Below are 72,089 nucleotides of genomic sequence, written 5' to 3' on the forward strand. Positions count from 1 at the left end.
ATGGCCAATCAATCTTTCAATAATTTAGTCTCCAGCATGTTGAGTAAACTGTTGATAAAAGTTGAAAGAAATAAAATAAAAAGTTAGATTTGAAAATAAATATGTACGATCAAATAGAGTAATCTTCTTCTGTTTTTTCAATGCTATTCACTGTTAGTTCATTTAAAGAAAAATAGATTTGAAAAGTTGAAATGTGTTTTGCATTCAGTCAAGAATTTGTTTCAGTTATTCTATGCACGGGATATCATGCATACCTTTGATAGGATTCTGTAAGAGGTGTAAGAAAGAATTAGAACTCGAGAATAGTAAATAAACTGGAAGACAACAAATGGTTCTCCTAAACAAAATCTTACTTAATATCAATCTCACTAATATTCAATGTAAAAACAAACTACCTGTTTCAATAGTCTAGAAATTTCTGGAATGTTTAAGCTTGTAACTCATATATCACTCTTTCCCATGCTTGTGGTGCTGGCAATGTTTGTCTTTCCACAAAATGATTACCTTTATGAGAGGTAACAAGATTTTTTAATTTATTATTTTGAAAAACCAATATGCAGCAAATGCACAGAAAATTAATAACCAGTAGAAGGAGTTTGTTTTGTAGGAGCACTAAGTGGCTTTAAAGAAGGTCAGATACATTTCCTAAATCAGACAAGAATAGATTATCTGTTTTAGAGAGGTACACTTGTATTATATGTATGACAGCAAAAATACGCGTGCGAAGCTTCACAGGCGTGAAATCCCAAAATATTTCTGGAAATATATTTTTCCCATTTGCAGAATCTCTCCATTTATATATATATGAGATACCGTCAACATTTTGGCCAAGATGCAGAACATACTATGGGAAGAAATAATCAAGAGCCAGATGTAGGTAACCAAATACCGGTCGGTAATGGCCGAAAATACCGAATTTCGGCCGTTACCGACCGGTATTTGGTGAATGAGATGTAGGGGCCCCAAAATCGTCCGAATCGGTAAATTTACCGAATCGGTAAAGTTACTGAATCAGAAAAGTTTCCGAAACTGAAAAATTACCGAATCGGTAAATTTACTGAATCTGTAAATTTACTGATTCTGTAATTTTACTGATTCTGTAATTTTACAAATTTGGAAAATTAGAAATGGTAAAAATGACTATTGAGATGTAGGTAACCTCTAAAATACCGAATTTGCCTGAAATTCGGTATTTAAGAGTCTGTATTTACCATGGATTACAATCAGGTGGTAACCAGGTGCAGGCTATAAAAAAGGGCCCAAAATGCAACATTTTGACCAGAAAGGCAGCATTCTACGTGATGATTAACATTCTACTATGATTAACCTTCCTCATGGACTATTGCTCATCTGATAACCCTTTGATTACCAAAGTTAGTTAATTAATTAATTACTACTGATGATGCCATCAAAATCTCAATGGATTTCGGCGAACATGTTTTCACTATGATTAACCTTCCTCATGGACTATTGCTCATCTGATAACCCTTTGATTACCAAAGTTAGTTAATTAATTAATTACTACCCATGTCAATACAACCACAACCACAAAGGTTCTATCGTGACCTACGTTAGCTTAACTGCTAGGTCGAATGAGAAGATACCTTCGACAGGAAACCATACCTATACTTCTGAAACTGTAGACCTGGAATAACCTCAACGCCTGGACTCTTCACAACCATACAATACAAGAAGTATACTTAGCAAGGATCCACTCAGAACAGATAGACAAAGAAGGCGGAAGACTCACAACGATAAGCCGACATGGATGGAAGATACCGAAGCGTGACCAGACGCAATGCAAGGAGTATTGAATACCCACCTACACTATCCAAAAATGCTGCAAAAAAATTCAAACATAACACCTTAAGAAAAAATCCGGACACCCTATTCGTTGACCCCTACTTTGATAGAGTTAAGGGCGCTATGATGAATGATCTGATATTCTACACTGACAAAACTGCTATATGGCGTAATGCCTTGACTAAAACGCTACTCACGAAAGCTATAAAAAACATACCACATGGCACTAAAATAACGTCCTCACTAACTATAAGAAGCAATACTGAACTTTACATTACCCTATATAAAACGGGAATAGTTCTGATACAAGGAGCCAACAGAGAACTTGAGAAATTTAAGATAACTTTCAAAATCCTGAAGGAATCCATTGAAGGCACAAGACACCAACAACACATGACCCCACCAGTTGTCACTCCCGACCCCAACGACCTTATCACCAGTAACTCGAACCAATCGGGCGACCTGGACAGTCTAACCTCCAATCCCAGAGATGTTACTGGATTTGAAAGTGCATTACCAGAGATTATGATAGAAGGGGCCATGAAGTCTACTAACACTGGAAACGGAGTGAAGAATCTGGCCCTAAGCGAAGAGCTGATGTTACCAGCTCAAAACGCCCTCACGCCTGAAGAGACTACCTCAGCTCCAAGGGAAACCCCCGGTGAAGATAACCACGCCCTTCCTCAACAACCTGGGAATGTGAGTCTTGAATATCACAGTTCCTTTCCCATATATTCAACCCCTACACCACTCAACCTAGGGAATAAGGAGCACACCGGTAATAGAGCCAATAAGGCCAACGTAATAAAGGACAAAAAAGAAAGATCCGGGGTAAGGAGAACGAACCAATCATGGAGAAAATCAAAAAGTAGAACACAGAGAAGCAGGGCTACTGCAATAAAGATAACTCCACGAATTCAGAATGAAGTTAAGGAGCTCCAGAAAATAGTAGGTAACCTGGTACAAGTCTTGTCGAAACTCTCACAGACAATTGAAAAAATATGGGAGATGACGTTAGGGACCCACACTAAAGTCTCACATATCCAGAATGTTGTACTCAGGCTCAACAGACCAAACAGAACCGATCCTTTACCAAATGCAGAAGCCTTGGCCTTACTCAGATCTTATGAACAACCGGTCCATGGAAGAGAGGAGAGCATCAAATTAGTACCTATTGACTCCAATAGATCGTCCAGAAAGAATGACAGGAAAGCTATCCACAACAACCTACGACACGTCCAGGTAACAGCAACTGAATCTGAACATGGCAACGGCCCGAACTCACACAAACCCCTGAAATGCCTGTTATTAAACTGTCGTTCGGCAACGAAACATGCATCCGACATAGCTGCTCTCATCATTAACAAGCAAATCGACCTGGCCTTCCTTACTGAAACTTGGCTCAGGGAATCATCTTCACCTAAGTTAGATCTCCTAGTTCCTCCGCAATATAACATTGTCAGACTAGACAGACCTAAGAAACTGGGAGGAGGTATAGCGTGCATCCACCGGTCTGAGATTGAGGTCAGCCAATTCCAATCTGACCCCCTAGAGTCTTGTGAATACCTTGGTCTTAATATAAGATCAGCAAACAACCAAAGATGCAACATACATGCGTTCTACCACCCTCCTGGAGATAACGCAAAGTTCTCAGAGCAACTCATGGAGATCATAACAACCAACTCTAACCCTGATGCCCACAACATATTCCTTGGTGACTTTAACCTCCACTGGGAGGACGGCAAGGACAAACTAGTTAACTCACTTAAAGACTTCCTCATCGAGCTAAACCTTACACAAGCTTGCTCACTTCCTACTCACTCACAAGGAGGGACCCTAGACTGGATTATCTCAAGGAATAAAGAGACTTCAATTCTATCTATTGACCCGTGTGACTGGTCCGACCATCACGCCATAACCTTTGCGATAACCACAATGAAAAAGGGCAAAACCATACAACCCCGCAAGGCCAAAAAACTGGTCCGAGTCACAAAAGAGGCTAACATTGAACTATTGGTGGAAAGGTGTGAGAAAACCTTGAAGCCACCTAACAACAGACTGAATGTCAGCGAGTTAACTGAGCACTACTTAACCACAATAGGAAATATCGTCAATGACACCATGCCACAGACACTGAAAAGAGTATCCGAGAAACCTAAAAATCCTTGGTTCAGTGAGTCATTAAATGAGGACAGGCGCAAACTGAGAATGGTCGAAAGGAAATGGAGGCAACCTCCCTCCTCTCCCGAGCTGATAACCCTCAGGAATACCAGAAGCCAATATAACAAGAAGATACTAAAATCCAAAAAAGATTTGATAAAAGCCGAACTTGACAATGCCTCAAACAGACCTCGGAAACTCTTTGAGATTTTAAAACAACAGTCGAATAAGCTAGCTAAAACAGTTCACGAGAATCCAAAAACTCCCTTAAGTTGTGAGGAATTCTCTACATTTTTCACGGAGAAAACCAAACTGCTTGAAGAGGAACTCGCAACTGCCGCAATTAATATCTCGACCCTTACCTCACCTACAAAAAAGACCAAGGCGCCAACAGAGAGTTCCCAAACAAAAAATAAGGCAAAGTGGGACACATTCGAACTTTATGACCAAGATAAGATCACTAAAACGCTAATGGAAATCAGACCGAACAACCACTATCAAGACCCTCTACCGGCAAAGTGCGTAAGAACAATTAGCCATACCCTAGTTCCGATGTGGACTGAGATAATAAATGCCTCACTGACCCAAGGGACTCTGCCCGACTGCCTAAAAACAGGTCAGGTTGTGCCCATCATCAAAAAACCTACAGCGGATGCAAATGACCCGAACAACTACCGACCAGTGACCAACATTCCTTTATTAGCCAAAATTATTGAGAAATGCGTACAAGGTCAACTGAGTCAACACATCGCTAAGTTCTCATTACTAGATGACTGCCAATCTGGATTCAGAGCTGGGCACAGTACTGAAACTGCGATCCTACATATCGTGGACGACGCCCTACTAGCCCTTGACAGAAATCAAGCATGCCTACTGATTCTCCTAGACCTGTCATCTGCATTTGACACGGTAAATCATGAAATGCTGATGAACAGGCTACAAGAAAGGATGGGCCTGTCGGGTAATGTGCTGAATTGGTTTAGATCCTTCTTGCAGAATAGGACTCAACGTTTCCTGGTCAATCAAGCGACCTCTTCGCCTTGTTCTACTGCCGTCGGGGTCCCACAAGGTTCAACGTTATCCCCAGATCTATTCAACCTATATGTTGAACCTCTCACGGAGATCCTTCGGAGCTCACAGATACCCTATCACATGTATGCAGATGACACGCAAATATACATAAAGATCGCCTCCCGTGCTGACATTGACCTAATGAACAAGACACTAAAGAGAGCCCTACAGTGGTTAACCACGAACCATTTGAAACTAAATGCCCATAAAACAGAATTCCTGTTAATTTCACCAACAAAGAACCGCCCCGAGGTAAAGGAACTGACAAAACTGGTGACAGCACTGAACTGCACCCCTACCCTAGTTAAGTCAGCTAAATCACTTGGAATTACCTTGGATGAGAACCTTGACATGAAAGACCACATAAACTCAATGGCCAAAGGTGCCCGCTTCCATCTGAACTATCTAAGAAAACTGAAACCGTACATCTCAAAGACGGACCTAAAACTGGCTGTACAATCCCTAGTTATTTCGAGGATTGAATACGGTTGCACTACGTTAGCGGGTCTACCCAAAACATCCATAGCACCGCTAAAAGCCTGTCTCAATGCAGCGGCAAGACTGATCACGGGATCGAGGAAATTCGACCGCATAACTCCTCACCTGAAGACACTAAACTGGCTACCCTATGAAGCCAGAATTCAAATGAAGATTGCTTGTATTACCCACAGAGCAGTTCACTTCAACATGCCGAGATACCTTGCCAAGAAAATTAAGCTATCGGGAAGCAACAGACCAACGAGAAGCGCTAAAGAACTGCTACTGAGGCCAGCCTTTTTCCGTAAGAAAAAGACCTACAACCGAGCATTCTCAGGAGCCGCCCCCAGAGTCTGGAATTCATTACCTCCGAACATCAGGAAGATTAAAAACTTGATATTATTCAAACGCGAATTGAAGAACCACATGATGAGCAAATACCTCTCTTAAGAATGAGTACTGATTACCGTTGAGAATATCCTCATCAAAAAGAGACGGCCTTGACTGGACCTTCTTGAATATCAATTATCTGTTAACAGATTGATTTCATGTTTATACATTGGCCACACATGTCACTACTACCTAAAATCATGGGGATTCGAAACCCGTAACTCTTAGACTATACGATATACCCTCTACCTCACTTTGTTTTGGTGCCTAGGATCCCGGATACGTGGAAATACTTTTTATTACTTAACGCTATTTACACACGATATTTGCAATGTTATGCTATACAACCTTACTTCACTCACCTCCTAATACCAATGGGATAGGCTGAAGAACTCTTACTTATAATCCCCCCTACAGCCTATCGCCTTACCTTATACTCATGTATATCTTATAATCCCCCTTATCCCACGATATTTGCACTGTTTTGCTATACAACACTACCTCACTCACCTCCTTATACTAATTGGATAGGCTGATGAACTCCTACTTATAATCCCCTTACAGCTTATCGGCTTAGACCTTATATTTATGTATATCTGTGTCTCAATTGCCTCCATAATGTATGTAACTTATCCTACTTGTGAAGCGCTCTGATACCCACGGGTCTTGTTCGCGCTATACAAAACTCTATAAATAAATAAATAAAAAAAATAAAATAAATAAATACGTGATTGCGAGGTGGCTACGGCTACAGGCAGCAGGAGAGAGGGTCTGGAGAAGGGAGGAGCAGGTCTACAGGCAGATAATCACAATATTCCAACTGACTGAGCCAGAGATCCTACAAAGGTACAGGCTACACCCCCAAACCATCCTGGAGCTGATCAGGGACCTCCACCTACTTTTGGAGCACCCAACACCAAGGGCGCACGCCATCCCACCCCATGTGCAGGTGCTGTGTAGCCTACACCTGCTTGCCTCTGGGAGTTACCAGAGTGTGGTTGCTGCAGTAGGTGGGGTGTCCCAGAGCTGCCTGTCCCGTTTTTTTAGCAAATTTTTAGAGGCCATGATGCAGAGAATGCATTAGTACATCAGCTTCCCTGCAACGCACGCAGAACTGCTGAGGACCAAGACAGAGTTTTATCAAATGGCACATTTCCCCAACGTCATTGGCTGTATTGATTTCACCCACATAACAATATGTCCACCTGCTGCCACAGAGTACATTTATAGGAACAGAAAGTCTACCCACACCATAAATGTACAGGTAATCTGTGATGCAAAGTACATCATCAGGGACATAGTTGCCAAGTTTCCCGGAAGTACCCACGATTCATACATCTATCAAAACAGTGGGATCTACCCCCTCCTGATAGCGGGTGAATTTGGTGAAGGATACCTGCTAGTTAAAATAGTGTTTGACACTCCCTTGATACATATTGCAGATGTATGTGTATGTGTGCATGTGAGTAAAGTTGTTTCCTTTTACAAATAGGGGATAGTGCATATGGGGTCCGGTCTTTCATCCTTACTCCCTACCTCAACCTTTCAACCCCCAGCCAGAGGAGATTCAACAGGGCACACAAATCTACCAGGAACATTGCGGAGCGCACCTTTGGGCTGTGGAAAAGCAGGTTCCGCTGCCTGCACAAAAGTGGAGGGGCACGCCAATATACACCAGTCATCTGCTGCAAGATGATTGCAACCTGTGCAATGTTGCACAACCTTGCCATGAAGAAGGGCACCGAGGTGGAATCATCTGACTATGAGGACCATGATGACGAACAAGCACTGCCTGAACCCAACACAGTTGGAGTTGCAACACCTACAGATGGCAGACACAGACGGGAAGAGTTCACACACAACTACTTTTAAGTAAGTAAGGAGACACAGACAGGTGGAGTATGCACCCAAAGTAGTTCACTACGCAGGTGGTCAAAAGCACAAATGTGCAACACAAACGTCATTGAGGCAATAGTGGTAGTCCTGGGTCAACTCCACATTAACTGAAAAAGTCATTTACGCCCACGCCTACCAGTGCCAGATGTAAGTGGCTGGATCTCTTCACTGTGCGTTTGGGCTGATGGCTCCCCATGGCGCCTGCTGCTCCTCCGTGTCTCCACGGCAAGGGGGCTTGTTATGCTGCTTCTACTGGTGCTTTCCTCACTTTCTTGTGCATCCAGAGCAGCAGTTTGTGCTGTCTGAGAATTAATCAGCACCTCTACAGCACTTGTCAAACTAGCAATGCCCCTAGACACCTCATTGCAGTTGTGTGTGAGTCCATCCTGCATGTTAATGCATCTTCTGCATAGCAGGGAAGTGGCTGTGGCCAGGCGGTCAATAGCTTTATTTTGCTGCTGCGCACGCTGCCTCTCCTTGCACCTAGCTGCCATGTCCTGGTCCAGTTTGGTGCAGAGAAGCTGCAACGATTGTGTCATCTCTTTGTTCACATCTACAAGTTGTCTAATGCCTTGCCCTATTCCTTCCATATGTGTGTTTAGAGTCCTCATCTGGCGTTGCACAGACAGGATGGCCTTCCCCTGCATCCTCTGGATTATGACCATGCTCCCCTCAAGGCCACGGAAGACACTGGGACCCTCAACATGTGCTGGTACAATGCTTTCTCTGTGCCTGCGGTGTCTGTGACCAGTACGGGCACCCTCTGCAGTGGACTGCTGTGGTGCAGGGCTACCTTCACCTGCCTTGGTTTGTGTGTCATTCCCCTCCATGTCACCTGCTGATGACTCCATTTGAACTAGTGGGGCAACTACATGCCTCCTGCTCTTTTGTGTCAGAGGCAGTGATGCAGGCAGTTCAGGTGAGGACAGTAGCAGAAGGGATCCAGAACGTTCTGGGGACGCATGCATTTGTGGATCCATGTTTGTGTCTTGGGATGGTGGCTGTGTAGTTGGTGCACCAGTGTCCTCTGTGACATTCCTGGATCCTGGCTGTCATCCCTCTCTGGTGCAGTGCCTTCCGTCTCCCTGGTGTGCTTGCGAGATGACTCGCCTGTGGACATATAAACAAACATTTGCTCAGTGCTACAGCCTCACAACCACTACAATTACATTTTTCACACTTAAAAACTTTACGTGTTGCCTGCGCTTCATTATGTCTTACATGATTTGCCTGACTTTTGGCTTGCTGTGCTGAATGACATTGGTCTTTCATTTACTAACTACATGTCCCATGATGCATTGCTCCTGTTTTGTGTGATCTCTACTGGACTGGGGTTAACTATGCCACATGAGGAAAAGGGAAGGCTGATGGGGTGGGCTGATTGCTGTGCATGCATCTTACCTTTTTTGCTTGCAGTTCTGGCTGAGCTGTCTGCATCTCCCAGTCCACAGACGCTCTCAGGTTCAATGGTGGACCCACCAGCTCCTCCAGCTCAGTCGGGGGGGGTGCACGGTTCTTCCCTCCTCCAGTTTTGTTTGCGGATTTCAGAGAGTTTTTTCTTTGTCAGGCTCCTGAGGTCATACCACCTCTTCTTCAGGTCCTCTATGTCCCTTGGAGTCACTCCAACAGCATTAACCTTTGTTTGAATGTGCAGCCAAATCTTTCTCTTGGCAGATTCAGGCACAGTCAGGGACTGTTTGCCAAATAAATTCTGGTGTTCCTTCACCACCTCCTCCACAAGGACCTGTAGCTCCATGGAGCTGAATTTAAGTTTCCTTTTCCTCTCTGGCTGCTCCTTTTCACTGCTGCTTGCCATTTTCACAATTTAAATGTGCAAAACTCTTCTGTGGCTCCTGTACTCAGCGAAGCTCCAACTGACTCTCCAGAACCTTCGAATTGCTTGCAGCTGCTTGTGTAGCCCCTTCCTGGTAGGGAGGGGGAGGGTGGTAGCACCTGATTGGCTGGCTGATTCACTTTCAGTTTTACTTGCTTTCCGATTCGGTATTTACCGAATCAGTATTTACCGAATCGGTATTTCCCATTCATTCCTATGGGCCAATTAGGTAAATACCGATTCTGTAAACACCGAATGACAGATACCGAATTTTACCGAATCGGCAAAAAATACAGATTTTTTACCTACATAGCAATTACCGATTCTAAAATACCAAATTGGTAAAATTCGGTATTTTAGAGTCGGTAAATTAACTTTACCTACATCGGGCCCCAAGTTTGTTACTCTGATGTGGTGATGAGGAACACGGCAATCAAATATACAAAAGGAAAATTAATCAACAGGTTTTACTAATGAGTAGGTTCAATCAGTCAGCACTAAGGTATTGAAATGCTTCAATGTAAGAATATACTATTTAACAAATTAAAATGTCATGCTTGATGAGAAGTACTACTGCCTGCAAATAGGGCCACCATTGGAACTTCATTCAGCACTATCTATGCTAATCTGTTCATAGTCTAGTGGAACACACAGAAGTATTGGAAAGTAATAACAGGAAATTCATGGGGAAAGTGGTTATGTGGATTGGGATCATAGATGATCTATTTATTGTCGAGGATATCACAATTCATAGGTTTGAACAATTTATAAAGGAGCTAAACAAAAATACATGGAATCTGAATTTCACCATCCAGATAAGAAATATCAGATTTGACCACAGAGTGATCCTATTTCCTTCCAAACAATATTTATTTACCATCACAAACGATGGGGCCAATTAGGATGGCGGACGGATTGCCACCGCATGCAGGCGGTGGCGATCCGTCCGCCATCCGAGCCCGTTCGCCACCTATTTCCCCCCTGCCATATTACAATGGCGGGGGGACCGCGGTGGACGGAAACACCGTCTGCCGCTTTTTCGCCCGGTCGCCTTTCCGTGGCTGCAATGCCACCACGGAAAGGCATGCGGTCTTTAATTTGGGGGCCCCATGGTGAAGGCGAGAGGGGGGGTGGACATGGGGGGTATCCGTGATACCCCCCTGCATTTGCATACACAAAACGGCAGGCCCCCGCCGCTTTGTGTATTCAAATGCATGCCTGCATTTTTGACATTGCGGCGGGGGTGCTTTCAGCCAGTGTGGCGGGCGCATCATAACTGGCATGGCGGGACTGTCGCCCAGGTGGCGGACGGTCCCGTTTTCCACAGGGATGGCGGACGGGCAAAGTCCGTCTGCCATCCTAATCAGCCCCTAAGTATTTCCAAGAAGTGAGTGAGCAGCGATAATTCTGTATTTGCCATAAACATCAGACGCCACAGGCAATATACAACTAACAAGCATTACACACATTAAAAGACACTCTGGAATTTAGAACCAACAAACAAGAACCCACTAACATGCTCGAAATCAATCATCTGAATGCATTTTATCTTGCATTCCTGCAACATTTATCCTCCTGTCAGATTGGTTTTGACGCGCTTCTCAATAGCCGTGAGGGGAACAGCTTTGTTTCCTAGATTCTTACCCTGCGAGGGGAGTGGACTTTGTGGCAGCTACACTGCCATGAGGGGAATGGCTCAGCGCTTGGAGCGCTGCAAGAACTTCATCTCCCAGCAGCACCGGGTCGGCGCACCTACGTCATCCTTGCGCCTCCCGAAACCCACATAAGCGCTGCCGGTACACCGCAGCGCGGGACGCACGTGGGTGATGCCCGGGCTGTGCCCGGGCCAAGGGCAGGCCCGTCTTGGCCCGCCGGAGACCAGAGGAGGGCGGGCCGGGCCACCCACCCCCAACATTGAAGTATAGGTAAGCGAAAACAACTTTGTACACATGACCAAGGGGGCTTAAAGGCCTAAATACCCAGAAAGTCAGCTTCCGCAATTAATTATCTGACACCAGCAGTGGGGGCATTAGATAAAGAGATTGAGAATGCTGAAAAAGAATTGGGTCTGGATACAAGTAAGGTCCAAGTCGAGGGTATAACTCCGCTGGACCCTGTGTTTAAAATACCTGTTCCCCTGGAACCCACAGTTTTGTTATCCACACTGTCAATAGCGAATGAGGCCTCGATTCGTGAAGGAACTCAGGGGGAATCAACCAATCTGACAACTATGGCTTCGATCATTGAGGTGGGAGTGGCACCAATAGGGCCTTCTGTGGAAACCCCGGGGAAAAGGAGATCCACTAAAAAACTGAGCAAGCGGGATGGAGGCAAAAAAAACACGATTCCGCCTGGCAAAGGGAAGGCTGTTGGAGAGAACATTGACTTATTGGTACGGAACATAATAGAGGATATCTTTTCCTCAAGTCTGGAGTCTGTTTTAACCACCAAGCCAAAGACATTATTGATACCTTGAACACTTGTGTTGCAGGGATTTTGAAGAAATGTGAGCGTTTTGAATCCTTTTTAGCTGCATCGCAAACTTTGTCCGTAAATTCTAGCTCAGCCCTGCCCTTGAAGGTCTATTTAGATCCTAAGCCAGTTATAGGGAAGGCTATTGGGGGTAATCAAAACCAACTTTCCCCTTCACAGGCTGGAGGGAAGACAGCAAGGATGGATGATTGCGTAGCTCCATTGGGTCCTCGGGAGGGTGGTAAGGACACCAGTTGTGCTATCTCTAACTCTTCAACTAGGGTATTGGTGGGGGCCACTAGAGAAGCCTCACCATTTCTTGTAAAGAGTAACGCACCAGAAGATAGCAGACTTGACCTTCCCCCAGAAGCTACTCCCTTGGTTGTGATTCTAGTCGGGGTACCCCATTTAGGTAATGACGAGGAGAATCTACGATGGCCCTTCTTGCAAAAGTAAACAAATGGTGTGATGCCACTGTGTTGGGAATGCTAATATCTCTTCCAATGTTATCAAGGTTAGACGGGCGGGGTGGGTTGGTAATCGTACAAAATGTATTGATGGTGATTGCATTATAGTAAACTTCAACAGACGGAATGTAGCTGACAGGTTGCTATGGGATGCCTCAGAGCTACAAAAGGTGAAGAGGGGCATCAGGGCAGTTCCCCTGGTAAAAGGTCAAATGCACCAGCTAGGTAGCAGCTGAATGAACTCCCTCAGAGGCCTCGTCAATCTCCTCATGGCTTGTTTAATAATTCAAGGGGGGAATCCAATTGGGAAACTATAAGTAGGAGAAATAGATTGGTTTTGCCTAACCCCCCTATGTTAAAAGGAGATGAAGGAATTGACCCATATTAAACATATTTTCTCCACTATCACACTTAGATGAGAATGACTGACTAGGGTTATCAGTTGAATCTAATTCTGAAGATGGCCATAATGCTCATTTACTGGCAGCAGAGGCTGACCTTAATCCCAAGATCATTAGCTGGAACATCGCGAGTCTTAGATCCAAAAGAGATGTTCCTAGTTGGTTGATTTTTATAAAACAATATGATGTAATCTCTCTTCAGGAAACTTGGGAGAAGGAGAGCAATATTTGGTTGGATGCTTTTATAATGTACTGCTTGCCAGCTCGCCTGAGTATAGCAGATAGAGCAAAGGGGGGGCCTCGCCCTCCTTTTCTCATTAAAATTAAAAGGTTTAACAAAGAGGCTGGAGGCAACTTCCCCACAACTGTTTGTTTGTAGAATTATGTACCCCTATTTATCCTAAAGTTTTATTTGTTAATTTCTATAACTCTGGGGAAAGCAACCTCACGAATGAAAATTTACTCCATCTACAGGCATTTTTTTAAATATAAAGGTCAAAACAAACTATTTTTTATCACATTATTCTTATGGGCGATTTTAATATCCATTTGCGTAATTTGAATTGCCATGTTGCTAATCACTTGGGTCTTGAATATTCTGTGTTAACCCATTTTGAGCACACGCAACAGGGGGAGGTTCTGGATGACCTTCTGGCAGGTCCTGACTTGTTTGAACCTACCTTTGAATAGTCGAGTGAACGGTGTCCAACTTTTAAAGCTCGAGAAAGGGACACTATTATCGATTATATATTTGTGTCCCAAACAATACTAGCTAATGTTATATTCTATAATGCTCAGTTTTCTCTGTTCAGTGACCATAATCCAGTAATTTTGGAGTTAAATAAGGATGTGGGCCTTTTGGGCTTACCAGGAAGGTTTATAGGATCTAAGAGCTTATCATCAAGGGGCCAGGGGAGAAGACTTAAGTGTTCCAAAGTCATCCCCGAATCTTTCCATAGTGATCTGTGTGAGAAGGCCAAGCTTAAATTTGAAATTTGTAAAGATCCTAGCACCCCAGGGATTGAGGTTATTAAAGCCTTTGAGGGCATTTGCAGGCAGGTAGCTCTGGATTTGACCGTTACATCCAAACACAAATGGAATGATGGGGAAAGGTGGCTTGATGCTAATTGTTCTAGGGCCCATCGCAAATTAATGCATGCCCTCAAGAAAACACCAAGGTATAGGGAGCATATAGTTCATGCAAGGAAGTATTATAAAATAGCTGTATCTTCCAGAAAAAATTAGATAAAAAAAGAGGCATGGAATGCACTCATGGCCGTCAAGGTTATTAAGGACAGTTCCAGATTTTGGGCCATTGTTAATTCTCCTTTTTTCTCGGGTCTGGAGAATGACAGTATGGAAACTAATATTACAGAAATTCAATGGTTAGATCATTTTGAGTCAATTTATGGACTCTGTGAGGGTTTAGAGTCCTCTCCGCCTTCAGAAACATATGGAGATTCATCAGGGTTCGTTTTTTTTAGAGGAGGACATTGAAACAGCTATAAAAGAGACCTCCACTAATAAAGCTCCTGGACCAGATTGTGTTCCCTCAGATTTGTATAAATGTGACCCTAAACTGTGGGCGAAGATTTTGGTAAATGTGTTTAATGCTGTAGTGGCGTATGGGGTTCCTGCATCTTGGTCTAGGTCTATAATTATTCCAATATTTAAAAAAGGCCATAGAGGTGACCCACGTTGCTACAGACCAATATCACTGATTGATTCTGTAGTCAAGATTTTAGGGAAAGTGATTTTGGCTAAAGTTACTGATTGGGCTAATGAAAACAGGGTATTATCAAACCTGCAATATGGTTTTAGAAAAGGGAAAAGTACTATGGACCAATGCCTTAATTTACATCTATTAACAAGCAAATATACGGTAGCCAAGGAGGGCTCCCTGTATATGGGATTTATGGACCTCACATCAGCTTTCGACCTGGTTAACAGTTCAAAGCTGTGGTCAATTTTGCTTGCCTTGGGCATTGACCCAAGTCTGGTATATTTTTGGGCAGATCTACATCGAGATCTATTGGCTGCAGTCAAGGTCACTCAGGCTGGCAAATGCACAAGACATTTTAAATCATGCAGAGGTGTGCGGCAGGGTTGTATCCTGGCCCCTCTGCTTTTTACCCTTTATATAAATGATTTAGATAAAACATTGGCCCAGGCAAGTTTGGATACTCCGCGTGTAGGGACATTGCCCATTCCAGTTCTCCTATACGGGGATGACGCTGTTTTACTATCTCGAACTGCCGTGGGCCTCCAGAGGCTCTTGGATGCTTTTGGGGGTTTTATGTGTTCTTTGAATTTAATAGTGAATATTGCCAAGTCTCATGTTATGATTGTGGGGCATAGAAATAGAAAGTTCAAATCCTTTACCTGTAATGGAGAGGTGGTGTCCAGAGTACCCTCTTTCAATTATTTGGGTGTACTTTTTGATGAGAGAGGCTCATCGGTCCCCCAATATAAATGAAAAAACAAAGCTATAGTTAGATCCACCTCAGCATTAAGGGGAATAGCACGGCGCCTGGGAGCTAGGCCTTTTGAAGCCATTCTTTCCATCTATAGAGCAAAATGCCTGGTCATTGCTACGTATGGCGCTGCAATTTGGGGTTACAAACAAGTGGATGGGGTGCAGCTGGCTGAAAATAGTTTTTTACGCACCCTCCTGTCCATCCCCCAATCAACTCCAACTTTTGCTATTCATCATGAATTGGCCCTGGGTTATGTGACCGACCTATTGGAAGTAGCACCTTTGGTCTGTTGGCTCAAGACCTGGCTCAACCCTGATATAACATTGAATCATCTAATCCTATGGGATTGTGTTTTACTGGATAAGGCCACTAGTATTCAATGGTTGTTATATGTAAAATCCATGCTCACTAAATTGGGATGGCCAGATCTTTATCATAACCCGGATGGGATTAGAAAAGATGATGTGAAGTGGGTTAAGACCCAATTTCCTAATTTAAAGATGATGGAACGGGAGGAACAGGAGCTCCAAAAACCTCTTGTTAGGGCCCATTACTTGATAAACACCTCTCCATTAATTGAGCCCTATTTAAAAATTGTGACCAACCACTTCCATTGGTGGCTCTTGACTAGGTTTCGATTGAATATGATTCACTTTTTGTTGGGGGATAGCATAGGGTGGTGTAAACCAGAAGACGCTGGTCCATGCAAGTGTGATAATTTCTCATCACAGGACACCTTGCACTTTATGCTATTTTGTGACCTTTTTACCGATATTCGGAGGAAGTTTATAGTTCCACTACTGAAGGGAAAAGGATTTTTACAGGCTAGACCAGCACTACTCTATCATCAATTATTAGATGAACCTTGGATCATGTTTGGTTTTGCTAGTTTTCTTGCTGCTGCTGTGCGTCTCAGGAAGAAAAGATCTTTTATACTTGGCGTCATATGAATTGCTGATCTTTATATTTTTAATGAAATAGTTTTTATCTATTTTATATGGATTGCGGATCTGATTTTGTTGTATTTTATCTAGTATCGCCCATATGTATTTAATAAATGTTATTAGTTTTGTGTTGTTTTGTGTGTATGTACTTTTATGATTTTAATTATTCGAATAAAGTGTTTTTGACTGACTGACTGAGTATCTCAGTGTTCAAGGGCTGGGCGGCTTGTTCTAATTACAAGACAAAAGACTGCTGTTAATAAACAAACGTTGATGACAATCTTAAATAAAGACTGTTCATGAACATCTTGACATGTTGTTACCCTTGTGCAGAACACAAAGAAAATCATACCTAAAATCAGAGGGAGAACGTGAAGTATCATTTATCATCTTCAAATAACAGCCAGTACTTAAACACAATATACTATTTACTGAATCTTTATTTCAAATAACATAATTTGTTTTCCATGTTTAATGGAGCATTTTCTTGCCAACAAAAGTCAAATGATCATATTGACAAATAACATCGGACACGTACTATAGTGAATTTACATACTTTGTTTCATATTTAATCATGTAAGCACTTAGGGGCATATTATCAAGCCTGTGCGATAAAATTATCGCTGCTTTTTCGGCCGAAAACGGCCGATAAAGCGGCGATAATGGGCTTGATAATATGCTCTATGGAATTCCAATCAAAGCCCATGTTAGATGTCTTCACATCTAACATGGGCTTCGATTGGAATTCCTTAGAGCAGTGTTTCCCAAACTGTGGTCCGCGGACCCCCAGGGGTCCGTGACACATTCCGAGGGGGTCCGTAGGCCACAGTTTTAACAGCACAGAAATGTTTCTTGTATAAATAGCAGCCTTCCAGCAACAATAAAAGTGTCAAGAGAATGCCAGTGATTAATGTACCTGCTGGAGAGCGAGGAGAGTTTTGTTCAGTGGCAGCTTTGATTTAACTAATGTAGCACAGAGGGTTAATGTGCCTACTGCAAAGAACGTGTAACATGCATGTTAAAAAGCAGTATTTTATGTGCTTAAGGTCGTGGTTACTGCTTTTGTCACAGAGATTCTTTTGTTACTGTGCACTTCATAAGTGACAATCGGAATCTAGCAGAGGGACCTATAAACTGTCATCAAAGAGCTGCTTGCAAACTGCATGGTACTAGTTAGTAACTTCTATTTTGTCACAGTTATTCATTATCCTGATGCTGCTAAAAAGATATATTTGGGTGGAAATACATTTTTAATGTTAAAGTCAATGCTAGCCACTGTGTTATGTTCTGAATCCTGAGTTTGTGCTTTTCCAGACCAAGCACTCTTTGAACATTTTATATACACACTGATTTACATGTATGATTCAATGTCTCTATATGTGTGTGATGTAAAGTGCTCTGACATCCTACAATGGTATGAGAGATGCTATAAAACAAATGAAATACATGTGACAGAGGGGCTATTACTTCAATATAAAATACTAAGGGCCAGATGTACGATCTGTTTTTATATGCGCGAACGGGTTCGCGAACCCGTTTGCGCATTCAAATACCTATTGGGCCATGTACATAGCCTATTTCGCGAGTCGCAATTGGTTTGCGACTCCCTAAATAGGTTTTGCTACTTGCTATTTGGAAGGGGCATTCCCATCCAAATAGCGAGTCTCAAAACCATGTACAAATGTTTTGCGGTCGCAAAACAGTCACAATTACCACCTAATTCAAGTAGATGGGAATGCATTCGCAAGTGGGAAGGGGTCCCCAAGGGACCCCTTCCCCTTTACAAATGCATGCAAAATTATTTTTTAAGGTCAGGCAGTGGTCCCAGAGACCTCTGCCTGCCCTTAGAAAATGAAACAAAAACGTTTCATTTTCTTTTTTTTTGTAAATGCATGGTAAACAGGCTGCACTTTTTTTTAAACTGCATTATTTAACCCCTTCGATGCTGATGACGGCCCCCAGCCATCATGCATCACGGGGCTCGTGTGCTGATGACGGCTGGGGGCCGTCATAAACCCGCCAACTCGCGATTCTGCCGCACAGGCGCAGAATCGCGGCCATTCCCAAGGGGTTAAAAGCAGTCCGAGACATGGTGGCCTGCAGAGCTCAGCAGGCCACCATCGCTGGGAGGGCAGGCATTCCCAATGGGCCCGCAAATTGCGAGAGCCTCATTAATATTAATTAACCTCGCAATTTGCGACCCCATTGGAAATCCCAAACAGTGTTAAACACACTGTTGTACATTTCATTTAGCGACTCGCAATTTGCCACTCGCAATGTGTCGCCAATTGCGAGGCGCTAAATGAAATGGTCGTACATCTGCCCCCAAAATCCTTAGTACTTTGAGTACTTGTTTTGTGTGCACACGTGTGGCTTTTTTTCTAATTACTGTTTTAATGTTTGAAATTTAACTCATACAAATTGCTTGGGGGTCCCCGGCTTCCAGTGGTGACTCAATGGGGGTCCTCAGGAGTCAAAAGTTTGGGAACCACTGCCTTAGAGCATATTATCAAGCCCATTATCGCCGCTTTATCGGCCGTTTTCGGCCGATAAAGCTGCGATAATTTTATCGCACAGGCTTGATAATATGCCCCTTGGTTTTCAGACAGAATGTTTGTTCTAGTGAAGGAAGCCTTCTTTTCAAGTGGGGTTTGCATTCATTAAGTAGTTGTTGCCATATGCCGAAAAGAGTGCACCACATTCATTGTAATGGAACCACTGCATTAGTAGTGGAATAATACTCCCAATAGTGAATGGCATAACAGTAGAGAAAAATAGTTGTCTGGCCTAATCAACAATTGACACAGAACCAAAGGGTCTGATCCAATGCAACCAATGTCTTAAGGGGGCTGTCAAACGCTCCACTCTTCGGTCATGTTTGAAAACAAAAGGTGTTCGACTAAATCAAACTCAGCCAACACCTAAAAGAAGACTTAATGTCCACCTTCCTTCAGAAGAACATCCAGCAGGGGTCTCACTCTACAACATTTCAACTTGCAGATAGAAGCAAACTGCATCCCAAATGGTGCTGGACTCAAATCGTAGTGGAAGTACTTTGTGAGACATCTCTGTTTCTTGACCTATCTATGGGAAGGCAGCATTCCCATATATAAGCGTATGCACTAACCTGTCCTTGGACAGTACACCATCATAACAGTAAGCACGAATAATGCTTCATACAATTCAGGTTATGCCTTCAGCACTGCCATTGCATTGTTAACATGCCATTTGTAATTACAAGCTGCTCATATTTGTATGAGGTCATTAGAAGTGTCCCATTATTTGGGAAGCACAGTGACTATCATTAACACAGTGTTTGGGTTTTATTGGTAAGACTTTTTCCTCTCCTTTCAGAGTTCTGCACATCGGAGTAGGGAATAAAAAATAATCCTATAAATGTTTGCAAGTTGTGAGCTCGATATTCATAATGTTTTGGTGTCTAACAGCACAGGTTGCAATAGACGTTACCTGACAAGATCGTGTAGGATTTTTGTAACTACTTCAAATCCTGTTTCAGCCTCAAACTCCTGGTTGTACCCAAATCATAGCTTCCAGGACTCTCAGGATGAGGCCGTAACTCCGTACAAATGTTATTTAGTCAAATTATAGCTGCTTTATCTATAAGGTATAAACGTGCATTTGATTCAATTGGTAAAAAGTAGATACCTAATTTTGGCAACCCTTTTGTGGGCTTGCGTTGATGTGCGTTAATGTAATAAGATGTCACAAGTGAATTACTGCAATTTAACTCGTATTTGTCCCTGTGTACTTCCTCTTTCACCTAAACGCTCTTTGAGGTTTGAACTTTGTAATGCAATTAGTGTCTCTAGGCTGAGCTACTATAAGCATTAGAAGGCATGGGCTTTCCCACAGAGATCCAAGAATGCTTTTCTATGGGAACGAAACAGTCTCACATGTGTGTTGTCAGAAATTGGGTTACTTGTTGGGGAGAGTGAAAACCTACTAAAGCTGCAACCACAATCATTGTCAGGGTGAGGCACAAGCATACCTGAAATTAACCTTTGCTCAACCCTCTGATAGTTTGGCGCAGAGCAGTCAGGCTTAACTTAGAAGCAATGTGTAAAGTATTAATGCAGAACTTAAAAATGTTATAAAGTAAAATGCAACACAAAGAACAATCCCACACCAATGTAGAAAAATAGAGAAAATTGTAATAAATAAATCAAGACCAAAATGACAAAAATATGCAATTTTAAAGATTTCAGTAAAAAAGGCAGCAAAAAGCACAAAGCACCAACTGTGGATATTTGGTCATTTTAGACCAGAACAAAGTCATTAATTCAGGCCAACTGTGATGTAGCGTGGGCTGGCCACAGGGACCCAGTTAGGCCAGCTGAACAAGAGTACATCACATCCTGGTTGCGGATCCTTGGAAGGTCCCACGTGAGGATGCGTTGCACAGAAAAGCAATGAGTTGGTTCTGAGGTGCTGCAAATCTGAGATGTGAGGTCCTTCATCGTCATCAAAGTTCCCGCCGTTGAGGGCTTGCGATGCAAAGCCCATCGTTGGGGATGTGTTGTACAGCCGAGGAGATGTGCGGTTCCAAGGAGCTGTGAGGCTACGATGAGAGAACCTGCATCGTCATCACGGCTGCTGTCAATGAGAGATTTGTGATTCAAGGGCCTGCGTAGGGGAAGGTTTGCACAGTGGCGGTTCTGATGCGAGGTCAATGTGGAATCCTTGCACTGAGAATATCCTCGCTGCTGAGGCAATGAATTGCTTCTGGTTGAAATTGTGCTGTGCTATAGAGGAAATGCATCAGTTCTGCTATCTCTACAGATGGGCTAGCAGAACTCCTTCAGGCCAACTTCCAAGGGTCCAAGACTGTGTTGGTACCACTTTGAAGGGCATGACACACAGATGGCAGATTCCAGGAGCTGGGTTGAAGGTTACAGGAGTCCACTGTCCCTGATGCTCTAGTCAGGAGACCAGCCAAATAGCCCTTCAATTCAGTTTGGGGTCCTCAATTTAACATTTGCAGATCCAGTCCTTCTCAACCAGGCAAGAGGCCAGCAGGCAACAGGTCAGCACAGCAGGCCAGCACTCCTTCAGAGCAGCAGTCCATTAGAGAGACAGTCCTTTTAGTAGCACATAAGTCCTTCTTCCTAGCAGAGTATCTACAGATCTAGAATTGTAATGAATAGTTGGTGTCTGGAGTTCAGTAATCATACAGGGGCCTTCCTTTGAAGTGGGAGAAGTGTCTAGATGTTTCCCTATGAAGTGAACAAGATTCATATCTTCTCTGCACTGGCTCCAGACTAATTATAGGGGATATGTAGCCCTTTTGTGGAGTCAGGACACAGCCTATTCAGATGTAAGTGGGCTGTGCCAAGATCTGCCCTACCATCCTGTCAGTGATGGCTTATCCAGGCACACCTAAGATCTCTTTTGTAAGTGGCTCTCCAGGAGGAATACATAAAGCCCAACAATCAGCTTCAGCCAGTCATCAGACCCAGAGACAGGCTGCTGGCTCTAAATGACTAAGGTAGAAAAATGAGGAAGCTACCCCTATAAGTTATACAGGGAGGGGGTTAATGCAGACTTCTAAATAAACTTTTTCCCTGTCAGTTCCTATTATACATTCAGTGATTACTATACCAAAAGTACAAGAGTCACCCGTTTGATTATTACAGCGGACTCACTAAACATTTGGGCAGAAGACAGGCCAGTGGACTAAAGCATCATATTTTGGGTTACTGTACATATTAACATCACTTTCAAAATTGCATTTAAAAAACTTTTTATTCAAAATAGAATTTGAATCTTGAACCTGGGACCTCCCTAGTGGTTACAATCTAATTCACAATTAAAAAAGCGTTTTGGTACATTTGATAAAAAATCCTTACAACAAATTAAAACAATGTAAAGAAAACAACAGTCGACGCGGCGTTTCGGTGTCCATTCGTTTCCACCTTTATCAGAACATTAAAATTTCTTTATTACAATCTAGAAGTGAAACACAGATTCTTTTAGCTTACATCTATTTATTACAGACCCAATTTCATTTTCTGCCTACACATTTATTAACTATTATATTTTAACCCATAGTTGTTATGATTTATATAGCTCATTGCTATGACTACTTCTTTATTTTGTATATCTAGAGGTATATTCTCAGTCTATACGGTATCTTCATTTTGTACAGCTAGAGACATATTCTCAGTCTATACAGTTTTGACAGTTTTGACAGTTTCACCCTACTGCGACATTCTTGGTAAAATCTGTATTTCATACCTTATTCAATCTAGTAGGCTATATCTTTTGATTTTCATAGTCCTGGATCCCCTTCACTATTTCACTTCCTGGTTCTGGGGAAGTCAAAGCCTTAAAAATAAAGGCAGATAAAGGTATAAATTCTATAAGGCTCTATTCATTCTGTGATCGTTATCACCCACCTAGGTCACCCACTCTTAGTTTATTACCTTATTTTGAGGGACTTCCCTTCTTGGTGTGTGTTGGAGCCACCGTACTATTGTTTGTTGATAATCTGTCTGATAAACTGCAAACATTAAAAAAGGAAGATTGTAGAAATAATTTATCTCATCTACCCTGTTTTATACTACTTGTTACTAGTAGGGATCATTGCTTTCAACAGGCTTACCGCGGTTATGTTTCCAGTGGGTTTATTCTTTGTTTCATCAATATTCTGTTTCGATATGGAGATGGTCTATTTATCAATTTAGACTTCAGTCTCTGAAAATATAGAATGATTCAGACTTTTTCTTCTCCTCATACTTTTCTTTATCATTTGTAATCTGGTTAGAAATCACTCTTGCTCCTCTTTATGTTGTAGTTACTTTGTCTGTACCATAGTTATAAAATTAATTAAATAAAGTACGCGACCAAACTACAATACTAAGCGGTTACCTCGCATTATTATACCTAATGTAGAACTGAGAATGCGTGCTACCCACTCTCAAATGACACCACTGTAACGTGTTTAATGAAAAACATCTTTTCTATGCGGCGGTGTTTTTCATGGGCTGTATTATGCCGCCTACTTATTAACAGTATAGTCCATAGTGAGAGAAATACTCTCCATGTTACGGCGGTGTAAAGCGGGGTATCCATTCTATTATTTCTAGGTCAAAAAGACTCGACGCATTTTTAAAAAAACCTCTACAGAAATGTATAATCCCGTACCTCCTATTAGATTGGCGGCCTCCCTGCTCCAACGTACACTCCGGAAGTCTTGTTAGGGGCCAATTGTATTAGTTCGTCTTTTTTATACTCTCATGGTTAATGGATACCGGGAAGTTAATCGTTATATAACGTATATTTTATTTTATAAACGAACTAATGTTTTATTATGTTCGGTGCGATATTATTTAAACCCAATGATTATTTATTACGGCATTTCTACAGTTTTGCCCAAAATGTTCGTATAACGAACCTATCATTGGTTTCCGCCATCTTGGATCGGGCAGCCGATTTTACTACTACCGGGGGTTTTAGAAGGATTTGACTAACATGTATTTTGAATATAGTCTGCTTCCATTCTCCTATTTGTAATACGGTATAATTTATGTAGCTTACAATATTGTTACGGTTTCACTGTATTTACCGATGGAATTTACATCGCAGTCTCGTTATTAATGGCCGCCATCTTGGATTAGGCGGATAATAATACTGTTATTTCGGAGAAAGGAATATCGCTTAACATCAGATAGTCTTATTGTTTGATCAACAATTCCACACTTTCTTGCAGAATGTTTTAGTTAAAGTATTCAGTTAGTAAAGCCTACATACGTCAAACCCCTTTAAACATTCCATTTTAAAACTGCGTACATTTCAAAATAAAGTTTGATTCAAATTTTAACAACTTTATCAGTTATCATGTGCAGACAGCTTTGTTCAATATTAGTAATATTTTACATTTACTCAATAGCGATCTTTGCGCCTTGCATGATTTACACAAAATGATATACTCATCGTGAAAATGTAGAATTATAAAATTTCAAACTCCTCGTGATTTACTTATTGTGAATCAAACTCAATCAAGTTTTTCAAAATTAGCAACTTTCTCGATCGTTATGTTAGGTGCTATTCCTATTAATTTGAAACAGTAATTGGATCATTCTTGTGAGTATATTACACAAATAAACTAACAACAGCCTACAATCTGTGTGCCCTTTATGTTATAACACATTATATTAAATAATATTCCAGTTCATTTCAAATAATGGTTGAATCTTTCTTGTAAAAACATTGCACAAATCAGATACATGCTGGCTCAAGTTTGTGCGCCCTCTGTACTCTAACATATTATTGCTGTCACTCCTTGGGCATCACATGTTACTATAACCATAAAGCATACATATTTACTGGTTATTTCATCTTTTGTGTTACATAATGTTTGTCCTTCTCAGACTGTTACTCATGAGGTCCCATGTTCAAGATTCAAATTCTATTTTGAATAAAAAGTTTTTTAAATACAATTTTGGAAGTGATGTTAATATGTACAGTAACCCAAATTATGATGCTTTAGTCCACTGGCCTGTCTTCTGCCCAAATGTTTAGTGAGTCCGCTGTAATAATCAAACGGGTGACTCTTGTACTTTTGGTATAGTAATCACTGAATGTATAATAAGAACTCACATGGAAAAAGTTTTTTTATAAGGTAGAAAAATGCCAATTTTCTTAAAAGTGGTAATTTCAAAACTATAATTTAAAATCTGTCTTTACCATAAGAGAGTATTTTTCTTTACAATCCCAACGATGTACTGTTTGCCTGCTACCATTTGGAAATGATCACTTATAAATGTTATAAGGAAACGGCAATTGTATCCTATGGGAGAGGCAGGCCTTGTAGTCATGGAAAATGAATTTACGAGTTGTATCACTATCAGGACATGCAACATTTAAAAGTACATGTCCTACTTTTTAAATACACTGCACACTGAACCCTGCCCTCTGTGCTGTCCAGGGCTTAACCTAGGGGTGACTTACATGTGTTATAAAGGAAGGCTTGGGCCTGACAAAAGGTTCATTTTGCAAGGTCAAAAGGGCAGTTTAAGACTGCACAAGCAGGTTGCAATGGAAGACCTCAGGCATGTTTAAAGTGCTACCTATGTGGGTGGCACAGTCAGAGCTGCAGGCCCACTAGTAGCATGTAATTTTACAGGTGCTGAGCACAGGCAGTGTCACTTTACTGGGGACTTGCAGGCAAATTAATTATGCCAAATGACCATAAGCCAATTCTACCATGTTTTAAGGAAAGAGGACAATCATTTTAGCACTTGTTAGCAGTGTTAAAGTGAACAGAGTCTAAAGGCCACATAAAACAAAGTAAGAAAAACAGGAGAGCTGAATGCAAAATGTTGAGGGAAAAACCACGCCATTGATTCTAGGTATAACATGCATGTTTTCACAGATGTCCTTGTTTTAGGTGCATGCTTGGCAACATTGGAAGTGTCTTTCACACTTTATCTTAGAAAACAAAAGGCTTCTTTGTGAAAATATACACTGAAAAACACAGAAAGAAAACACAACACCCAAATATCAAGTAATTATCATCTGCCTTCAAAATGTTTAACTTGTTTTAAATTATAATTCGTAGCACACTTACCTATTGTAAAACTGGGTTAATTTACATCTTAACTACAATCATAGCATATTACAATAAAAGTGCTTGGTAGTGTGTTTCATGGCAAATTGTTTTTTGTTTTGTAAGGTTGTATTCTTGATAGGAGATGTTTTGCAGGGAATAAGTAAGCGTTTGCAGCTGAAAGCAAGGGCTTAATTTTATGTTAGTAGTGGAAGTGCTGATGTTTGTATTTTAAGTCAGTTGTAGAGGTAACTGTAGCATCAACACACTTATAGAAAAATACTTAAAGGAGCTATGGGGAAGTGACATTCAGTCATTCGTTATGTTGTGGTGTCATTCTTAGCAGTCAACAGTGGCACAAGCACAAAATGGGAAAACAGGTTAGCCGATTCAGAAATACTCTTTATTGCCATTAATATTTACATTTTAAATCAGCCATTCAGTGCTTTGTTTGTCAGACAGGTCAGTGGTGGTATTTTTCCAAACTTTCCTATTAGGGCATCTTCGTAAGAGGCATGCACAGGCATGTAAAGCAGAGCGCTCTATTGACAAAAGGAACAAGCATTTGCAAATGCATTAGGTTTTGCCTAATTAATTAAAAAAAAATTTGTTGCTGTACATTTTAGCACTCAAAGGTATTGAAGCTCTTTACACGAACATCAGTTACCTTAATTTTAGGCTCATTTTTAAGGGAAGGGGAGATTAAGGAAACAAATCCATACGATGATTCGAATTCGTAGCCGTTTCCGTACGAATCGTAAAAAATCCATCCGAATCTTGTAGTATGATTCGTAGTAAAAAAATATGTCCGAATCGTTGCGAACCGTACGAAAAGCAAGAGAAAATCCGTACGATACGGACACTGAAAGTGAACCGTACGAATCGTAAACATGCCGTACGACCCGACAAGTACGATCCAGGCCGGGGAATGAGTACGCGATTCGTACAGTAAACGTCGTGTATGAGCAATTCGTATGGAGAGTCGGGTACGGTTCGCACACCCCATGATCGTAGGGGTACGGTTCGTACACCCCATGATCGTAGAGGTACGGTTCGTACACCCCATGATTGTAGGGGTACGGTTCGTACACCCCATGATCGTAGGGGTACGGTTCATACACGTACGATCATGGGGTGTACGAACCGTACCCCTACAATCATGGGGTGTACGAAACGTACACCTACGATCATGGGGTGTATGAACCCTGCCCCTACGATCATGGGGTGTATGAACCTTACCTCTACGATCATGGGGTGTACGAACCGTACACCTACGATCATAGGGTATACGAACCATACCCCTACGATCATGGGGTGTACGAACCGTACACCTACGATCATGGGGAGTCATGGGTGTCCGCAGAAGGGGGGCAAGGAGGGGCGCTTGCCCCCCCCCTGGAGTGACCCTCCTTGCCCCCCCTGCGGATGCCCATGAAAACCATGATTTCAAGACAGGGTTCTAACTCTCTTTCCTCTCCTTTCTTTTATTTGCTTCCCTGTGAAATGGATCCAAAAAAGAAAGACGCTTTTGCTGGAAATGTCATATTTTTCTGACAATTTAATTCCAAAGTGCAGCATTGGGAATTAAAGGCTAAAAATATATAAATAACTAAATAAAGTAGGACAGAGTGGTAGCAAACTGGCCAAACTGATTTTATTCACACTGAAACACATTAGCGCCACTTTTACAGAGTTTGCCAGTGAAGCGCTATTTTTGTTTTCTTGTCTTTGTTTTCCCTGGACTTGGAACTAGTGTACCAATCCTGGAGGTACTACAATGTGTGGATTGGAAAACAAAACGTGTGCTGCGGCTCTGCGTATAAGGATGTGGTCTTTTTACCATACTGCTTACGTTTTGTAAGGATATAAGCAATGGCCATTGAAATGGGTCCATTCAGGGCCCTGTAGTCATGTCCTTAACTTTTCAGGAAAAAAGCACTCACTGATTTCTGAATAGTGAGTGCAAAAGCATTAAGGTAACCATGTTGTTCCTGCTTACATTTCCCATGGTTTTCTAAATTTTGCATTCCCTATAAGTGTTTGCTTTTTCCAGGATGTTGTTACTTTTTTTTTTGTAGGCCGCATATTGCTCTTGTCTAGTGCGTAATTTAAATTGAGCCGCATCCAGGTGATTATAGCGGGCAACAATTGGGTTGTAGTTGAAGACAGTGGGAGTTTTTCTCAGTGCGGTGTTCAGTGGGGGGAGAGGATGTGGCACTATGGTCAGAGCTGCTGAATTTGGAACTGTGAACCAGGTTTAGCCTTAATAAACAGTCCACCAGACCACTCTCCTGCGAGAGCACAATCACATGCTAGACCTTAGAAGGCTTCACAACAGCTTAGAAGTCCTGGTGTATTCGCACCAGCAGGTGGACCCTAGCATGACAAGTGTAGGTCAACCTTCAAGGCTTGTCCACCACTATCCATACTGAAGTTCACCTCCAGTCTTGCGGGCAGGCCTATGAAGCAGCACACGCTAGAGCAACATTGACCCTGTCAGTGAGGTCACAGGACCCTTGAGAAGGGCCAGCTCTAGGTCAGTGCAGCCAGTGTGACCGCACCGGGTGCTGACTTTAGGTGGAGGCATCATGTTTGCAAGTATATTGTGGTTTTAAAAACGCTTGCTGCCTCCTTCCTGGCCTCCAGCAATTTTCGGGAACAATAAAAATGTCATGATGACTCTGGTGATTAATGTTCTTCCTAGAGAGAGATCAGAACTTTGTCTAGTGGAAACTTTGACTCATGGAAAGGTAGCTCAGAGGGTTAATGTACCAGCTGCAAAGTATATGCGCCATGCAGATCACAAAGTGCACATAATGTAAATAGGTGAGTGGGCTACTGCTATTGTCAGAGAGATCCTTTTATTACTTGCAGTTTATAAGTTAAAATCCTAACTTAGGGCAGTGACCTATTAACTGTCATCTAAGAGCTGCATACAAACTGCAAGGAATAAATTAGAGCGTTATGTTCACCCCATCACCCCACCCCCCTAGTCTTTGATTATCCTAATGTCCCAAAAAGTGTTCTTTTGGACAGAAATCAATTCTGATTATTAAGGAGAACCCCCAACCATGGTATTACATTTTAAATTCTGGGTATTGTGTTTCTGCAGACCAATCACTATAAAACTATACGGGCTACTAGTATGGTTGTCATGTGACTCCTACACCTTGTAGTCCTTAGTCTTATGTAACATTTTCTATACAGTGATTTACACACATATTGATTGTCTCTGTGTAATGTGTGTGATGTAAAGTGCTCTGATATCCTACAATGGTATGAGTGGCGCTGTAAATCAAATTAAATGCATCTGAGAGAGAGTGGTCATGGAACCTTGGGGGGCACAGTTAAAGGGTGGTAGTGAGGGAATCCATGGCAGAGGTGGTCACTGGGGGGCATTAACAAACATTAATGCACAGGACACCACCAGTGCTATGGCTGGCCCTGCCCTTGAGGCCAGTCTGCCTCACCCATAGGTACCTCCATTGGCCTTGTTTCAGCAGTAGTAGCTGCAACTCACCAGGGATTGGCAATGCAGGATTTGCACGCACACCAAACTAAGTTTGCACACTTACAGTCACCCGGCTTCATTCACAAGCAATTTTAACATGTGCTGCCTGCTGTGGGGCCACTGGAATTAATTATGCAGCAAAGGACGACAACATTATGCCGTAGTGTTGATTAAATTATGCATAAAAAAAAAGGCTGCTGCATAATGCAGTATATTTTCAGATATTTTATTATTTTGACATGTGTACACATGCTAACAGTCTCTGGAAAGATTTTGCTTTATTAGTACCAGTGTAACATACAAACGCAGCAGTGAGAAAGGTGATCAGTCAACCTTTACAATAGGCCATCCACTCCGCACCAACACAAGTCACATTTTATATTAACTTTTGATGTGTTTGAGCTACAGACAATTTATTAGTTTAAATGGTCAGATCGTGCAGCAGATCTTGCATTATGAGGCAAATATGGCAGAGCCATAATTTTAGAGAAAACATTTGTAAACTAGGATATTTTGCCATTCATGTTTGAACTGCTTTTGTGGAAAAAGGGAGTGGTGCTGATGACAGAAACTCCATGGCTCGGACACATATGGCTTGTGTTTCCACATTTTATCATATTGATACATTCTGTGATTAGAAGCATATACCTCTTTGTGAATATATTTTAATGTCAATAACTCATTATAACCTTAAATAATCATGTGTATCCATTGGTTGATTAAACTGGGCAGTGAAATGCAAAACAAATACTAACAATTGGCATGTCTGCCCATTCTGGACACACCTCTGGCTCCACCCACAGATCCAATCCTTGGGTTATTCCCGCCCTTTGATTCTCCGCCCACTGTTCCCCTACTTTTTCTCCCCCACTTCGAACACTGTGTAAGACTCAGCATTTCTGCACCTGTGATGTGCCGCCGCTGCGGGCGCCACATGTGCCACACATTTACGGTGCTGGGCTTCCGCATAAGGGAGATGGCCATTATTGTATCCCTAAACGTGGGCACGTTGTCAGTTTGACATTGACTACACATAGATGGACTCTAAGTTCCTTTTAAAAAATATAGCTAACATTTGGACCTATACATTTTATTTTGTACAAATTAATTGAATGTGTGTAAAATTTACCAATGCCCGGGGAATTCTAGTAAAGAGAGCACCCATTGGCGAATCACTAGCGTGTGTGATTGATGCTTTATTTATGACTAATTTTGACGTTGTGCTTTAACTTTGGGTAAATGTTACCATGAATTCTAGCACCAAGAAGCCAATATTGGTAAATATGTGTGCTACAAATAATCCCTAACATACACTGTGCATACAGTATATTTAATCTGGTGCTTTAATCATAGGCTGTTTTAAAGTATTCTGATAAAAATCAAATCGTGCTGAAGAAAGCCTTGTTTGGTGTTGGATCGAGGACCCGGAAGTCTGCACACCTAGCAGACAGAGATAAAGCACCTTGTCAGAAAGTTTAGTGTTTTCCCTACAGGTGGTGTTTGTTGGCCTGTGGCAGGGTCAGTCACATGCCCTGGATTCCTGACATTTAATTGAGTCTATCCCAGTTCTGCGCTCCAGTGTTTCTTGTGCCCCACCTGGCACACATCATGTCGGAGGGTGGTGATGACGTTAACATTTTGCCCCCCCCCTCGGAAAAATGTCTGCGGACGCCCATGTGGGGTGTATGAATCGTACACCTACGATCATAGGGTGTACAAACCGTACCGGGGGTCCGTTTTGCAAGCATTTCGAGTCGAATTCTGCTTTTCCGAACGTTTTGAGCTCTCGTAAAAAAAGAGTCGTACGGAGTGTTGACTGGACGAATCGTACTTGCTGGGTTGGAAAATGATGCTTCGATCCATACGGACATCTTGTACTGTGCGTTTCGAATGCAATTCGTACGGATTATTGAGTCGCATGGGCTTTGGTACGATTCGGACAGGGAACTGCTTTGGGTACGCATCGTACTACATCGTATGTACGGGGACGTTTGAGGATACGATTCGTACGGGAAAAATGCTCCATACGACTATTCGCACAGGATTTTACCGAACCGGAATTGGCCCCTAAGTGCTGTGCCCAAAATGACAGAATGTTGAGCCAATGCTGACACTTGAACCCGGTTCTCCAGTTCCAAAGTCGGCAGCTGTAGACACTGCATGCTAAAGCTAAAACCAGGGGCTGTGTATGAATCTGTGATGTGAACAGTGTAAATATTATTTTAGTGCCCCTCTACAAATGTGCACAAGGGAAATAAGCCTACTTTAGTAAATGCTACGAATAATTGCACTTGGCGCAGCAGTGCTGATCACTCATCCATGTAATACTCAAAAAGTCAGCTAGGCAAAGTTGGATCTGATCACACAAGAATGCCTACTTGTTACCTTCATTCTTTCATTGGATTAGCCATACAGTCAATAAATCCATTAGATTTATAAACTGAGGGGATGGGGGGGCTTCGTTATTAGCCCAATAATAAAATCAGACTCATAGTAGTATTTAAGCGAGGCAGCATGAGTAAATGAATGCGAGCTATTCAACCTTAAAACTGCAGCATGGGGATGCAGTTGCAAGCCTGTTGTTTGAAAGTGCAACAAGTCAGTGGCATAGTTAGGAATAGGGCCTTTCATGCGATTGAATACCTAGCACTGCTTACACTCGTACATAAGCTGATCATGAATGATGTTGCCGTAGAACTGTATATCTTACGACTAATTGCACATAGGGTCACGCCAACTGCTCAAGAGCCACAGGTAGGTCAGATGCCGAGAGCAGACTGTTACGAGACACATGGACTAGACAAACAAAATACAGACACCCTATGTGCGGACTCCTTCTCGCTCTACCCCACCTCTACTCTTGCATCTCCAGAAGAGGCTGCTGACTGGTGATGGGTGGGGTAGGGAGGAGACGGAGAAGTTATGAATCTCATCCTATGATCCGCCTTAATATGTAAAGGGAGAAAAGGGGAATCGATCAGTAGCAGTGCACGTTAACGACCCTATTATGATGTCAGGTGGAGTGTCCTCTGCCCAACATCGTCTCAGTCATGGGACTGACCTACACCCGGTCGGCGGTCCCGACCGACTAATTAGGATACTACCGATTTCGTATACTTTACAATGAGAGGATGTATTCCTTCTGGAATGCATGCGCCCATTGTAAAATAGGAAGTGCAGTTCATCACTGAGGGGCCTTCAACAGGATGCAGGGATCAACAGCTATGGTGCCCCTCGGCCTCCAACCGGAGGAAGTGCACCAAAGGGGCCCTGCTGGGGCCCCCAAAGTCGACTTTCAACAGCCTTTCTGTGTCAGAAAGGCCGGCATGGAAAGGTTGCCGAACCCTTTCCGTAATACCAGGGTTGGAAAAAAACGCCCTTGGGATTAGTGTCCACATTCTGACTGGCAGACGGGCTCTCCAAAAGGAATCCGACTTGCATATTACGATGCGGTCAGAAAGGCTTCGACCGATCATCTGAGCCATTTCTGACCACATCGTAATAGGGTCCAAGTGTCCAAACTGGAGTGAGCTTTACCGTGAGGCACATACAAATTACCTTTGTGCAGCTCTGCAACCTCCAATTTAATACATAACCGAGCAAAATAAAAAGACACATTTGCCGTAAGTGCTGTACAAGAAAATACTGCATGACTTGGATTGCATGAACCCTATTTGCTTAATCAACTGTGCCATACAAATATCATGAAATTAATTTAAAAAGCCATGCAGAAACTCAACGATGTGTGCCTGTAGGGTAAGGGTAGTGTCTCTTCACCAACCCTGGAGCCAATAGCGGGCCATGTTCGAGGTGACATCCACATACTGTACAGAGGGCTCTTAAGCATTATGTATGAATATGCACATGTCATCGTCACTGGTGGCAGGGCTACCACTGGACAACCTATGAGCCTGTCCTGTTAGAAACAGGCACTTTAACTTACGCTGCCTCACTCCCTACCTCCCGCGCTGTTCAGTGTAGGGCTTGTTTGTACAATTCAGGTCCTGCACATCTGCAGTGGCGCCAGACAAGTAAACACACACACACACATGTATTGAGAAGGGGTGTGGTGTGTAGCCTCTCTATGCGCCAGAGTAACTGCAATGGGAGAAGGTTGAAAGTATGGAATGGAAGATGGGTGAGAGAGAAGGGTGGGAAGGACGCAAGGGTGGGGACAGGGGGGTCTCTACCATGTATTTACTTTGGCTATACTTGTTGTGCCAATAAAGTAGATTGCATCATCTTCAATGATGTATTTCTTCTGCATGTGGGGATAGTAGGAGGTGGTGTTTGCTGACAACAGGGAAAGAATGAGGAGTAAGCGGCGGCCATCCAAGATGATAAGAATCTGTGGGAGGAGTAGCATGGGAAGTCAAGATGCTGTGTCTGTGTAGGAGGTCAGGGGCGTACTTTCAAGCAAGGCAATGTCCTGAGAGGTGGCCATATTAAAGTCAGGCTGTGTGAGGGCAATGAAGATAATATTAATAATAAGAGAAGACCTTACATAAAACTGATGAGGCACACACAGTTACGTATTAGGGTAGCCCCATTGAGAGATGCTGGCAATGCAGGCAAGCACTTTGCAGGCAAAACATAATTAAAAAAAGTTCAGCTACAAAAACAGATTAAAAAGACATGTGGGCCTCTGGACAATGATTAGAGGAAGCAAGCAAGGAAGAACAGGAAGTAGCATGCTACAGCCAATAGAAATGGAGGAAAAGTAAGTGACAAGCACATGCACCAATGAAAAGCAAGGGGGTGGGATGGAACCCCTTATAAGATACTAGCAGCCCGCCCCAACGTCGTCCAGGGGCAATGAGGCTGTAGGGCCAACCGCCCGCTCCGGCCCCCGCCCGCCCTGACATTGTCCATGTCCCGGAGCCGGAGCCTTACCTGAGCCGCCGTTCCTCCCCGTGCTCCTGACTTCACCGCCGCTCCTCGCCGCTCGTCACCGCTTCTCCCCGCCTGTCCTCCTCTCCTCCCCGCCTGTCTGCCGCTCCACCCCGCGCTCATGTCTGCCGCTCCTCCTCGTCAGCACACACGTCGCGGCCAGCGCTACGTCGCGGCCGGCGCTACTTCCAGGGGACTATTTTTTTTTATGTTACATTTTTTAAATACCGTTTAATTTTTACTTTATGTAGCCTATGTCCATCTGCACACCCTGACAATTCCAACGATGTATCGGGTGTGTGGATTGGCGCTGTGGTTCCCGAGTTTACCCGCCTCAAAGCTTCAAGGTTCTTCCTTTATTATAGTAGTATAGATATATTAACAAAATATTTCACACGCACAGTGCACGCACTGTGCAAGTGAAATTTGAAAGGGCTGATTCACTGACACCATGCCAGAGATTATGGGGTTACCATAATCCCATCACCACTGCAGAAACAGTTTCAGTAGCTGGTTTTGAAGCTGAAGGGGGCTCGTGAAAATAAATAACTATATAAAATGAACAGAGTTGGTTAGGGAGCAGGAGAGGGATCATGCATGGAGCATCAGGGAGGAGCAGGATGAAAAGGGAGCATGTGGTCAATACAGGGGAGAATAAGGAAAGACATGCACACCCAATGAGTGCTAACTACAATTTAAAAAGTCCCTTCAGGAATGCAGTGAGGGTTCAACTCATTTAGTCAAAAAATTGTGCGACCGAAATGTTTGTTATGGGACAAATACACGAATATCTAGGAAAGACAATAAAACTGAAAATAGAGATGGAAAACAATGCCATCCAATCTCGAGCTACGGCCAGATCCAAAGTCCACTCTAAGTATTTCTCATGTTTTTTAAGCTTTAGGTCTGCCTACTCTAAGCTAATGATAAAGCTGCTCACAAACTGCTAAATTGAAAGAAGTCTATGGCAGGGACCTAAAAATGGGCACATGCGCTCTGCACATGCGCTGGTGACTAAGGAAGCTCTGCTCCTTGAGCAGCGAGGTATTCAAAGGTGCTTCTTGCTGGCTCCCTTCTTTCTTCTTTCATGGGCGGCACCTTTTGTCCTGGATCAGCTACTGGTGCTAGTACCTCCATCACTATGTGTGTCTGCCAAAGCAGAGTAGGAAGAAGGAGATACTCACAGCAACATGGACCAGTGACAACCTCTTCTGCATCTTTGGTTGAGAAAGAGGGGCGGGACTGGACTGTTGTAGTACCTGACCAAGCCTGTAAATCTAAGTAATCTATGTTTTTTCTTCAGACTTCCTAATTTCACAAGCAGTGAAGTACTTAGCAACTCTTTAGAGTCGGACTAGGTACATTAATATAAAGTTACATTCAAGACTATCCCACGTAACTCAGATGGGTAGGCAGGTCGATGGATTTTGAGTCCAAGGCAGTTGAAGATGGCTGCTCTGTTTTTCTCCTCATATCCGGCACCCACTCGCTGCACCCCTGAATTGCACACTGCCTTCACTACTTATATAGTTCAGCTCCTTCCTCAATTGCTCAATAGGCTCAATTCTTTTTCAGGCCAGCGACCACTGCTTTTGGCAGGACATCCAGGAAGCTGCTGTTTATGGGTGGACACAGCAAGGAGCAAGAACAATAAGAGAGGCAGGACTAAAAGTTAAAACGTACCCATTTCTGCTGTGAGTAGCTCACAGCCCTGCAAAGGTGCATGAATTAGATGTTTCTTTTGTAAGCCTACTCTGGGGAGTTGCTTTATTTACAAGAGATATGTGTGGCTTCAAGCTCAGGTGTTAAGGAATACTTTTCATTCAAAGGTCATTCTCCTTTCAGGACTACAGTTTTTTAGTAATATATTTGTATTTAGTATTTGTATAGTGCAAACCGAGTGAAAAGGCAGATGAGTGCTGTATAATTTCAAACGCAAAAGATACCGTCAACTTGTGACTGGCGATGCAGTTGAGTTCAGGGAACAGAAGTGGACTACTATTACATCGTGATGAAATGTTTTTGAAGAAATGCATCTTCGGCTCTTTTCTCAGTTGAGACAGGGTTGGCTCGTTTGTTCCAGATCCTGGGTGCATAAGTGCAGAATGCCTGCTGCCTTGTTTTATACTTTGTGCACTTCTATGCCTGCAGGCTGGTGCTGCCGGGCTGCTCTTGTTCTGAGTGCCACCTGAGATGGTGAGCTCCATCAGAGATGCATGGTTGCTAATAAGTGGAAAATCTAGATTTCCTGAATGTTAGCACATTTAAAAATGTGCTTGTCTCGGCTACTATAATTAGTTGTTAGTGGAAGAAAAGGGGAATATATTGTATACGTTGTTCTTGAGCTTCTGGGACTTTCGCAGCTTTATATACCGCCTAATTAACCAGCATGTTCAATGGGCTAAATCCTCAAAGATCCTAACACCCCGCATGCGCATGCGCATATACACGGATAGAGCCGAGTCAGGGAAACGTTGCTGAACAGGTCAGGTAGACCAATTCAAAGAGTTCATTTGCAAAAGACTTGAGGCTCCCAAATCCAGGCAGCTTAGAGCGGTTCTGGAGACACAGCAAAATGAGACGCTGCAGAACGCACTGCTCCAGTGGAGTAGATTTAATGGAGGCGGAATTGAAAATGGACCCCCGCTGTGGATTCTGCTTGTTCAATAACAGTTTGCAAATGTGAAGACATGGAATAATTCCGCGTGTCAGTGTTGTTGTTTGAAAGTACTTTTCTTCGCTTTCTTTGCATTGGTAATATGTGCTTCTCCAGGCTCTCTGTGAATATACAAATAGTTCTCTTTTTTTACTGTGACACAAATATTCCATACAATGGCAACAATAAGCGTGACTGTAGCCAGGGTGCAACATTAGCTCGCTATTCTGCTGCAGCGTGGCTGCTTACCTCTGTTAACCATCAACTCCTTCCCTCATCTGAGTGACTGTATAGACGTGTAATCTGATGGCAAGGAGCAAAGGTAGGGGACGACAGATGGCCAAGCTCCTCCATAGGTCCTGTGCACAGTAGTTTCCTAGGCCAGCCATGGGCTGGGTGATGACACCTTGCACATTGCTGCACATGTATGTCTGCAGGTGCAGGCAGTCCTCATAATTGTGTTTGAATGTCCATGCCAGTGCTTCCATGTTACCCACGTACCTCTTGGTATAGTTGATCGGTAGCTCATGCAGGTGTGATTTTAACTTTGCATTCTGGTACCAGTAGTCATGGACTTGTAAAGGAGGGAATAGAACCACAGTTACCAGAATCCAGAATGCAAAGTATAAATCTGTACCAAATGAGTTGCATATATAGGGCTTTACTGACTTGAGAGGTCTATATGGCAGGGGGTTGAGGGAGCGTAAGAGCTTTGGGAACCCTTCAACCCAGGGGCTTCTAGAAGAGTCCAGTAATGCAGAGGACAGGAGATAGAGGGAGGCCAGAAGTTTCAGGGAGGCACTATATGAAAACCAGCCAAGAATGGCAAAGATAAGAAAGGAGAGCAATGGACCCAGCCGTGGCATGGCTTCCAGGAGCTGAATGGAACCATAGGCGCATAAACTGCAAAGAGGACAGGAGACGCTGAGCAGTCCGAATCTCTAATGGCAGCAACAGGGCAGTAGGTAAGATGAGCCAGAGGTTTAAGTCGGTCCTGCGGGTGCAATAAGGGTAAGAGAGGCAGGGAAGTTTTATTCTTAAGAGACAGGTGAGAAGGAAGGTCAATGTGCAGTCAGGACCGGAGCTGCAGGGAATGCTCAACCCGGAAACTGCAGTGAGATCTGGGCATTCAAGCTGCAGGAGTGTGTGGAACTGCAGAAAGAACGGGAGCTGCAGGACGGACCAGGATCGGCAGGGCATTTATAAACAAACATGCCATTGTGGACTTAGAGCAAATATAGTTTGCTACATGGTATGTAGTTTTTGAGGGATATTTTGAACACAGAAAATGTTTGATAGGGACTGGGGAAGGCTACACCTAACCCCAAGTATACTATGACAGAACATAGACTGCTGCCCCCCCCCCCAAAAAATGAATGCTCTCATTTTAGAGTGCAGTATTTACACTGTCACACAAACTTCACAAGATTTTTGCTTTCAAATGTGCCTCTACTACCAGGAAAATATGCCAACACTATTATGGTCATTGTTAGAACTGGAGGTCTCTAGTAGGCAATGGTTTGCACCTTTGACCAAATAGGGACCCTTGCTTCTAGTCAGGAAAAGGGGATTACACTCCTGCATAACCCCTGCTCACCCCCTTGGTAACTTGGCACGAGCAGACAGGCTACAAAAAGTATGTGGTTGTGTTTGGTCTGCACTCACTAGTAGTGTACACCAATCACTGTATATGAGTCACAAATGCAAAACCAGAATCCTCACCGCTGACCTGGGGGTCTTTAGTTGGCAATGGTTTGCACCTATGACCAAATAGGGATCCTTGTTTCTACTCAGGGAAAGGGGATTACACTCCTGGATAACCCCTGCTCACCCCCTTGGTAGCTTGGCACGAGCAGACAGGCTTATCTCAGAGGCAGTGTGTTAAGCATTTGTGAACACACACAGTAATACAGTGAAAACACTACAGATGGACACAACACAGGTTTTTATAAAAATAAGTATTTTTTTATATAGACTTATCACAAGACCATAAACGACAATAATCCACAATACTGTAATTAATAATGCTTCAAGATGATAGAAATAGTAAAAAAATGGGTTATTCACTTAAAAGCAGTCTTTAGCAACAGATAACCCCAACAGGAGTTATAACAACGTCAAGGTTATAGAAATCCCAAAGTACGGCGCCAAACGCAAGATGCGGGGCATCGGGCCTGGAGTCAAAACAGATCCATACAAAACAGTAACTTGGAAAAGCAAAAACAAAGAAAGCTCAAGGCGTCAGGGAGGTCTGGCGTCGTTTGTGCGTTGCGGCTTTGGTTCCTTGCTTTGGCGGAGATGATACGTCGGTGTCCTGAATAATGGCGCAGTCAGGGGAGGCATCAGTTCCTGACCAGAGAGGAGGTGACGTCACAATGGCACTGAAACCACAGTTCTGTACAATGTCACAATGTCGATGGATTCTTGACCACCCACGTCGACGATCGGCTCCGCGATGATATCAGCTTCGGAGTCGATACGGCACAGCAGCAGGCGTCGGGCCTAAATTGCATGTCGGAGCAGTACTCACGGCTATGGCAGGCTTTCAAGGTAATTCGCTGGCAATGATGTGGCACGGCGGCCAGCATCGGGTCTTCGTTGTAAGTCGGAGCAGCTCTCACGGCTTCGATGCGGATGACGATGACGCTCACCGGCGTCGGTGTTGCAGAATTCCTTCTGTAGCAGCTAGAACAGCAAGTTCCGGATGCAGGCAAACAGAAGGGGTGAAGTCTGGTATCCCTGAGACTTTGGTCAGGAGGCAAGCTCAAATCAAGGCCTTGGAGTGATATTATGCAAGACGATGAAAGCTCTTTAAAAAGTTCCTTCTCCTTTCCTTGGCAATGAAGAGACCACTGCAGGCCACCCAGAAAACAGCACACTGTCAGAGGGGCAGTCCAAATTCCTGCAGCTTCCTTGGTTCTTCTCCTCGACAAAGGTTTGTCTTGTGTTCCCAGAAGTGATCTAAAGTCCTGGGCCCAAATTATTTATACTAACAGATCCTTTGTCCTCTGAAGGCAGAGTTTGCTGTACCTAGTCCAAACCAGTTCTGTGCAGTCCTGGAGCCCTTTGTTTACAGGACTCCTCCTTTGCTTTGTCAGGGTGGGCCAGGGCCATCAGACGCACCACACGAGGTGGAGCCAGCATTGTGGAAGGCAGGCACAGCCCGATTCAGGCCCAGGTGCTACCCCTCCCACCACTTTACATGCAGATAGATCTATTCAGCCCTGTGCTGACTCACTCTGTCTCCTGGAGCCACCCCAGCCCCTGTCACTCACAAAACTAGGCATACAATACACAACCTTGCAGAGGCAGGCTTGTTGGTTAGGTAAGCAATACCTACTTGCTAAAAGTGTTTTTTTCAAACATAGAATGTTAAAACTAACTTCACTAAAAGATGTGTTTTATCAACCTGAGTTCAGGCATACTAAATTCAAAGTTCTAGAATGTTCTCCTGGTCACTTAGGATTATAGAAATGGGAAGGTTTAGGGACTGGCAAGTGGGCGCACTTGCCAAGTCGACATGGCAGTCACAGACTGCACACAGGCTCTGCAATGGCAGGCCTGAGACATACTTTACAAGCTGCTTCTGTGGGTAGCACAATCAAACTCACCAGCAGTATTTGATTTACAGGCCCTGGGCACACATGGTGCACCATGCTAAGGTCTGACAAGTAAATCAAATAAGCCAATCAAGGGGTCATTAAACAATACATCAATTTACTATAAGGAACACTTGCATTGTGGCACTGAATAGCAGTGGCACAGTGCCCAAAGCATCTAAACCAGTAAAACATATAAAAAACAAAGGAGGCAATCAGTGGAAAATGGAAGGGAGACTCACGCCAATGGTACCAGATCTAACAGTCATGTATAGCACACCTTATTAGATTCGTATAATCTTTGCCATGAGTCAGGTTTATTTGTATTTCTCTTAATAATGTTTTCAGGCTAGGTCAGTCCAGGGGGCAATGAAGTGTCCCATTCAAACCATAAACCCATTCGAGGGCTGAATTTGCCTTTGTCGGTAATGAACAAGCTGATGTCACGGTTGAAGAGGTGTGAGAGACCACAATGGGAAGTTGTTGTCTTGCGGTACATTGTTAAATGATTGTTTTCTCTCAAAATAAGAAAACAACCAGTAATGAACTCACCAGATGTGATCAAAGCAGAGCTGTACATCAAACTGGTGATGTTGCAACTGGTGAGAGTGATAGTGGTCAGGGTGCAACTTGGTTTCTTGAAGATCCTAGGCTTCTTGTTCCAAGCACTGAATAGCAGTGTAATTAGATACCCAATATGAATTCATCGGTCTCACTGAACATTTTCCACAAATGGGTAAACGGAGGGATAATCGAATTCAACCCATTTTGTATGTAAGATAGAAAGTGTATGCATAGGTTATACATCGAAGGTAAGCGGTTGTTTATAAATTAAGGCTTTTTTAAATGCAGTGTACATTATGCTAACTAAATTGTTCGTTTGACCAACACTTCCTGATAGACAACCATGTCTCAACCTGGATTTGTGACCTGTACAAGACAAGTAAATATTAAGATATTGTTAACCTTTTGTTTCTCTTTCCCATTGTCTATGATGAGGAGGCTCCTTTGGTGTCAGCCAGTGAATACATGAATAAATCATTTTCCAATCCACAATGCTAGAAAACTGGCAGACTCCCATCCAATCATTATGTGAGATCAGTTCTCACCACCTGCATTGCAGATGACTGATCATTCAAAATGTGGCTGCTCACCTCATTCTCTATCTTCCTGCCAGTGCATTCACCTGTGGCCACCCTAAATCTCTCCACTGGCTTCCAGTAACCAAGCAGTTACTTTTCAGATCTTTAGGTGTCTGCCATCAAACTATGCATCACCGGTTTATCTGCAACACTGGTTAAGTCAGTACTTGCTGAGTGTCACTGTAAGAAATCAGGTTACTGGTTGAGGAGCGATTAAAGCCTTCTCAAGCAGCAATCACAATTTTTCTGAGGGCGAAGTCACAATCAGGCCCTAAATTAACCAGTGCTCAAGCCTAATTCAGAGGCAATGTGTAAAGTATTTGTGCAACACTTCAAACACTTTACAGTGAAAACACACTACAAAAGGAGCCCGCACCAGATTTAGAAAAATAGAGACATTTCATACAAATGACATAAGAGCAAAACAAAAATCCCACTGTACAACAGGAGATATGCAATTTTAAAGCACAAAATGCCAACTGTGGATATCTGGTCATGCCGGACCGGGATAAAGTCACAAGTTCAAGCTGCCTGCAATGAAGCGTGAACTGGCTACGGGGTCCCAGTAAGGCCCACTGAACAAAATACCCTAAATCCTGGTTTGGGAGCATTGCGAGGATCCACATCAAAGATGCTTCGTGCAGCCAATGCAATGTGTCAATTTCGAGATCCAGTGTTGGTGCAGTGCCAGGTCCAGCGTCATCATGGACGATCCCGTTGACGAGGGCTTAAAATGCAAAGTCCAGGGTCGAAGGAGCGTAGCTCAGTTGTGGCAATGCATCGGTTCCGAGAAGCAATGATGTGGAGTCCGACATCGTCATCAAGGCTGACGTCAACGAGGGATGTGAGGGCCTGCACCGAGAAAGCATCGTGCAGCAGAGGTTCAGAGGAGGCAACGGGCTGCAATGTCAGGCAGTTTGATCGCAGCCCATGGTGAACCGGTCTTGAACTGTGCTGGGTTGTGCGAGATACGAGACAGAAAGCCTTTTTTGTTTTTCACTGTCCAGTTACATCTGCCTGGAAAATTCCACTGCGGGCATGTTCTTGTCTAACCATGAAATGTGCATAATGTATCTCTATGGTTACTGTTCCTTAGTTCCCTCTGTAGCACTCACTTGAGACTGTGCAGATGGGCCCCTACTCTGAGCGTATATGAATAAACAGTTATTGGTTGTTGGACTTGGCCCTATTTGCTGGGTTATCCCCAAACTTGTTGCTTCTTCCTCCTAATTTTTCCTGACCGGTTGCTGGTGGCTTTAGGATTCTGGGCACTTTACCACTGCCATTCAGTGCTAAAGTGCACATGCTCTCTGTGTAAATTGTGAACATGATCGGCATATTTGATTTACTGGTGAGTCCCTAGTAAAGTGCACTGAGTGTCCCAAGACTGGTAAATCAAATACTACCAGTGGGCCTGCAGCACTGATTGTGCCACCCACACGAGTAGTTCTCAAACGTTAACTCAGACCTGCCACTGCAGTGTCTGTGCTCAGTTATTAACTGCCATGATGACTTGGCAAGTGCACCTACTTGCCAGGGCCTAACCTTCACTTTTCTTACATGTAAGGCACCCCTATGGTAGGCCCAAGGTACCCGCCTGGCCAGGGTGCGGTGTATGTGAAAGGTAGGACATGTACTTGTGTGTGTGACATGTCCTGATAGTAAAATACTGCCAATTTCGTTTTTCACTATTGAAAGGCTATCTTGTCCCATAGGATAGACTGGGAGTTTATTTATACCATCTTATAAATATAACCTATGTACAGGAATTTATATAGCGCAAATCACCAAGCGGTTTCTAAGCGCTTGCTTAGGGAACCCGTCCTGGTATTCCCCTGTGAGATAACCCCGGCATGGTATCTGCAAGGTGAAAGCCAGGCATCCCGCCGCGAGGGGCCGTTGTGGAGATTAAGCAAGCTATTGCCCAGAGTCGCAGAGTGTGAACCCGTGAATCGAGTAGGCACCAGAGCGAGAATTGTCGAGTCCATGGACATTTTAGGACTCAGACCCCGCCGAGCTGGGAATTGAACCCTGGTCCCAGGCTGACCTCTGCTTCCAGGTCTGCCTCCTCTAACCAGTGAGCCACACTTCTACCTACCATTGGAATAAGATAGGGAAATAAGGTTTAGGCTCTCAGAACTCAGAATTTAATAACACATCTTTTAGTAAAGATGGTTTTTAAATTGTGTGTTTGAAAATGCCAGTTTTAGAAAGTAGGCATTTTCTTGTTTAGTGAAAACGAAGAATCCCTTTGGGTAGCTTTCAATGCAAACTAATCATTCTTGTCACTTGTCACACACCCCAAATTAACACTCTCTCCACTTGCCTTTATGTCACACTTAGAGATTGAACCATATATAACCGGGAAAAGCCACTGCAAATTTGAAAATGTCACATTCATTTATTCATCATATAACAAAATGTATCCTTAAAAAGAGTGACCAAACAAACTATATGCTTGATACCTCAAAATTCATAACACACAATACATTAAACATTAATCAAATATAACATAAAAATAGAGAGTAAAAAAGAGCCCAACAGATACAATATGTCTTAACAATTTACACATCCGTCATGTAGTAATATCAATAGCATGGAAATCAGCATTTTATAATTATCATTCTTTAACCAATGCCAGATAGGCAGATTGTGTACTAAAATTTGGCGTTGACGCGTTTCTATGGGTCAACTTATAAATCCATCTTTCTCAAGACAAGTATTTTAGACTCTCTGTACTTGATACACAAATTTGTAGGGTCACCTGTACAATAAAATACAACCTTTATTATTTTTAAACTAAAAATGCAGTTAAAACATATTAAACGATTCATTAAAAAGTAATGTCGTTTGGATTTCCTTCATTTTTAGGGGGAACTAAAGTTTACAAGCTACATATAGGACATACATCCAACCCCCTCCCCCCACCTTGGCTCTATCCGACACTCTTTATGTCCCTTTTACTTCATTTTGGGCTGGTAGAAACTTAAAATCACAAAGTGAGGTATATTTATTTGTTCAACAATGGCAAACAATGATACACCCTTAAATCTCACTCTAGTGGCAAAAACCCTATTAGATATGGCACAATCTTCACTTGTTATAACATAGAGAATTCAAGCAGTTCCAGATTACTCACTATTTCTTCCATACCATATTTTCTCCATTCATCGCTCAACAGTCACATCATTATAAAAAATAATTGTTTTCTAGAAAAAGGTTTTTCTAGGGTCCACGTGCAACCACACACCTAAATGTTGTGTCACTCCTCACCTGCTTCAATAACGTATTCTCCTTTTATCGCATTATTAATCATCTGTATCTTAGGGATGTGAATAGTAGTCCAGGATCGATTGAAAAAAGTCCCCGTAATACAGCTGTAAACAGAAAAAGGAAGTGCATGAAATGCTAGATAGGGCAATTTTAGCAGAGTGGATTAGTGATGAGGAATATACATTTTTGTACAACCTGGATCCCATCACACCGGCAATCTATGGATTGCCTAAGATCCACAAAAATGTTAAACAACCACCTATGCGCCCAATTGTTAGTAGTATAGGTTCTATCTTAGAAGCCCTCAGCAAATATGCTAATTTGTTTTTTAAACCAATTGTGGCCAAACAAAAGTCTTATTTGAGAGATTCAGCACAAGCTATCACAACTTTTGAGGGTGTGGGCTTCAATGGGGTGACCCAACTTTAGGTCACCCTCGATATTGAAGCCCTTTATACCAACATCCTGCAAGATGATACCATCAGAGCAGTTGAAACCATGCTTCAAACTGAGGACCTCGGAGGAGGGAATTTAGGATTCATCATGAGTTGTGTTAGCATGGTGCTAAAAAACAACTTTTTCCGTTATAAGAAGGACCTTTACCATCAAGTTAAGAGGATCAGCATTAGGGAAAATTGCGGCCCAAGTCTGGCCTGCTTGTATGTCAGTAACTTTGAACGAGTGCCTATATTTAACGAACTAGCACCGTTCTATGAGAACATCAGTCACTGGTACCGTTTCATAGACAATATCATCTTTGTCTGGAGCTGTGCCAGTGAACTTTTGGAGGAGTTCATCACGTGGCTAAATTTGGGGGACTCCAATCTTAAATTCACCTCAAGTTGGAGTTATACTCATGTCAACTTTTTGGCTATCTGTGTTAAAAGTGTTGACAATGTCTTAGCAGTTGAATTATATAGTAAACCAACAGTCAAAAATACCCTCTTACACTATCCGAAGTCGCAGAAGGATAATATTACATTTGGGGAATTTCTGCGACTTCGGAGAAATTGTACTTCATTAGAATACTTTTATATACATTCTGACAAATGTAAGAAAAAATTAGCAGACAGAGCATACCCTAAAAAATTGATATAAAAATCATTTAAAAGAGCTAGGTTCTACAACAGAGAAGCAATGCTTGTCATGAGTAGGAAAAGAAACAATAAAAAGAATACAGACAAGATAGTCTTTGTAAGTAAATTCTCTAATGTGAGTAATCAAATCAAAAATATCATCAACAGAAACTGGAAGAATATTAATGACGAGAGGGAAGAACCTATTTGGAAACCGATGTTTGCTTTTAGGCATAATACCAACATTGGAAACTCTTTAGTCCATACTTACCTGGACAAAAAGGAACTCTTACAGAGCACTATGTTTCAGACGCGAGCTATAGGGAACAATAAATGCGGAAACTGTTCAATATGTGAACAATGTCCGGTGGATAAATGGATCGAGTATAGGGGTAAGACCTATTGCTCAAAAGATTTGACTAATTGCAGAACTACTTCCTGTTTGCCCATGTGGCTTAGGCTACGTGGGCGAGACAGGGCGTGAATTATGCTTTAGACTAACTGAGCATACATCTGCAATTCAGACTCAAAAAGAGAATGCACCAATAACAGCACACTACGAATGTGATGAGTTTAAGTGGAAAATTTTGGAAAAGATTAAAATCAATAGATGTGGGGGAAACATGGATAAGACGAGGAAAATGAGGGAACAATGGTTTATGTGCGCAATGGACACAATCAATAAAGGTCTTAATAGTAGGGAAGACTGGATGTTGTTTATTATCTAAAGTAGTTATTTAAAAAGGAAAACACTGTGTCTTTATCCCTCATTACGTTAGAGAACACTAGGGTTTCGTCCCCCTCCTCTTGTTTACTTTCTATCTAGACAGCTAATACTGAAGTGAGGAAGTTAGATAGTGATGGAGAGATATCCGAGATAAAAAAAAAGCCTAGGTTAGAATCTAGTTAACCCCTTGCATCCTTTCATTTATTTAATTTTGGGAGCAGAGGTTGAATTTCCATAATTGCTCTAGATTCAATCAGGGTATATAATATTGTCAGTTTTTCAAACCATTAGGCTTATGGAATTGTACCTAGGTGACAATATGGAATGAGGTTTATATAAGAACATAGTTTGCTCCAGTACCTAAGGTTCAATATCGATCACTAAATGGCATTAGCCATTTCTAGTAGAGTGGTGGTGACACCTAGTATAAGTGGGGAATTAAGTGCTATGGTTATTCATATATGGCGTTAGGCTTGGGCCGGATTACTGTGTATGTTTTAATAACAGTTTCTGAATGGATCCGGGTAGTCCTTATGTGTATATATAACCCGGTAGTCCTAATGTGCTCAAATTGTAACAGAGCATATAATCGTTATTAAAATACACTTGTGTTATACACTTTTTGAAATATCTTCTCAAATGCCTTTATGTATCCCATAACTGAGGGTCTAAATAAAAGTTATTCACTGGCATATATTCTGCTGTCCTGAACGATAGAGACACATTGTAGAAGAGAAATATTGAGCATTGAGTCCACTTTAAGATGGCGCTATCTCACGAGTTTGCTGTCTTTCATGAACAATAAAGTTTCTTTTGATCTCGGGAAGTGATTTTCGGGACAACCCGGAAGTTGTAGTACCTTCCAAATGCGTAAGGTGAAGCCAAGCAGTGGTGCACGTGCATTGGGACTGTTTTAAGGTGCATCTGAAGATAGTATATTAAGACGTTGATAAGTAGGTCGACTTCAAGATGCCGTTTTAATCCGGGTGGAAAGAACGTACATAGGAGGAGTTCATGATTGCGTTGAGTAATATAAGAAAGGCAGGTGGGACCGCCAAGATGTAGAAGAGAAGGAGAGAGCTGGTCTCTATATTTTATGCCTAATATTCAGCCCATGTACTTTTAACAGTTGGCCCTTTAAGGACTAGGAAGTATAGGAAATGGGCGTTTAGGCCTAACATTATGGAATTTAAATAAGGGCTTTATTGTTATGTAGAGTCATTATGGTTTGAACGTCTGCGGATTGTACTTTTGGCCTTACAAGATAAAAAGGAAAGTTTTTTATAATGTTTCAACCTTTTAATATGATTGAAGAAATAATAACAATAGCTCCTCTAATCCTTCCTAAACAGGAAATCAGACCCTAATTATTAAAGGGACCATGAGTAAGATTTCAGCTCCTACAACCAAACAACTGAAGTGGATTTGTGATCAGCGAGACAACCAATTTCTTTATTATTATCGTCTTTGTCCAAAGGTAATAATTTTGCCTTACTGGGTACTTCTAGACCCAACATATCATAGGGACTTATCACCACAATAGGTCTTAATTTCCGTGAGTAAAGGGAAATAAAACTTTTTCGCTACACAAGTCAAGTTGTTTTGAAACCCTGCCTTTACTACTTCAACCAGGATTCCCGCCATATACAGCTTCCAAGGTGAGGCTCTCCTAACTTTATTGTTAGTCCACTTTGAGGCAGCAGTATAAGATCACAGTAGCTAATTATTAAGCTCTCCTTGGTTGTTTCTGTTTACAGCTATAATACGGGGACTTTTCTCTATTGATCCTGGGCTACTATTCACATCCCTAAGATACAGATGATTTTCTTCCAACTCTTCTGGGGTCAGACCCCGGCTGGAGTGGTTGCTGCCAGCCCTTGATTCTGGCCTGCTCACAGGCAATTCATGGGGCTGAAACCCCTCCTTTCCACTTGCACCATTTCCTTCTTGGGCCTCCCAATAGGCCTTCAAGTTGTTCTGCAGATCCTCCTTCCTGAGGCTGCTCTTTATGGGGCACTCAAACTGGTGGCAGAATTGTTTAAACTCTGTAACCTTGTAGGAATACAAATCCTCAATGCATAATTCCAATTCTGCTTCTCCTACACTGGGTGCCTTTCCATTCACAGACATGATGCTTAAAGAGTTAATAAAAAATAGAACCAACTAAAAAACTTAACCGTAGTATGCGATGGCCTAGTGGTCAGCACTCACTAGTGATGTACCCCAATCACTGTGGGTCTAGTACAAATACAAGTTCAAATCCCACCGCTGACCAACAATGTTAGAACTGGGGGTCTCTAATTGCCAGAGGTAGGTACCACTGTCCAAATAGGGACCCTGGCTTCTAGTCAGGGTAAGGAGGATACACTCTTTAGATAACTCCTGCTCACCCCCTTGGTAGCTTGGCACGAGCAGTCAGGCTTATCAAAGGCAATGTGTAAAGTATTTGTAGCAACACTCACAGTAACAAAGTGAAAACACCACAAACTGACTCCGCAACAGTTTAGGAAAATAAAGGTATTTTAATCTAAACTACACAAGACCAAAACAACAAAAATCCAACATACACAGTTAAAAAATATGGTTGCAAAAGAGTTCTTAAAGTTGTGATAAAAAAATCCACAGTTGCGTGAAAAGTTCACAGTTGCGTCACTTTTAGCCAACAGTACCTTTAAATACGGCAAAGTTCCAAAACAGAAACTAGTGCGGTGGAAAACAAGCGATGCGTCACTCCTGAGACCTTGGGGAGGTGATGCGACAGCTCCGCTGGATGTAGCGGCGTGATGCAGTGACTCTGGTCTGTATAGGGAGGGATGCGATACCTTGTATGGATTCCGGTGCGGTGGTTCCGTAGTGAAAGAAGCTTGCGAAGGCACAAAGCGATGATCTTTAGAGTTGCCACGATCTCCGGGGCGACGATGCGCGGATCAGCGGTGATCTTCCTCTCGCAGCTCCTAATTGCGATGGCTCTGCGATGACCCTCGCACTGACGTGATGCGGTCCGCAAGCAAGAGGTGCGACGATCTCACACAGCGATGACAGGCTCTGCGACGACACTCGCAGCAGTGGTAATCTTCCCACACTGGTCTGGTGCATCCCGCAAACGAAGGATGCGACGAAGGATGCGACGACTCTGGCAGCGGCAACAGACACTGCGATGATCTCGGCCTTCGTAGCGGCGGGAATTTCCTCGCACTGTCGGGGATGCGCTCCGCAAGCAAACGATGCAACAAAACTTGCAGAAAGTCTTCAAACGCTTGGTTTCCAGCTTCCCAACACAGGTAAAACTTCCAGAGGCACCACAACTGGCCCAAGCACTCTGGGAAGGACAGAACTCGCTCAGCAGAGTTCAGGGAAGCTAGGGGTGAAGTCCTTTGGTTCCTGGGACTTCATAAACAGGGAGCCAGCTCTTCTCAGGCTCTTGGAGATTCCTTCAAGACACGGGACACAGCACCAAAAGCAAAGTCCTTCCCCTCTCCTTGGCAGCAAAGCAACAGCAGGTCAGTCCAGCAGAGCAACGGCAGGACAGTCTTCCTTCTTCAATTTCAGCTTTCTCCTTGTCAGAGGTTTCTTCTTGATTCCAGGATGATCTAATTTGCTGTAGTCTGGGGTCCGGTACTTATACCACTAAAAGGCTTTGTTCCCTTTGTGCAGGAGGGCTCTGAACCCGATCTGAACCAGTTCTGGGTGTTCCTTGTGTCACTTCTTTTTCCTGGCTTCTCCTTTCCTTTCAGAGTGCAGAGCAGAGACATCAGACACCCCGCAGGAGGTGGAGCCAGCATTGTGGAGGGAAAGCACAGCCCTGGAGCACTTTGTTGCCATGATTCCTTCTCTCCTTTCACAGTGCAGGGCAGAGACATCAGACGCACCACAGGGAGTGCAACCAGCACTGTGGGGGGCAGGCACAGTCCTATTCAGGTCCCAGGTGCAACTCCTCCCTCCCATCTAGATGCAGATCTCTCTATTCACTACTGGGCGACTCATTATGACTCCTGGAATCCCCCAGCCCTGCCACTCACAAACCAGACAGTCAATTCACAAACAGCCAAAGCACACTGAAAGGTCAGACAATGAGAACAGCCACTTTCTAAAAAGTGCTGTTCTCAAGCACAGGATTTAAAAAACACATTTCCTAAAAGATGTGTTATTAAATTCTGAGTTCAGGGAGACCAGACTTTTATGTCCCATCTTGCTCCTATGGGAAGATATGCAGGTAACCACTGTACACAGCATTCCTCATTATAGCCTATGGGCAAAATAGCCTTACAATAGTGAAAAATGAAAATAGCTGTAATTCACTACCAGAGCATGTCACCTGCACTAGTACATGCTCTACCTTCCACATACACTGCACCCTGCTCAAGGGGGTACCTTGGGCCTTCCATAGGGGTAACCAATGTGTACAGAAAGGGAAGGGTTAGGCCTGGCCAGAGGGGACACTGACCAGGAGGACATGGCAGTTCACAGACTGCGCACAGGCAGTGCGGTGGCAGGCCTGAGACACCATTTTAGGGCTACTCATGTGGGTGGCACAATCAGTGCTGCAGGCCCACTAGTAGCATTTGTTATCACCAGCCCTGGCACACTTAGTGCACTTTACTAGGGACTTCTTGGTGACACAAATATGCCAATCATGGATAACCAATCATAATAACAATTTACACAGGGAGCACTTCCATTTTGACACTGAACAGCAGTGGCAAGTGCCCAAAGCATATAAACCAACAAAAACAAAATCCAGCACGGCATCAAAAATACAGGAGGTAGAGGCAAAAAGATAGGGGGAAACCACGCCAAAGATGCCAAGTTTATTAATGCGATAAAAGGAGAATACGTTATTGATTCAGGTGAGGTATGACACAACATTTAGATGTGTGGTTGCACGTGGACCCAAGAAAAACCTTTTTCTAGAAAAAAAATATTTTTTATAATGATGGTACTGTTGAGCGATGAATGGAGAAAATATGGTATGGAAGCAATAGTGAGTAATCTGGAACTGCTTGAATTCTCTATGTTATACCGAGTGAAGATTGTTCCATATCTAAAAGGGTTTTTGCCACTAGAGTGAGATTTAAGGGTGTATCATTGTTTGCCTTTGTTGAACAAATACATATATCTCACTTTGTGATGTTAGGTTTCTACCAGCCCAAAATGAAGTAAAAGGGACATAAAGAGTGTTGGATAGAGCCAATGTGTGTGGGGTTTGGATGTATGTCCTATATGTAGCTTGTAAACGTTAGTTCCCCCTAAAATTGAAGGACATCTAAACTACATTACTTTTTAATGAATTGTTTAATATGTTTTAACTGCATTTTAGTTTAAAAATAATAATGGTTGTATGTTATTGTACAGGTGACCCTACGAATTTGTGTATGAAGTACAGAGAGTCTAAAATACTTGTCTTGAGAAAGATGGATTTATAAGTTGACACCATCGAAACGCGTCAACGCCAAATTTTAGTACACAATCCACCTATCTGCATTGGTTAAAGAATGCTAATTATAAAATTCTGATTTCCATGCTATTGATATTACTACATGACGGATGTGTAAATTGTTAAGACATATTGTATCTGTCGGGCTTTTTTTTACTCTCTATTTTTATGTTATATTTGATTAATTTTTAATGTATTGTGTTTTATGAGTTTTGAGATATCAAGCATATAGTTTGTTTGGTCACTCTTTTTAAGGATACATTTTGTTATATGATGAATAAATGAATGTGAAATTTTACACTTTGCAGTGTCTTTTCCCGGTTATATATGGTTCAATCTCTAAGTATGACATAAAGGCAGGTGGAGAGAGTGTTAATTCTAGGTGTGTGACAAGTGACAAGAATAATTAGTTTGCATTGAAAGCTACCAAAGGGATTCTTCGTTTTCACTGTGTAAGTGCCTTATTCCTTTTTGGGTATTAAGGGGCCCCTCTTTTTCCAAATTTTCTTGTTTAACCATTCTGTATACCTCTGCCTGTTTGTGTATTGACTGTCTGGTTTTGGAGTGACAGGGGCTGGGGAGGTGTATTCTCTCAGACAGCCACCGGGGGAGGTGGGGTTGATGCGTGTCCTGCCTTTCCTGAATAAGTCAGGGTTGGGCTAAATAGACCTTGGCTGCATTCAGAGTAGGGGGAGGAGTTCTCACTAGCACCTGAATAGGCCCTGTCTGCATTTAGAGTGGTGGAAGGAGATTTCCTTTGCACCTGAATAGGGCCTGTCTCCACCTCCTGCAGGGCAGCTGCACCAGAGAGGCCAGCACTGGTTTAAACTGGGCTCAGAGACCCTTGCACAAAGAGAACAAACACAGTTTGGGGTATAAGTATTAGACCTAAAACCCCTGAACTTTAGACTACTTTTGGAATTAAGAGGAACCTTTGCCAAGGAGAAGAGCTGGAGAAACTGAGGAGATATACTGCCCTTGCTGTGTGTCTGGGATTGGCCTGCAGTTGCTGTTTGTGCCAAGGAAAGAAGAAGGACTTTGCTGTGTGCTGTGTCCCCTGCTTGAGGAAAGTCTCCAAGGGTTTGAGTAGAGCTTGCCTCCTGTTTTGAAGTCTCCGGAACACAAAGACTTCACCCCCAGTTCCCCTGAACTTCCTTGCTGGGAGTTCTGACCTGCCAGGAGTGCCTGTGGCTGTGTGTGGCCTCTGGATGTTGTTTCTGTTACTGGGAGCTGGAAAGCAACGCAACAACCAGAAAATCAACACATTGCTCTTCTTGTGACAGTATTCACGCTGCAACTCTGTGGTGCGAGAAGAATTTCCCTGCACTGCCGCACCACTGCTGAAACTGAAGCCACGCCTACCACCGCTGTAAGAATCAACGCATCGAGGGATCGCAGCTGAAGAAATCGACACAGCGCCGCTCGACACCACCGCATCGTTCGCTGACACATCCCGGATTTCCACGCATCGTCCCTGTGTGGCAAGTTTTCCCCAATGCCTCACTCACGAATCGGAGTTGTCTCAGAATCAACGCATCATTTCCCCCAACAGACCGGACCCGACGCGCTGCTCCCCTGTGTCCAGCGGAACTGTCGCGTCGCATCCAGGAAGGTCTCAGGAATCAACACATCTCTTTCTTTTTCGACGCTTCCCATTGCTGCAGCTGTTTGGATTGGTGAATTTTGTCGCAACAACAGTTACTTTGCAAGAAATCACACATCTATAGTTTTCTATGGACTCAGTTGCTCAAACCTTTTGAAAGTAATTTTTCTTAATACTTGTATGTTGGATTTTTGCCATTTTTGGTCTTGTTAAGTTTAGATAAAGATACTTTATTTTTCTAAACCAATGTGGTGTCCATTTGTGGCTTTATCACTGTGTTACTGTGAGTGTTGGTACAAATACTGTACACATTGCCTTTGGGATAAGCCTGTCTGCTCATGCCAAGCTACCATGGGGGTGAGCAGGAGTTATTTAGAGCGTGTATCTCCCTTACCCTGATTAGAAGCAATGGTCCCTTTTTGGACAAAGGTACCTACCTCTGCCAAATAGAGACCCCTGTTCTAACAATGATATTTATTCTCCACTGTCTCTTTGACACTTCATTTGGTATTGAAGACTGGGAGGTGTTCAGTGGTGACCTGGGTGGCCCTAAGCAGGTCACTTCCTTCAATGTGTCAAGGTCTTTGCGGCGGTTCTGATCCACACAGTAGTGGCAAAGAGTCAGTTCTGCTTGGGGTTGCATCCCAGAGCAGAGGAGATGTGTTAGTTCCACTGGATCCACAGAGGCTGGCAAAGCATATCAGGCCAATTTTGAATGGTCCAGAACTAGGTTGGCAGGGTAGACTCATAGATGGCAGAGTCCAAGTGCAGGGTCAAGGTTGGCCTATTGCATCTATGAGGCTTCAGATAGGAGGGCAGCCAAGTAGCCATTTGATTTACTCTGGGTTCTGGGTTCAAGAGATGTAGACCCAGTCCTTCTCACCCAGGATAGATGGCATTATATAGCAGGTCAGCACAGCAGGGGATCAGTCCTTCAGAGCAGCAGTCCTTTCAGCAGCACAGCATTATTTCTTCCTGCACAGTATACTGAAGGGTTGGTGTCTGTGGTCCAGTATTTATACCCAGCTTTGCTTTTCAAGAGGAGAGATTAATCTAGAGGCATGCCTTTCAAATACACAAGTGTCCTGCCTTACTGGTTCTGGCTCCTCAAGTCTAACTGCAGCGGATATGTAGCCCTTTGTGTGGAGGCAGTATACAGCTTATTTAAGTGTAAGGAGGATTGTGCCAAGATTTGCTCTTTCATCCGGTCAGTGGTGGCCCATTTAGGTACACTTAAGCTCTCTACTGTGTGTGGCTGTCTAGGAGACATGCACAAAGCCCATCTGTCAGCCAAACCCAGTCATGTGACCCAGAGATAGGCTACAGGCACTAAATGGCTAAAGCAGAGAAAAAGACAACTTTCTAAAAGTGGCAGTTTCAAATCTGTAATTTGAAATCTGCCTTCACAATAAGTTACGATTATCATAACAATTCCAAAGACACTAAACATTAACTGGTTTCCTCTTCCCATTTGGAAGTTATAACTTATTAAATGTAATTCGGTAACTCCAATGTTATCCTATGTTAAAGTTTATGCTTGCTATAGTGGAATGTAAATTTAAGATTTTCCTTTACCAGGATATGTAAAACATAATAGTGCATGTCCTGATTTTTAGATGCATTGTACCTTGCCCTCTGGGCTGCCTAGGGCCTACCCTAAGAGTGACAAATGCATTATAAAGAAAGGATTGGGTCTGGCAAAAGGTTTATTTTGCCTGGTCAAAATGGCAGTTCAGAACTAAACATTCAGGCTACAAAGGTAAGCCTGCAGTATGTTTAAAGGGTGATTTAAGTAGGTAGCACAAACTATACGCCCTGAACACCTGTAGTGCCACTTTACTAGGGACATGAAGGGGAAACCTTTTTTAATAAGGCAGATTGATATATGAAATGTAAGTCTTGTTGATCTCATCTGGTGAATGTGGCAGCTCCAGGGTCTGCAAAGCATGTGTTCCATTGCAGTACACATGGACAATCATCACTATGTGTTAGACGATCAGGCACAGTTGTGCATAAGACATGGGTGTGGAAAATCTGGCTGTCCTTCGCAGGCTTTTCCATGTTCCTGGATTTGTCTGTCAGTGTTGTTTTTATACTTCCTTGACAGCACTTCATGAAGAGTATTCTCTTCAATTGAATACCATACCTCAGGAATCCTGGTGGTTTATTGGGCTGCTTCTCCCTGCCCACTTGTGGTTTAGCTTTACTGTGTCTTACTTAAAATTTCAAACTTTAATTTACCTTCCTGGATTTACTAATTTGGACCCCAACTATGAGTTAATGGAAACCTGCAGTCAATGCATCACAGTACTTAAAATGTTTAGGGAGCATTAACACCAAATAATGGACCTTAAACATATAAGCTAATGAACAAGGTCTCTAGGTACATCCTCATTAACTCTGCTTCACCCCCCTATTGTCGCTCCTATTCATGTCTTTTAGGTTGCTCTCCCCGTTTGATAATATAATGTGAATTTCAAAGTGTTTCCATTTTTGTCTTTGATCAATTTTCTTGCTTTTGTTCTGATCGCCCTTCCCTCTCCACTTTTTTTGATGAACCCTGAATTTTATTTATTTATTTGTTTATTTATTTTTCACATTTTTAGAGCGCACTGTTACCCGGAGGTGTCCTGGCGCTAACTGGCTGACAGAGGTGCGTGAGAGCTAGAGGATTAGTGCGAAAAAAGCCAAGTTTTTAGAGCTTCTAAATGATAGAAGGTCAGACATCTGTCTGAGGTTTAGTGGTAATACGTTCCAAGCATTCGCAGCGCCAAGCGAGAAGCTTCTACCCCCCAACGAGCTGTCCTGACTCTTGGGACTACCACCAGTCCCTGCTCGGCTGATCTGAGGGATCGTACCGGTCTGTACCTGTGGAAGAGCAAAGTCATACAGTGGGGTCCAAGGCCATTTACCGCCTTGAAGACAACGCACAGTGATTTAAAGATTATTCTTTTGCTAACTGGTAGCCAATGTAGATTCACCAGGTCCAGTGCAGCCGAGACACGTTTGGGTGTGCCGGTGATCAAACGGGCCGCTGCATTCTGCAGGATCTGAAGTTTGTTTAGGATTCCCTGTTGTTCATTCAGCAGCAGACCGTTGTAGTAATCCAGCCGGGACATCACCAGACCTGTGACCACTGTTTTCTTATGCTCGTCCGCTAGAACTGGCAGGACTTTCCGGATGGTTTTAAGCACGAAGTGGGTTTTCGAGGAAAGGGCATTAACTTGAGGCCTGAAGGATATAGCTTCGTCCATCAGTACCCCCAGGTTTTTTACCTTCGAGACCGGTCCTGGGGGAGTCCCCATTTCCTCAGGCCACCACCGTGGGGACCAGAAGTTGTCTCTGGAACCGAAAAGCATGACTTCGGTTTTTGCTGAATTCAATTTGAGGCAGTTTTCCGCCATCCAGTTGCTAACCTCCCGTAGGCAGCCTCTGAACCTATCTGCAGTGCCGTCAGTTTCTCCCGGTAGCAGTGACACCACTATCTGTGTGTCATCTGCGTATGATGTTACATTGAAGCCAAAAGATCTAATAACTGGTGCCAGGGTAGAAACGTACACATTAAAAAGAGTTGGACTCAGGGATGATCCCTGAGGCACTCCGCAGGGGAGCACGAAAGGCTTGGATTCAAAGGTCCCTAGCGCAACTTTCTGAGTCCTGCCAGAGAGGAAGGCATGCAAGATTTTAAGTGCCTTTCCTTGGATCCCACAGGCCCTCAGCCGGTCCACCAATAGCTTGTGGTGGACCGTGTCAAAGGCCGCAGACAGGTCCAGCAGGATCAGGGCTGCTCTGCCCCCTTCATCCCTCACCGTTCTTATGTTCTCTACTGACTTAATCAGCGCGGATTCGGTACAATGCCCTGCCCGGAATCCGTGCTGTGACGGATCTAGACGTTGGCCTGTTACCAGGAAGGCACTCAGCTGCGTATTTAAAATACCTTCCATGATTTTCGCTGGGAGGGGTAATCTGGCAATAGGTCGAAAGTTATTCAGATCGGTCATAACTAGGTTGGGTTTCTTAAGTAATGGTATAGAAGCTTGTTTCCATCGTAAGGGAAATTCCCCATTATCTAGCATTGCATCGAATAATGGGGTAAGACCTGTGGCCATAGATGCGGGGGCTAGTTTGGCCACTGAGGCAGGGCAGGGGTCCGCCGGAGAGCCAGATTGTATCCTAAGTAATCTGGTCTCTACCTCCTCCTCTTTGATGGTGGTGAAGTTACAAAGTGTCACTTTGTGAGCATTTATTACAGGGTCAGTTTCTGGGGTTCCGATCTTAACTTGCTTGTCTAGCGGGAGGAAGATCTTTTCCACCTTGTTCCCGGAAGTACTTGGCTAGGTCTTCGCATAGTGCAAGGCTTGGGGGAATCTCCGCTGGTTTGGGGGCTACCAAGGATGATACTGCCAGAAATAGTTCTTTGGGGAGTTGCTTGCTTCCTTGATGCGTTTAGAAAAATAGGCGTATTTTGCCTTTTGGATTATGTGCTTATACACTCTCAGCTCGGCGTTAAGAAGTTTTCTATCCTCCTCTCTGTAATTTTTACGCCAAGATCTTTCAAGTTTTTTTGCAGAGTATTTTGTGGTCCCTAATTTGCTCCGAGAACTAGGGGGCTGTAGGGCTTGAGCGTGTAGAGTGGTATATTTTTGGGGGAGCTAGGTGTAGGCAAGCTGCCTCCAACCAGTCTATATAATTGATGGCAGCTTCCTCAACCACCCCCGGGGGAGGCACCATAGAGGATCTTAGCAGATTCTCCGGTATCTGCCCGTCTATGCTTCTCCACTTCCTGATTACTCTGGGTGGGTTTTTGACTTTGTTCGGTCTGAAAGGGGGAGCTAGGTTAATATCAAAATGGATCGCCGCATGGTCTGACCAGGAGACCTGGCGAACATCAGTCATCTCTAGGTAGGGATGGTTTGAAACAATTCCGTCTAGGGTATGCCCTGCCCTATGGGTCGAGCCCCTGACCAGTTGATTTAGTTCAACCCCATGCAACAGTTCGATAAGCTCCAGAGTATCTGGATCCGAGTCGCTCTCCAGGTGGAAATTAAAATCACCCAGCAGAGTGAAAGTGTTAGGCCATACCGCATCTTCTAACAGGTTAGTTAGCCCAGTAAGAAAAGGGGATTTGGGTCCAGGGGGCATGTACACGAGACAGCCTTTGAGGGTTTGATGTTTAGAAAACGTAAAGTTAAAGTCAAGAGCTTCAAATTGGTCGGTGGTGCTGGGCTGGAAGGACCTTCTGAAAGATTTATGATAAATTATGGCCATTTAAGTGTCTGTGAGTTAATGGTGGGTGGGTCTGATGTGAACTAACTGAGCATTTCTCACAGGTTGGACTGTCAATGTTAACCTGAACAACTGGATAATGTGTCTGTATAGTCAGATTATGTCTTTGTATATCATAAGGACTTCGTCCACTGGTAGTGTATCTATCTCAGGCTGTGGAGTGTATGTCGCTAAGACCAGCCAGGTCGCTCCTTCTATGCTGAGCGGACTGAGTCTCACGACAGATGTTGTTGTGGACAGGCACATTTAAACCAGTTTCTGTGTTGCTGGTGAGTTAGCGGGACTTAAATCTCTTCATATGGAATGTATTCATTCGGTGGTTCAACTACAATGTATGTGTGGAACAAATTAGTCTGTGGCTCTGCAGCTAGAAGCTGAACCCAGGAATGGAATACCTCTAATCCGAGCACCTCGTGTCCCTCAATCACGAAGGTAACACAGCCACCTGTTGCTGGTACACTGTGTTCTAACGATTTCTTAGTTACTGCATGTATGCAGTTCTCTGTAATGTTAAGAGCGTTAGCCAATGTGTCTTCCCCCGAGCCCGAACCACCACTCGTGGACTCAGTCATTCTCAGGAGAGGAATAAAAGTTCTTGTAACTAAGGGTTTTGCACAATATGGGGAACCATTTATTCTTACAAGCTTGCTAAACCTTCAGCCAATACACAGAGTATGTCTGCTCACCCGAGGCGGATTTCCCTTCCCACTTCAGACGTCTCTGAAAGGTGTGAGTAGGGCTTTCTGGGGAAGCACGACTGAACTACTCAGATTTTCACTGTCAATAAGAGGACCAAACCAATGTTGGTGGTGCCATGTCATGTAGTTCCTAGGAGTCCCCCAAGGCCTGTGCATTTTGGATGACCTAAACTGAGGGCTTGGTGTCCCCACCACTTCTGGACACCCACACTGGATATGTCAGCCTTTAGACTAGCTAGCTCTACAGTGCCTCTACAACCCCCTCCCTGTATCTTACAGTGGTGTAGGTAGTCTCTGGCAACCAATGAACATGACAACCCTGATTCCTCAGTGATCGTGGAAAACAGTACAGTACGTTTCGCTCAGACACTCATGCTTGCTTGCTCTCAGAAAATACACAAGATGGCGATTAGGAGGTTTCAAAAAGTATTAATTGGTATAGCGACAGTCTGGTGTAAAATATATGTGCTGCAACAATCAGGAGACAGAAGCACATAAAAGAGATTGCTAGTACCAATATAGTGAATAGTTGATACATTTCTACCAAAGTGCTGAGAAAATGAACATAAAAGACACACAACTGATGGACGGAATGCAGAACAAATCAAAAAATTCCCCCCAGTCAAGATATTTGGGTTAAATACATCATTCTTTTGCTCACTATGCCACCCCAATTTAGACTTAGGCATATGCATATCAGTCTTGACCCTATGCCTCATGGTAACATCCCAGGCCGAACTACCAAAGCAGGTCCTCCCTAGACTGGTAACAAGCATCCAAGTACAAGTTTCGGGGTTTCACCCCTCATCAGCCAGGTTAGGTTGAATCCAGTGGAACAGTGAGCCTGGGACCCATGTCTCAGCACACCCAGCGCACTTAGGGTGAGTAAGCAAAAGACATACAATTGATGGATGGAATGCAAAACAAATCAAAACATTCACCCCAGTCTAGAGATCTGGGTTAAATCCATCATTCTTTTGCTTACCATGCCACCCTGGTTTAGACCTGGCCATAAGCAAATCAGTCTTGACCCTGTGCCTCATGGGAACAGTCCAGCCTGAACTGCCAAGCCAGGTCCTCCGTGGACCAGGAACAAGCATCCTAGGACCGGTTTTGGGGTTCCACCCCTCATCAGCCAGGATAGCTTGAATTGAGTGGCACAGTGAGCCTGGGAACCAGGACTGGGCATACGTGGTGCAGCAAAAGACACACAATTGATGACGGAATACAGAACAAATCAAAACATTCACCCCCAGTCAGGAGATCTGGGTTATATCCATCATTCTTTCGCTCACCATGCCACCACAGTGGATTTAGGCCGAGATCCCTGTACTGGGTTGAATTTCTGATATTGATCAACATCCTGTCCATTAATTGTTCTTATTGCATTTGTCACCCTGAGTGGGGTGGGTATGCCCAGACGTCGGTCCCATGCTCTCCATGCCTCTGGAGTCAAACGAGCCTGGCAGATGAGGGGTGAAATCCCAAAATTGGTCCTAGAATGCTTGTTTCCAGTCCAGGGAGGAACTGGCCTGGCTGTTCGAGCTGGACTGTTCTCATTGGGAGCAGGGTTAAGACTGATTTGCATATAGCTGGGTCCAAACTGGACATGGGGAACAAAGAAACAATGGATTTAGGCCCAGATCTCTGTACTGGGGTGGATTTCTGACATTGTTCAACATGCTGTCCATCAATTGTTCTTTTTGATAAGATGAACATAAACAATTCAGATGAAAACAGTAGCCCTTGCATATTTGTAAAATGCGTGCCCTAAGAAATTTGCCTACATGTACCTCACCTAGATCTGTATGTTTAACATTTATATGCATGTAGTTATGTGTATCTGTAGCCAAGAATCCCCTGGGGAAGAACCAGCCACCTCACCTGATGGTTGAGAATGATGGACCCCGTCTCTGCATCGAGGATGACACTCTGCAAGGGATGTCTGACCGCTGCGTGTGGAAGATTCAGCATGCAGGAACCTGTGTCAGCTTGATAGGAATTCTCGTCTTATTTGTAGGGGGAAGTAAAGGCATTTTATACTAAAGTGGTCAATCCAGGGTTTCTTCCAGAATCGATATGTTTTGAAAACAAACATAAATGTTTTGGAAACAATCATGAATGTTTTTCCAAACAAATGTGGTCATGCACAGCTGGCTGTTGGCCAAGGATTAAAAAAGTGATGACCCTTTTACAGAATAATTATACCATACCTGAGGACGTGTTTATGTACGTCGGGTACAGGGATTATGATAGAATACCAAAAGCCTGTTTAGAATCATCGTTATTGTCGTGTGGATGGGACAATGTACGTAAAAATGGGGTATAAATGACAGCACTAACCTAAAGGACATGACACTGCCTCCTCATAGGCGTTTTGATTGTCCTACAGACCTTGAACCCGTAGCTACCCTACCTTATAGTCAGCTAAGCTTGCTTTTTGAATCTGAGACCCGTTATCTTAAACAGTGTCTGGATGAGCTGCTATCCTTTATTCAACATCCCACTTCCCCAGTCTCATCTCTAATACTTTTAAACCAAAGAAGAACAGCAAGTCAGGAACCTGTGTTGATTATCAAGATTTAAATAAGGTGACAATAAAATGGTGCCACCCTCTTCCCCTCACTAACGTTTTGTTGATCAGGTGAGACAATCCATGATATAAACCAAGTTAGATCTCCACAAGGCATATCATTTCATTTGTGTGCGAGGAGACTAATGGTTTACTGCATTCTGCACAAAGTACAGTGAGTATTGTGTAATGCCATTTGGGCTTTGTAATGCTTCTGCAGCATTTGAGTACTTCATAAATGAGGTATTACAAGAATATCTGGATGTATGTGTCATTGCCTTTATAGACAACATCTTGATATACTCCAAAAACATCCAAGATCATATGAGAGATGTAAGGGCAGAACTGCAAAAACTGCGAAAGAATCATCTGTATGACAAATTGGAAAAATGTGCCTTCCACACCATTTAGGCTTCATAATTTCACTCACAGGGATCCAGATGGATGACAAAATAATAAAAGTGATTCTAAACTGGCCTACTCCACCCTGTTAGGATTTGCAAATTCCTACTGCATGTTTCTTACTCACTTTTCGTACATAGTTGCTCCAGTCATTAATCTTTTGAAGAAGGGAAGCCCATTCATATGGTCCACATATGCAGACCACACTTTTTCCTTACTAATGCAGACCACGTCTTTTCCTTACTAAAGGAAATCCATTCAGCAATAAATTTCAACCAGCTGGACTAAACCCAAACATATTCTGTGGAGGTGGATGCTTCCCAGTTCGCTGTCGGGGAAGTCTTTTCACAAAAAGATGAGAACACAGGAAATATGTATCTAATAACACATTTCTCCTGCACATTACTACCAGCCGGACACAACTACAGAGTAGCTGAGCACAAACTCCTAGCTATCAAAATGGCCTTCCAGAAATCTGGGCATACCCATCCCACTTAGGGCGAAAAGTGTTACAGCAAACAAATGATGGGCGGAATGCTGACAATGCAAACATTCTCCCCCAGTCAAAAGATCTGGGTTAAATCCATTGTTCTTTTGCCCACTACCCCACTCCAGTTTGGACCCAGAAATATGCAAATCAGTCTTGCCCTGTGCCCCATGGGAACAGTCCAGACCGAACTGCGAGGCCAGGACCTCCCTGGACTGGAAACCAGCATCCTGGGACCGGTTTCAGGGTATGTCACCCTTCTCCAGCCAGCCTAGCTTGAATCCAGTGGCATAGGGAGCAAGGGACCCACGTCTGGGCATACCCATCCCACTTAGGGCGAAAAGTGTTACAGCAAACAAATGATGGACGGAATGCTGACAATGCAAACATTCTCCCCAGTCAAAAGATCTGGGTTAAATCCATTGTTCTTTTGCCCACTACCCCACTCCAGTTTAGACCCGGAAATATGCAAATCAGTCTTGCCCTGTGCCCCATGGGAACAGTCCAGACCGAATTGCCAGGCCAGGTCCTCCCTGGACTGGAAACAAGCATCCTGGGACCGGTTTCAGGGTATGTCACCCTTCTCCAGCCAGCCTAGCTTAAATCCAGTGGCATAACGAGCAAGGGACCCACGTCTGAGCATACCCATCCCACTTAGGGCGAAAAGTGTTACAGCAAACAAATGATGGACGGAATGCTGACAATGCAAACATTCTCCCCCAGTCAAAAGATCTCAGCTAAATCCATCGTTCTTATGCCCACTACGCCACCCCTGTTTAGACCCAGCCATATGCAAATCAGTCTTGACCCTGTGTCCCATGGGAAAAGTCCAGACCGAACTGCCAGGCAAGGTCCTCCCTGGACTGGAAACAAGCATCCTGGGATCAGTATCAGGGTATGTCACCCTTCACCAGCCAGGCTAGCTTGAATCCAGTAGCACAGTGAGCAAGGGACCCACTTCTGGGCATACCCATCCCACTTAGGGCGAAAAGTGTTACAGCAGTGGGATAGTGAGACATCCTGGGGAGCAACAAACTGGACAGAATTTGCATGTGCTGATTCTTGTCCAAGACATCTCCAAAGACATCACAACATTTGTGTAACAACGCCCAACCTATGCCAAAACAAAAGTAGTACACAAAAACCTACTAGCTTGTTATGTCCATTACCCATCTCACCAGCTCTTTGGCACGTGCTCAGTATGGATTTCATCACTGACATGCATACCATGAAAGGATATACCACTATCCTTATAATTGAGGATATGTTAACTAAACAAACTCCCTTCATACCTCTACGAAACTACTGACAGTCATGGAACTAACCTATTTATTTTTGCAACATGTCAATCATTGACATAGAATTCCATCAATCATAATATCCAATCAAGATCCCCAATCTATCGCTAAATTGTGGCTTACTTGGGTGAATCTTTGGTGATTGACCTATGTTTCTACTCGACCTACAATCCTCAGACAGATGGACAGACAGAGAGGATAAATCAGTACCTAGAACAACTACTTTGCGGCCCACTACATACCATTACTAGTGATTGGATCAAAGCCCTTTGCTTAGCAGAATTAGCACAGAACAATACTACACATACAGTTATTGGGGTTTCCTCTTTCTTTGCAATCTAGATACCACCCACCATCTCTCTCATATGATTCCACTCACTAACCTGCAGTCAAAGAACATCATGATGATCATAGCTCATTTGGTCATCAGTAAGAACATTTCACATGCTAGAAAACAATCAGGAAAATGCAGGCAGACCACATATGTATCAAGAAACCAAACTATGCAGTGTGAGATATGGTATGATTGGCAACCAAGAACCTCCATCTACCAGGCCCACTGAAGCTTCAACCTCACTTTATAGGTTTGTTTCCAATCATCCAAGTCTTGAACCTAGTCTCTAATAAGCTGACCTTGCCTGATGGGTACTAGATGCACCCAGTTTGGCGCCGCGGCTAGGGCGACTGACTCCGGAATCTGGGGATCATGGTTTGATCCCTGGCACCGGCGGCAGATTAGCCCAGCACCATGTGACTCTGGGCAATAGCTTGCTTAATCTTCCCGACGGCCCCCAGCGCCTAGAGACCCTGAAGGGTGATTGTGCGCTTTATAAAATGTGGATTATTATTATTATTATTATTATCATATGTCTCCCTTCTCAAACCTTAACATTCCTCTGGTTATGCCATTCCTTCCCCTCTTTCCACCTTGATGGATGGTCACCGAGGTGCGCCGGGGGTTAAATTCCAAGCGCATCAAAGGACAACTGTTTTACCTCTTGGACTGGAAATGGTATCCTCCTGGGGCTTGGTAACCTGCTACCCATGTCCATTCCTCTCACATGATCCTTCAGTTCCATGCCAGACACCCTGCCCTGTCAGTTGGCCTTTGATGGAAGAACTGTTGTGTCTCTCTCCACCTGCCTTGTTTGTGCTGATGTAGCGGACCAGACTCATTTGAGGCATCTATATTCCATCCTTACATCTGGAGTCGACATTTTCTGTTCAAGGAGATCACCTACAAGAAAGCAAAAGGCATTACTTGCATGGTAAGGCAAAGAGTGCAGCATCTGAAAAAAGCTTGTTGGACAATGGTATGCAGAGTTATTTTGTATGTATTAATGTTAGTGCAGCAGCCAAATAAAATCACAATAAAAAAGCTGCAGCAATTAAGCCAGAAGAGAAAAGCTAAGAGGACCCTGAAGGCAAGGCGCACCTCTGTACTTTAAAAACATGTAAGACAGGGTGAAGTGCCCACAAAAGAGACAACTGATTAAAAGGGAACACACACTTGTGTGGTACTGGTTAACCAACCCAAAGGCTAATTCAACCATTGTGTGTTTAGGGAATAACAAAACCACAGACCCTCTTTTGGGAGGGAGAAACATAAGTATCTGCCAATCTACTTAATGGCAAATTGCTATAGAAGAAGTGATTAGGAGCCCATTACTCCATCCCTCAGAGAGACAAGGTACACAATCAGGAAGTGGGGATCAGGCGAATCCTAGTGGGACAGGGAAATATTTTAGGAGTATAACCTTTCAACTTAACAGAAGGGATCCTCAGTTCTACTGACAGTGTGACCGTGGAGATCGGAAACCAAGAAAGACAGACAAAACTCACCCAATTTGTAAAAGAATTCGGACGACTCTCTTCCTTTTCTCTTTCCCAACCCCCTTCCCCTTGGGAGCAGCACCCTGTACACAGCTGTTGGTGCAGTGTGCACGGTGTCAGCCTTCAGGGAGATTCATAGAATCGGATTTGCACCTGCAGACCCCTGGAACAATTCAGGTAAGTGTTTTCCTGGTCCTGGTATGCACTAGGCGCGTTGTGCTTTTTAGCAATAGAAACATCTAAAATGTAAAATAAATCATTTCTCTGGTTCCTTCCATGTGACTGTTGTTGTTTTGGAGCCTATTACAAGATTACAATGTTCTCGTTATTTATAAATTAGAGTGGACTTCGAATTGTGTTATGTTTTCTACTTTTTACCTGTTATGGTACTGATAAATCCTTTACACATTTCTCCTATTTTAAGCCTGTCTGCTCTGTGCCAAAGCTACCAAAGGTTAAGTTAAAGTTTACTTTATTGAGGCCTAAATGGACATAGTCATGAATACTGGCATTATGAATTGAGGAGGACTACCATCCATTTCAACTATTAACCCTCTTCTAACATCGGATATGTCTTGTACAGCATCTTTCACCTGACAGTCCCTCTTGAAATGCCCCTCCTGGTGACACTTAAAGCAAATGATTACTTTGGGCATTGGAGATTCTTTCTGTCCTGCTTTCTCCTTCCTTCGTTCCTGACTAGGAACCCAATTACCTTTTTGCTTCATCCCTCATCTTGAGACTTGGGAATTGCTATGGATCTTTCCCTAGAGTTGTAAACAGTCTGTGGAGAATTCCTCTGCCTCGTTAACATAGAGCCATGTTGCCCCAGCCATTTTTTAACCGTGTTGCTAAGCCACTTGGCCACCTGTGCTGCAAGGTTCTCTGGATCCTTCTCGTCAGATCTGAAAGCTATTGCTTAAGTGGGGTAATGCATTCCACAATCAGTCACTCTCTACCCATCTGCAGGATCAGAGCATGAAAATCTTAGCCTATATTCCTCTTACCCACTCATTCAAGACATATAATACTCAGTGCATCCAAGTTTCAAACAGAACATCATCCTTTCACTTACTGCTTTCAGCTTCTGTAGGTACTGAGCTGATATCAACCCAAACCCCCTAATCATAGCTTATTTTATCTGCTCATACACCGTTTGCACACCCACAGGCATCCTTCCAATGACTGCTGCCACTTCAAGTGGCAACCAACTCATCACCTTTGTAGCCTTAGACACATCATTCAAAGCCTGATCCATACAAGGAATTTTAAAACTCACAAACCATTTCAAAATATCTTTCTCTGCCACATACACATGTGTGGGCTCTTTCGGAACCATGGAACCTCACCAGAACAGATTGGAGTTGAATTACTGTTACCAGGGGAAACTGTCTCTGCTGCCATTCTAAGTTTTTTCCTCTTGACATCTATTCTCTCTCTCTCTCTCTCTCTGATTCCCTGTCGTTTTTCTTGTCTTGCCTCTGCCTTGTTTTCTCTGCACAGGTCCAATCTTCCTCTTTCTCCCTCCTCCTGTCCTCTTGTTCCTGGCTAGTAAATCTTAGCTTTTTCCTTTCAAACTTCCTGGCCTTCTCTTCTTCTTCAGTCTTTGCTTTCTGGAGAGCCAATTGCAATAAAGGCACTCTGCTAGACTCAACCTTTCCAAGGGTATAATTCCTGGAGTCATTGTCACCCTAGCCATAGAAATCGCTGGTGGTGATTTTCTGGTAAGCTAATAGTGGATAATTAACACAATGTCCCAAAGGAAAAATGTAACCACGAAGAGTATGGTCTTACAACACTCCCTACCTGAGTTTGTTTCAACGTACTGTCCCCTAAGCCCTCAGTACCTACTTCAGTTTCTTCTCTCCCATCCAGTTTTTATAACTGAGCTTTAACAAAACTCACAAGAATTTCCCTATCCTTGCTCCTGGGATCCATTTTGGAAGCCCTACACCCTGCATTCAGGACAGATCCCTCTACTGATCCATGGAAAAGGCTTGAAGTTCTACTCCCTTTAACCTTGTATCCGACATTCTGGATGTGAAGGTTTTAAGCTAGTAAGGTTGGATCTACTGTGCTGCTGTAGTGAATGAAATTAAATGAAATAGAATTTATAGAGTGCAACAAATTACCCGGGGTATCTATGCGCTTTGTGGATACTAAAGCTAGGAAGTTCCCTTTAAACCAACATTATTTACTGAAGAGCCAGGTTTTCAAAAGTTTCCTGAAGTCCAGCAGGTTTGTCTTGAATTCAAGTTCTATTGGAAGAGAGTTCCATAACCTTGAAGTGCATACAATTAAGCCTCTCCCTCCCCAGTTGGCTTTTTTAAATCTGGGGACTATGTAAGTGCTGCTGGAGGATGAGCGTAAGGGGTTTTGTCGGAGTATAACATTATAAGTGCTGTATCAAGTAGTCAGGTCCGACAGCTTGTTGAGCCCTGATGGCGATGCAGAGTGCCATGAACTGAAAGCGTTTCTCTAAGTTTCTCTATAGGATCAGTGCTTGGAAGGCTGGTTTATGTTTCGGAATGTCAAATAGTAATCGAGCAGCGGCATTTTGTAGTGTTTGTAGTTTGTGAAGAAAACGGTTTTGGCTATTGATAAAGAGGGCATTGCCATAATCTGTTTTGGAGAGATGAGAATTGTAACTACCCTCTTCTGCAGGCTTGAAGGCAACACTTTCTTTAGAGTTTCAAGATGAAAAAAATCTGAGGTGGAGATGTGATTTGACCTTCGAAGGACAAATTGGTGTCAATAATCACCCCAAGGTTTTTTACCTTGTCACTAGGGGTAGGAAAATTCCCTAATACTTGGGGCGACCAGTTGTTAGACCAAAAAGATGGATTGTTGCCAAACAGCAGGACCTCCGTTTTTGAGGAATTTAGTCTAAGAGAATTGCTGCTCATCCATTTCCCAATTTGAAGCACGCAGTTGGTAAATGAACTGCCATGGCGCCAGGGTTATCAGTAACGGATACAGCAATCTGCGTATCCTCCAGGTAGGAGACTAAGGAGAATCCAAATGATCTAATCAGGACTGCAAGTGGGGTGACGTAAATATTGAACAAGGTGGGGCTCACCCTGGGGAAACCCACAAGGCAATGAAAAGGCTGGCTAGGTGAATTCTCCAACGGGGACCGTCTGAATGCGGTCAGCCAAGAATGAAGAAATAAACTTCAGTGTGTTGCCTTTGATCCCAACTGAATCAAGGCAATCAATTAGGAGACAACTATGGCGGAAAGATCCAAAAGAATCAAAGGCGCATTACCTCAGCTGTCTATTGTCTGCCTGATTTCTTCCATAGCTGTGACCAATGCTAGCTCGGTACTATGGTGACTACGGAAACTGAACTGTGTAGAGTCCAGACAGTTTGTTTTATCTAGGAAGGTGCTCAGCTCATTGTTGCCAATGTTTTCCGGCTTGTAGCTGGCTTTAGTAGGTTATCCCACCACTACCTGCCAATTCTAAGACCCTGTTCAGGAGGCCTAGGGGCAGGCAGGGCTACTGGGCTACAAGTGAGGGTGTTGAGGCCTTTTGCCACTGCTGTCCAGGGGCCTGGCCTGCTATGGCTCAGAAAACTGGGCCAAGTGTAACCCTTTCTGAACTGAACTAGACAATCAGTGGTAGTGACAGCAAGCTGTCATAGCCTTCTCAGAGAAGTTAGTGCGAGGCTGGGGTGGGGAGTGCTGATTACTGAATCAGCACTCCCCACCCCAGCAGTGCAATAAGATCAATGCTAAGTTCAGAGTTTCTCTTGGTGTATAAGGGAAGTACTTTATTTCACAGAAAACATACAATTCTACTACACCTAAAATAATAATAGGATACCCAATTTACGGGTGTGAGTCTTTATGCTTACAGGGTCCTTTTATGGCTAGCTCAGCTACCCCCCACCTGTGCCTCGTGGGTCACCCCCTTTATGTGGGTTCAGAGTTAGAGGTACTACCTAAGGATGCAGCTAATGCTCCCCCTGTTTGGTCTTAGGCACTGAGTCTATTGGGCCTAGGTCCTTTGAGTCTCTCACCCAAGTTGTAGGATCAGCTCTAGGCTTTGGTTGGCCCTCGTTCAGCAGTGAGATCTCACCATTGGCATGGAACTTCCAAGCAGCACAATGCAGCCTTTAAGGGAGCTGTGCGTTAGCTGGCTGTGCAGCACATGGACCAGAGGGTCCAGAGCAGAGACTTCTGCAGATGCCCCTCTTCCTGGTGGCTGGTGCAGCTTGGTTCGGCACTATGATGGGTACTTGGTGCTTCTTCTTGTGTGATAACAGCACTTACACAGGTGATAGCTCTTTAGACAAAAGTGATGATGTGCTATTTCAGCGCACAGTGCTTCAAGGCAATGACTTTAATTCTTCATGCAGTGCCCCATGTATAACTCTCAGATCACTTGTTCATCAGGACTGGCACCCACCCAATAGAATACTTTGGTAATGCCTTGGTCATGCAGTCCACGTATGTGGCACATGGGCTACCAGCAGGCACCTATCCCAGCTTAGGTGAGGTCCACCACTCTGGCACACAGCTACAGGTGCAGTGGTCGCCACGCAGGAGATAAATGATGAAGAGTGCACTGCCTGGTTCATCAATGCTGTGTTTCCTTCACCACAGCTGCTGAGCGAGCTTCAGTCGGATGGACCACATACCAGGGTCAACTACAGCTGAACCTTCCACCATCAGCTCCTTCTATAGGATTGGAGATTCCCTCTTCAAATCAGACTACAGTCGATATTCCCTTGCCTTTGGGGAGTTAGCAGTCAATGAAACAACAACCCTTGGCTGGCTTGTAGTCCCTCTGATCACACTGCGAAGTACCCCCTCTCCAGTAGAAGAGACCACATTAATGAACTCCAATAAATTTGGACTCCGATCTTTATACCGATTTCAGAGGCAGTAGATTTGTATACCAGGTCTGCTTCCTTGGAACCTGTTTGAGTCTGTTCCCCTTTCATGTGTCCTGGCCAGGTCACCTTCAATGTAGGGCCTTTGTCTGTAACTATGCTCTGCCCAGCAGGACAGTCCCCATGTGGAGTGCCCACCACAAACGTACAAGAAGGTGTAAGCAGGCGGCACTCAGTTATTTATGACACCTCGTCACAGAGATTAGGAAGAGAGACAAGAAATAGTGCCCTTACATAGTACACTTCTCCCTATCAACAGATACTGCAGGCATTACTCTTCACCACTTCCTATCTACCCAACAGCTGCAGTAGTCAAGGTTATGTATTAATAGCCTTGGCACTTCTAATGAATGCCTCCTGCCTCTTTCCTCACTATAGCTTCTGGTGTTCCCTGTCCCATCTAGGATACGCCAGAAATATACAACCATGTACAATGCATAGGATGTAATGGTTCAGGATTCATTGTGAGCAGTTGAACTTTAGAAGAGTGGGTCTGTAAAGGTGCATATATGTCTTAAAGTTTAGAGGGTTATACTTGGCCCAGTTTACTGAGCCATAGTAGAGCAGGCCCCTGGACAGCAGTTACAAATGGGAAGGTAAATAGAGAGAAGCCCCCAGACACCAGGGACAGGACTCTGTGTAAGACTAAAAAGTCAAAGAAATTCCCCTTTGAGACCTCAACTGCCCTGGATTGTGAAAATCAATATTTGTCAGTTTTGATCATCCTGATAATGTCCTCTCAG

This window comes from Lissotriton helveticus, chromosome 5_1 (assembly GCF_964261635.1).
Source record: "Lissotriton helveticus chromosome 5_1, aLisHel1.1, whole genome shotgun sequence".
Taxonomy (NCBI): domain Eukaryota; kingdom Metazoa; phylum Chordata; class Amphibia; order Caudata; family Salamandridae; genus Lissotriton; species Lissotriton helveticus.